Raw genomic sequence first — 53,583 nt, 5'->3', positions numbered from 1 at the left:
ACCTCGAAGTTATTATAATTCTCCACAAGTGACAGACTCACAGGGGAAGAGTATTTCAACAGACAAGTGGAAATTTCCAGCGTAGATGAGATATCAGAAAACTGCAGTAGCTAGTATTTGCGTGCATGCTATATGAAAATACTAATTCCCTTTTTATTCTAAATATCACTTTATTTTAAAGTAGACCAATTCAATGAGAGGGAAATTAGTTGAACGTCAAATAAAAAAAAAATTGAAATATCTCTTGATTACACAGAATAAAAAAAAGTGCAAGCTTACCCAGTGACATGAGGCGTTGCCAGAAACTTGAACAGGGTGGGTAATATATATATATTTGTAAAAACTAAAAAAGACCCTAGATGACAATATTCTAAATTGTTACCGGAGGGGACCAAAGTGAATCTGATGGTTGCCCGTAATAAAATTGCATCACCATGGGTGATTATATTCTGATTCTTGGTCTTAAGTTTGTTCCGTGGATTCTGCGTGGTCCCTGACATATATTATATAGATATGGAAAGTATACGTACGTGATCATGCATGGTTTCAAGTTTCATTGTACTTCTCTTTTTGCAATGAATGAATGATAATGCAAACTTGGTCTTAAGTTTCATTGTACTTCTATGCTACGTGCCTTTGCTTTTTGTTGCGAATTACATGGTCGGCCATTGAATCTTCAATATACACTTCGTAACTTGACATAGACTTGAGTTTACAATGAATTTTATTAGTGTCAACTTTTTTTTATAAAAGTTTTATACGTGTCAACTTAACTATCATTTAAAAGATTTTTTTTATTAATAGAAATCAAAGATAAATATAATTTTTTTTATAACAATTGACACTGTTGAGCTAAATATATACTATTTTAAAAGAATTTAAAAATATTGGTTAATGTTCAAGTTTAAAGTCCATCTCGTATTCAAATTTGTAGCAGTGCCTCTAGTTTTTTGGGAGCAGGGAAGGACACAAAGTTTGTGATAATAACACTTCCAACCAAAATGTTCGCGATTCTATTAACTTCGATTAACTTGGGTTGTGGCTGGAACCTGTGGGGCTTATATAAATTTCACTCTAATTTATTTAACGACTCTTTTTTTTTAAGTAACGTAACGCCTCTCATGCATAGTTTTATTAACAAAAAAAATGTATTGATGTTTTTTTTTTAACCACCTTAAGTTTGCTTTCTAGTGGGATTTAATGTATTTTTAGAAGTTTCGATTCTTTGAATATGAGACAAGTCTTTCATTCGAATTTAATTACACTTAAAATTTTTGGAATATTTTTTTTCCAGGAGTATGTATATTATAAAAATCAATCTAGATTTTTTTCACAAACTTTTGTCAACTAAACTATATTGGTTGGATCTCACATTGGGTTAATTTGTTTGTAGATACCTTTAATTGTTTATTCATTTTTAATTATAATTTGAAGAATTAAAATATATTCTTTGATACATTATTCTTTTCTGTAGGATTTTTTTATTACTACATAGAATTAACATGAAATCCATTAAAGCATGTGAATTTTTTTCTTTATTTAGTAAAATTCTCATGAATTTTGTTCAATAATATAAATACAATGAAAAATGTGTGTAACAAGAAGAAGTCTTGATATTGTTTCTCTTAATTTAAAAAACGACGATGACAAGTGTGGTCTACAATGTTAAAGTTGGAAGAGGATTCTTTACCTTGTAGGTGTGGCAAAGTCCCTTGGCCATCAAAAACAAACAAACTGTCGGAGCTCAATCTCTAACTCTGTAAAGTCCATTCACAAAGTTATTGCACGCTAATAGCCTAACAGAGTGAAGAATATAATTATCGTCATAATTTAACGGAAAGCTTTATATTCCTTCCGTTTTTTTAAAACTCTTCATTTTTACAAGAAAAAGTATTGCCATTTATTATTTATTTTAATATTTAAGAATAATATTATGTATTAATATTATTAATTATAGCTTTATCTTTATTTAATTTTTAAATATTTTATACACCTATTATAAACAAGAGAAATAATAGTGAGAATCATCCTATAAAAATTAATGTAAATGAATATATCAATTATATTTATTAATTTGTTATTAGGATAAAAAAAATTTAAATCCTAATAGTTTTTAATAGATTTAATTTTAGTCTTTCAAATTATTTTATCACTCTTAGTTGATGTAAAAAAATATTTATTTTTAAATAGTCTACGTCATCTCATATTTATAAGATGACACATATTTACACATTTACACATGTCATCTTGAAATAATAATTAATGCGCGATATTTATATGTACGTCTTATTATGTCAATAAGACATGCGTAATATATAAAGATTATTCATCATATTATTCCTTATTGGTGTTACCTTTTGTTTTGTGTTTAAAACTTAATTAAAAAAATAACTATTTCCTTGAGAATATAAATGTATAAACATTTTTTTTGCTCATACATTTTTAAAAAAAATTATTAATAACTGATAGAAACAAATAAAAGAATGAACCGTTAAGTTGAATTTGTGTGATATAAAGTCTGCGGGTACAGGCACCAACCTTATTTTACGTACTTGGCGTCTAAAGTAATCAAAATTGGGATCGATCTTCTAGGATTTGCGGAATGTTAAAGCAGATTAAAATTCTTTGAGTGCATGCACCAAATGGCAAGAACCAATTCCAATTTTTTTACAAGGCCAATGCTTTTTTATTCTCACTCATATTTTATGGAAACCAAATTGGCTTGAGAGGGATTAAAGAAGAACCAAAAATAAATGTGCACCGTCTCTTTTGGCTACCTTGAATGGAGAGATAAGTATATATTTTTGTCCCTTTGGCTTTGTCCTCGACCATGTATGTTTTTGGAATCCACTACTCCACTCCATGACCCACTATACTGTATCTTTTCAACTTCCAATTAACTACTTGTAAAACCCATATTCTCCCCTAAGAATCTGCAACTGCAAAGCACACAAAACTACATCGAATCTCAACGTGAACCGTCTGCTCAATTGTTAAATCTTAAATTTCTGCTATCGATCATGGCTTCTTACCTTTCTTCTTCAATAAGATTCCAGCCGTATACTCTACAAAATAATTCCAATGTTAATTAGTATTAAACTAGATCGATTTGTATGTATATGAGTGGATAAACAATACTCTAATGAATAACTAATACATGCATTCACTATGTAAACATTTTTTACACTTTCATCCAATTTAATAAATTGATATATTTGATGATAAAATAATTAAAGATCATTTCTTATTAGTTAATACTATAAGGATTAATTAAATTTTTAATCCTTCAACTTTTTCGAATTTTAATTTTTAACCATTCAATTATTTTTTGTCGATAGTTTTAGTTTCTCTAAAACAAATTTACTCATTTCAAATCAACTTGTTTAACATACAAGTCATGCAAAACAGGAAAGAACTTATTAAGAGACACATAACCTATGCAAATTATGAGCAAAACGAACCCCTTGTAAGGTTGGAATCATACTTACCTCTAATCCGTTTTATAAAATCTAACTAATTTATTTATCAGTGTCAATAAAATTAGGTAATTAAGTTGGTAATATTAAAATAAGTTAACTAATCCGAGTGACAGAAAAAAATAAAAATAGAAGAAAGGGCCCACTACTGGAAATAAAAGGTCCCTCACCTCAACATTTGTGCATTTGTGGTACTGTTTGCATGTGAGGCTCACTGTCACACATCCCCTTCCCTCCAAATCTCTCTAAACTTGGTTTTCAAGACTCATCACTCCGCATTATAAATAAAAGCCACTGGTGACGGTTAATTAACAATCCAAAATGGCACCTCCCAATTTCAGAGCCTATTCTATTATTCTTATTCTTCTTTTCGTCAATTCAGGAAGCGCCCACAATTACCAGGAGGCATTGTCCAAGGCAATCCTATTCTTCGAGGGCCAACGTTCGGGTTTCTTGCCGCAAGACCAGAGACAGAACTGGCGCGCCAATTCGGGCCTCGGCGACGGCTGGACCTACAACGTCGACCTCACCGGCGGCTACTACGACGCCGGCGACAACATCAAATTCGGGTTTCCGATGGCATTCACCACCACAATGCTGTCCTGGAGCGTCATCGAATTCGGAGACATGATGCCTCCCAACGAGCACCGGAACGCCTTGGTCGCAATCCGTTGGGCAACCGATTATTTGCTCAAAACTGTTTCTCAGCCAAACCGCATTTTCGTTCAGGTATTTTTTTTTTTTTTTTGCCAATGGCTGTTTCGTAAATTCTCCTAACTCATCATGGATCACGGGCACAAAGGATGGACTCTCCATCTCTTTTTGTTTTTTATTATTAACTACTAATCACGTAATACATATTTTTACTTATTCAATTTAATTCTATGATAACTATTTTTCATTACACGTAGCATTATACTGATGGAATTTCAGACTGATGTTTACGAGTTTAATACTAATGCCTAATATTAGTAATTTTAATGTTTATTATAATTCTGACAAGTGTGAAAGGAAGAGACACGAGAGGTATAATTTTAATTTTTATTGAACAACAATAAAAATAATGCCCGTGGCCGTATCCCACTCTCTTAAATCGTCCTGCAATTATTTATGCCCCGTTTCAGTTTATTCATTAATCATATCATGACGTGGCTTTCCATTTTGTTATTTTGATAACCGAAGCAAACGTCAAATTATGTGCCTGTAATCACGAACGACATTGTGTTTTAGTTACAATTTGGATTAGGATTCATTAATAATCATTATCATTACTAGTACTATTTTTTCAAATGGAATTGGTCCTCTTAGTGGAAATTAAAATAAAAATTTACGGCATAATCTGGCCATACAACTACTTTTCATTAGACATGATATTTTTTTTTTGGGTACATAAACATAATACATTTTTTTAAGTTATTTTCAAGTATTTTTATCATTAAATTAAATTTCACGTAGATTTTTCCTAAACTAAATTCTTGAAATTCGTTTTTTATAATTAGAAAATAGTAAGTACTATAAAGTTTTATGCTACTAATTATTTGTCTTTTTGGTCTTGCACGAGTGGACCACTTTTGATTCGAAGTCCGTGAGTTTCATAGGCTTATCACTTTATGATATCAACTGTCCTCATGATTTCAGAATGCGAAATTTCATTTATTTTCCATTTGGATACCTAAACCAGACGAATATACATGACCAACGCGCCAAGGATCCCAGTGTGTTCAATTCCCGTTGCATTTAACGAATAATTAAAATCAGGGCACCGGTTATCGACGTACCATGACAAATATTAATCTGTATCTTAAAAAATATTGGTTGAAGATCTTAAAAAATTATTGGAGATGAAAAATTATACTATCTATAATTATTTTTACGTTTTTCTGTAATTTACATAATTTTTTTAGAAAAAAATTAACCAATATCTTTAAATCACTAGTTAGGTTAAAGCACCAACTGATAAAAAAAATAATTTATGTAGGTGGGTGATCCAATCTCTGACCACAATTGTTGGGAAAGGCCTGAGGACATGGACACAAGCAGGACAGTGTATGCTGTTGATGCACCAAACCCAGCTTCAGATGTAGCTGGTGAAACTGCTGCGGCACTAGCTGCTGCATCAATGGCTTTTCGTTCATCGGATCCTGGTTATTCAGACACTTTGCTTCGAAATGCTGCTAAGGCCTTTCAATTTGCAGATACCTATAGGGGTGCCTACAGTGACAATGCTGATGTTAGGAGTGGTGTTTGCCCATATTATTGTGACTTCGATGGTTATCAGGTAATTAATTCACTTGGGATTGCTTTTTTTCCTTTTAGATGCAATGGACTTTAATAAAAGCCTTAAAGGATACTGTTTTTAAGTTTCAATGCATGAGACGTTGAAAAGGATATATGGTCAATTCACAATGATATTGCCTTTACATAATATTAGTACTAGTAAAAGACTGAGCTGACAACTAAAGACGAAGCCATATATCATGCAAAATTCAATTATACCATGTTAATTTGTTGGTTTTTACTTTAGATATGGACCTATAGGAAGTGTCTAAGGTGAACTTTTGTTTATGGTAAAAAGATCTTAGCATTTAACTAGAAATATTGGATTAAATTTATGATGGTTTTTTACTTTAGATAGACCTATAATTTTTAAGTTGTTGGTTTTACTTTAGATAGACCTATGGTTTTTAATAATTTTAGAAAAATGAGATTAACTTAAAAACTAAATATATTTAAATTTTAAAATATTTTAACATTTTCTTTATTTAATAATTAAAAAGTTATTAAGAGACTACTTAAGAAGATTTAAAAATACTTGTTTCCATCCTGATATTATCCCATTCACATGAGCATGACTCATTAATGAAAGAGTTAAATTTACATGGGTCACGAGAATCTTAGGGTCCGTCTCAAAGTAACACATGTGACTAAAGATTTTTCAATCAGCATCAAACTATATTGGACAAACATTATATTATTTGTAAGCAATATACATTATGTAATTATGTGTCAGAAAGAGTTCATTATTGTGGCAATTTGTGTACTTGGAATCACTTCGATTTGACACGTCAATTGTCATTTACTTTACATTAACAGGACGAATTGTTATGGGGAGCCGCATGGCTAAGGAGGGCCACTCAGGATGAAAATTTCCTCAACTACATTCAAAGCAATGGTAAAACCCTTGGTGCTGAAGACAATATAAATGAGTTTGGTTGGGACAACAAACATGCTGGCCTTAATGTTCTTGTCTCCAAGGTCAGCCTCCCATATATTTTCCCTCTTATGATCATCAATTGAATCAATATTGAAATTAAGTGACCATATATATCATCACATAATTTTCGCATACAAATTGAAGGGGGTATGAATTAATAATCATTTTCCTAACAAAATTTACCATTTTTAGGAAGTTCTAGATGGAAACGTAATGTCTCTTGAATCCTACAAGACTTCAGCAGAGAGCTTTCTGTGCACACTCATACCCGAAACATCAAGTTCACATATAGAGTACACTCCCGGTGGACTCATATACAGGCCTGGGGGCAGCAACTTGCAACATGCAACTTCAATTGCTTTCCTTGAATTGGTTTACGCCAATTACCTATCTCGCACTTCGCAAACCATAAATTGTGGGAACATCTATGTTAACGCACAAACACTTCGCCAGCATGCTAAGAAGCAAGTTGATTACATTTTGGGAGATAACCCAATGCGTATGTCCTACATGGTTGGCTACAGCAACAAGTATCCGCAACATATTCACCATCGTGGCTCCTCTTTACCCTCTATTAAGGACCATCCTCAGTTCATTGCCTGCAAAGAAGGCTCAATCTACTTCAACTCAAGCAATCCTAATCCTAATGTTCTCGTGGGAGCCATTGTGGGAGGACCCGGAGAAGATGATGTGTATGAGGATGATAGGGCTGATTTTAGGAAGTCCGAACCAACCACATACATTAATGCACCATTTGTTGGGATTTTAGCATACTTTGTTGCCAATCCCAACCCTTGATTAGTTACTATAATTGGCGTACAGCTTTTTGTAAATAAAAAACATATATATACTACAGAAAAGATGTCTCTCATCTTGAGAAAAAGCAAGAGTGAAGAGGTTTGCTCTGTGTTGGATACATAGGAGGAATGCTACAGAGTTTCAAGTCCCAGAAATTGTTCGTATCTTTTTCACTGGGAAGCGTGAAGAGCAAAAAGGTCGATTACAACAAGGTTTTTTTTTTTTTTTCTTGCTTTGGCCAAGAAATATGAGTGAGATTGCCATAGTGTGGATTTTTCTTTCTTTCTTTTTTTCTTTTTTACTCAACACATCATATTGTGTGTATCATTCTTGATCATAATTATTTGGAAAATCAAATGTGTGGTTTCCTTTGTCGTGAATTTAATAAAAGATTTAGGCCTTGTTTGAATAAACTTTTCTATCTGTAACTATAAGAAAACAAAATAAAAAGAAAAAAAGGAAAACCTTTTTCATAAGATAAATTAACTTATCCACAAGTTAAAAATAAATTCTGAAAAAAAGTTAATATGAAAAGAATTTATTAAATAATTTATGTATAAATTAATTTTAGTTTATGAAAAAGTATTTTTTTTATTTTATGTTGTTATTTTTCTTCTAATATAAGTGCTCTTAGAAAAAATTTGTCTATAATTAAATTTATAAATGATAAATCTGTGTATGTATACCTCACTAAACACGCGCACTGTTTTCATTTTGCAATTAAATATATATATATATATTGCGATTTATACGCTACGTTATCCCATGCTTTTGGCTACCATTTCTATATTGGTTGCTAAGCCTTTCAAGGTATATATATAATTATAAGAGACTGGTAACCAGTATATTTAAGTATTGGTAATGTTCAAGCTAGGAAAACTTAGAGATTTTTTCTTTGATTGAGAATGAAGGTCTTCAAACCACCGGAGGGAGGCAAGAATCGTAATCAAGAAAAGATTCATTTTTTTTCGAGATAAGTTGTCGGGCAATCAGAATCCACTACGGATCTTATTCAAAATGGAAAGATATAGTGTTCATATCACCACACCATGGAGTCATATTTGAACGATTTACTAGAATCAGAGTGACTTGATTCTTGAATCAGCCAGTAATAGGGGGATTTTGGTTTCCTAACTAGTCTATTATTATGTGGGAATTCATCTCATTTGCAAATATTGCAACCTGCCCAAAATTAAACGGTGCCGCTGGCTACTTAAATGGTGGAAGGATCAAGCAGGAGAGCATTGAATTTGCCAAAGCGTAACCCTGCCACCGTTACTGACTTAAATCATGGGACAAATTATATGTACGACGATTCACTGGTGGTTGAAAAAGGAAAATGATCATGTTGCGGGAGGTATTACTACTATTTGTGTAGCAGTTGGAGAGTGATTAGTACTAGTATTTCAACCACCACAGCAACACCTACCATTACCAATGTTATTTTTCACCAACCCATATTAATTGGTCTCACGACCTCCGCTATATATTTCTGGGTTTGCCTTCCCGCCGCATTCCGCATGCTGTTCTCATTAATTATATATAACACTTTTTCAGGGCTAGGTGATGCTTCACAAGAACACCAATGGCCACTGACCCTCTGACCGGGATGCATGTTAATTGTTGATGCAATTAAGGTCACACAACTCGTGAACTTGGCACCAAAGGCATACCCAGTGTTACTTGAGAATTGATACTATTAACATTCTAATTCAAACAATTAAATTTTTTTTTCTGTTTTCGTCTTTAATTATAAGATAATTTTAATTAATTTGAAAAACAGTTAATCACATTAAATCTACTAGTTATTTGTATTATTATTTCAAAGTTATTCTTTTCTTAGTACATTTTTAATAGGTGTTATTACACATTGATCTTAAATACAAGAACTCATCTTGTTAAGATTTGCTTTTAGAGGAAGGGATTTGATCTCCACCATGACAAGACCCTTCTTGTAGAAGAATATTTTAAGATTAGCATGCGAATAAAAAAATTAATCCAACCTTTCAGTATAGACTTATTCTTTTATTGTTCTAATAAATATTAAAAGGTAATTCCTCGTGGAAACTATAAAAAGTAATTTAAAATCATAAAATTTGATATTTAATTGGATTAAAAAATTAGACAGATATTTAAAGTCACGTGACAATGCAGAGTTCACAAAAAAAATTAACTAAAATTATAAATTTTGATCTTTTATTGAAGATATTTTTATCTCTTTATTCACTTAATTATTTTTCATTAATGTTAACGCTAAGGGTTTAATCCTATGATTTCATTTGTGTTTGATATGAATCATTGTTTCTATTGTGATAACTTCACCTAAATTGAGAAAATGCCTTCATGGAGATGAACGTAATATTTTTTGTCCATTAATCGTTGTTTCTATTCTGTAACATAGGGTTTGCAATTTTCAATTTGTATATGATTCGTGTTAACTTATGGTGTGTTTGGTTTGTATTTTTATTCTCTGTTTTCATTTTCTGAAAACTATTTTTATTTTCAAAAGATTAAAATTCTGAAAACATATTTGGTTTGACTTCTTGTTTTCTGCTTTCAAAAAATAAAAACACTAAAAATGCGTTTTCAAAAAGAAATGTATTTTTAGATTTGCTTAAAATTATATTTCTTGTCACCACGTTTTCATTTTACCCAGAATGAGGTTACTGGTTTCAAACTGAAAACATTGAAAATAAGATTTTATTGTTTCCAGTTTTTGGTTTGTTTGGAAAAATATTTTTACCGAAAATGAAAATAGAAATCCAACCAAATACATTTTCATCATCATTTTTATTTCTAGTAAAAATGAAAACAGAAAATATCCAAACCAAGCATCTCCTTATATTTTTTTTGGAGGGTTGGTTGTTGCGAGAGAGTATGAGACAGAGGTTTTTTGCCTCTTGTTTGTTGCCTTAAGTTAGGTACCATTGTCTCTAAGCATTTGGCACACCCTTTTTTTTTTGTGGCATTTGGCTTTTAGGTTCCATTTCATGTAAACATCTAAAATTATATAATTGAGATATGATTGGGAAAAAGGGGGAAAGGGAGAGGGGGTTTCCTTTGTGCTTTTTGACTTACAATTGACTGAAAGATGGCGAAAACTTCGGGATTTAGTAATTGTTGCAATTAATAAAAGTATCTCAATAATGCTTCTTGAACAACCTTTTAGTCTGCCAATTAATTTTTCTTAATGATTTTCCTGGTAAGTTGGATGAAGCGCTAGACCAACTAATAGAAGCCATGAATCCTCATTCAGGTATGCTTTATGCTACTCAAGGTGCAAATTAAACCCAGACATGATGTTCGGAAGAAAAATAAAAATCACCAGGGTTTCTTACAATAAATTATTAGATGGTTTGAGATCGTTATGATTCTCATTAATTTTTATATGACATATAGTCTAGTATTATTAAAAAAAAAATTAAATAATCTTGTGCCTCACGGAGTAAAGATATGGGCATGGATTGGATCCAATATTTAATTTGAGTCTGTACCTGTATTTGGGACGGCTCTTGCTATTTACATACCATTTTTACTATGAACACCTCCATATCCCTCTTTTTTCCTTTCAATTATTCATTATACCCTTTTTCTTAAAGAAGTACATCCCTTTCGCTTTTTGGAAATGTATTTTTGGAATTACATATACTTATTTCAGAAATATATCTCCAAAAATCATGATTCACAGTTTTAGAGATATACTTTCAAAATATCACTTAAGAATTAAGATGGTAAACATTTTCATTATTATTATACAATATTTTGTATTTTCCTTTATGTGACACTGTGTTTCAAGATACATTCATCACTAACTTAATATATTATACACCTTAATTACAAAGAAAAGCTTTTGACGATGGTTTGTTTCCTTAAAGTGCCACATGAAGTTAGTGATAAACGTATCTTGAAACGTATTGTCACATGAAGGAAAAAGCAAAATAGTATATAATAATGATGAAAACATAATATTATATAATGAATATATAGTGAAGATAGTTTAAAAATAGGGTTTAAAGAATAATAAAAATAAGATTTTAGATAGAATTTAAAGAACACTAATGATAAGATGAAAATAAGACTAATAAATATGGGTATAAGATAAGTGTTAATCATTTTTTTATTTATTTATTGTAAACCATCTTAATTCTTAAGTGATATTTTATTGAAAAATATATACTTATTCCAGAAGTATACCTCATAAATTATAAATTATAGTTTCGGAGATACATTTTCATAATAGGTATATGTAATTTTGGAAATATATTTTCAGAAAGCAAAATGGGTGTACTTTTTTAACAAATAGAGTATAATGGGCAATTGAGAGGTAGAAAGATAGTACGGGGGTGTAATAGCAAGTGCCTTTGGGACCAAAAAGGAGTAAAGTTGGGCTTCTTTTAGTGGGCCTACTATTTATGGGTTGGAATATGGAATTTTGTAATACCAAAAATGGAAAACGAGAAATTGGATCGAGCATCCCTCCCTCCCTAACCCGAGAGTGTTTTGACTGATTTTTTGAGTTAAACGGTAAAGGAAAAAAAAAGTGAAGATATGCAGCTTTGATCGTCAAGTAAGGGCTAGAGCAATATCACGATCTCTTAAGCTTTCCTATAGCCACACAGCACTTTCTATTATTCGTGTGTTCTTCAAATCTTTATAGCGAATTGGGATCCTCTAGAGTCTAGAGTAGAGGAAAAACAATCTTGATTTCTATTGACACTCAAGAAACATCTTCCAAGATGAAAAAGGCTTGAAATGGATACGTTTAGTTTCAGCTGTTTCGTTAATAATTAATAATTAAAAAAACACTTTATTTTTACTTTTTCTTTCATTTAAAATTTTATACCAAATATATTAAAGAAACATTTTATAACTATTGGTAAAAAGCCAAAAAAAAACTCCAACTAACCAACAATTGTCATTCTCTTACTAAAATATTTATGGTATGAAGCAAAGCAACTTGGTATTTCTGGAATGCATTTAAATCAGCGGAGCAGTGTAAGTGCCTTTTGGCATGGGAGGGATTGATAAGGAATGATAGGGAGCAGATCCTGTCACTGAATCAAACAGCTAGCAGCTAGGCCAATTGTAACCTCATTAGTTAGTTTTGTATCCTCTGGGACATAGGTTTGAAATTATTGATATCTTGGTGTTTGGAGGTTAGAAAAAAACCATGTATTATCATCCACGTGTCAAGCGAGGAGACGCGGGGTGAGCTCAGCCTCAGACGAAACATCACTTGGAGAGTTATAAATGCAGAGAGAGGGAATTCATGTGTGGTGGAAAGGTTGCTTGGCGGGGATAAGATTAAAGATTCAACAATGGCCTCTGCTTCTGCTACTCTTCTCAAGTCATCTCCTGTTCTTGACAAGTGCGAGTGGGTCAAAGGCCAGACCCTTCGCCAACCTCTCGTGAGATGTAACCCTTCCTCAGCATCAGCTCTCACCATCAAAGCTGCTTCCTATGCTGACGAGCTCGTCAAAACCGCCGTATGTTATTAGCCTATTTATACTACTAACAACCATAATTAAATGCCAAGGGTGTCTATAACTCAATTGGTTAAGTTATTGTAAATCTATTAATGAAATTCAATTTAGTTCCACTAATTTGTAATATGGTTTGATTATGTGAGTGCAGAAAACAGTGGCCTCACCGGGGCGTGGTATTTTGGCGATGGATGAGTCAAATGCAACCTGCGGGAAGCGTTTGGCATCTATTGGGTTAGAGAACACAGAAGCTAATCGGCAGGCATACCGTACCCTACTTGTGACAGTACCTGGTCTTGGTGAATACATCTCTGGTGCCATTCTCTTTGAGGAAACTCTCTACCAATCCACTGTCGATGGAAGGAAGATCGTCGACGTACTTGTTGACCAAAACATTGTTCCCGGTATCAAGGTCGACAAGGTAAGCCTCCCAATTAATATTACTCTCCACTCTTCCAACTTCAACTAGCATTTTTTTTTTTTTTTAATGAGGAGTGATGAAAATGAAATTTGAAGACTCCAGCCACTACAAGAATAGAAATTTTTTACAAGCAAAAATGAAAAGATTGTTTGGTAGGTGCAGTAAATTGATTATATAAGGTTCATTAAACAGCCAATTAATTACAACATGTACGTAGAATCTTTTATGGGCCAAACAAGTAAAATCTTTCTATAATATATGAAAGCGTATGAATGTTAACACGTGATTTCATTTCATGTACTGTAAACAATAGGGTTTGGTGCCCCTAGCTGGTTCGAACGATGAGTCATGGTGCCAAGGTCTTGATGGTCTTGCGTCTCGCTCAGCTGCATACTACCAGCAAGGTGCCCGTTTCGCCAAATGGTGAGTGTGTGTGTGTATCTCCACAAAAATCAGAATATCCATTGATGCCTATTAATTTTATATTTAAACTATAGGCGTACTGTTGTGAGCATCCCCAACGGTCCCTCTGCTCTGGCAGTGAAGGAAGCTGCCTGGGGTCTAGCTCGCTATGCTGCAATTTCACAGGTAAGAAATATTATGCAAGTAACTATGAGTGATTTTGTTTATTGCATCTAATGGGATTAATGAATTAGGAGAACGGGTTGGTCCCAATTGTGGAGCCAGAGATCTTGCTTGATGGTGAGCATGGGATTGACAGGACATTCGAAGTAGCCCAAAAGGTGTGGTCAGAGGTATTCTTCTACCTGGCTGAGAACAATGTCCTGTTGGAAGGTATTCTCCTCAAGCCTAGCATGGTTACTCCAGGAGCCGAGTCCAAGGACAAGGCCACTCCTCTGCAAGTTGCTGATTACACCCTCAAGCTCCTTCACAGGAGAATCCCACCTGCTGTCCCTGGAATCATGGTACGTAAGACATTCCTTGTTACTGCAAACAAACAATTAACCATGGTAATGACCAAAGTTGTTGTGTTGTGCAGTTTCTGTCTGGCGGACAATCTGAGGTTGAAGCAACCTTGAACTTGAATGCTATGAACCAGTCTCCAAACCCATGGCACGTGTCCTTCTCCTACGCCAGAGCTCTCCAAAACACCTGCTTGAAGACATGGGGTGGACTCCCTGAGAACGTGAAGGCTGCTCAAGATGCACTCCTTTTCCGTGCCAAGTCCAACTCACTCGCTCAGCTTGGAAAGTACACTGCCGAGGGTGAATCTGAGGAAGCCACTCGGGGAATGTTCGTCAAAGGTTACTCCTACTAAGATCATCTTGCCACACATGCTACAGTAACCCAAGGATCCAACATTAATTTGTCTAAATTGTGTTTGTGGTTTATATAGTCTTGGACACTATTTTTAATGATGATTATTACTTGTACCTTTTCTACTTAATGAACTTCTAGCCAATCAATTACGAATCTTGGACTTCAACGTGCACCATCATGTTCGAAACTCTTGGAACTTTGATAAAAAGAAAATTTTGATTACTCACCCCATATTTATAGTTTAACATTTTAATTTTCTGTTAGTTCTAAAAATAATCTTTTTAATTTTTATAATTTACATTTTAAATCTCTTTTAATCTCTATAATTTAAAAATAATTTTTTCCGTTTCTATATTTTATATTTTAATTCTCTTTTAGTTTTTATTATCAAAATATGAGTAATATTATTAATTATAAACAACTACAAAAATATTAACAAATAATTCTTAATTAATTTATCGTAAGATAATTTGTAATAAAAAAATAATTAATAATTTATAACTAAATTATAATTAATTATTTTTATATTTTTTATAATAAGGATTAAAAAATAATTAAAATATAAATTATAAGAACTAAAAATATTATAAATTATAGAGACTAAAAAATAATAAGAAGTAAAAAACTTATTTTTAAACTATAAAGACAAAAAAAAATTAAAATATAAATTATAAATACGAAAAAACTCACTTTATTATAAAGAATTACATTAAACTCAAATCATTAAATTAACCTCCTTACATTTTATGATTTTTAATAAATTTGAAAATATATATTTTTACTTATTTTTCATAATAAAATATTTATTATTAATAATGAGAATATATATTTTATTTTATTATTTTTAAAATACATGAATTCGTTTGTTTATAATAGAGGCACTTTTTACATTTTAAAAAATCCGTAAATATTATGTAAGGCCGAAAAGAAAGAAGCAAAATATATAAATAAAAAAATGCATTTGCCGCTTAAACCTTAAATTATCTGTTACGATATATATAGTGAGCCTGCACGTGGCATCAGAGCAATGCAGGAAGGAACAACGTAATTTACGCACCAAGACGTGGAAGTGATGGAACTCAAGCTTTGCTAAAGCCTCTTTATAGGCTTAATTTTACTTTTGCATGGATTCATGAACGGATGCTTAATTAGTAATTAAACCTCTTGAAACACGGTAACTGGTAGCTAGAAGGTCAATTTCGTTATGTTATTGTCCCAACCAAATCGACTATTCCTGCAAAGCGACTAGGGACCCAAACAGACAGAGAAATTAATACTTCTAGTATTTATAGAATTGACTTTAATGTGAATATTTTTTTATTTATTGAAATCAAAGACATATATCCAGCTTATAATCACTCACCTATTCAATAATTGAGTTAAACTTTATTGATTGTGAATATATTTCCCTAAATGTCATTTAGCAATATATTGTTATATATAATAAATTTGTTAAATTTTGTGATGATTATTGTAAAATTCATCCAAAAAATAATCTTTATTTGGTCAATAATTTAAAAATATTTTTACTAATATGATGATTAGAGTCTTATTTATAAATTTGGGAGAAATGTTAATATAACTTATTATTTTTTTATTTTTAATACTATGTTTATCAATAGGTAAAATTATATGTTCTCTTCATTAATAAATAAATTCCAAAATATTTAGTAATACCCTATACCGAACTAAATTATGTCTTAGATATGATTTTGATGCTTATATAATTTATTTGCAGGTGTACTCTAACTTTGGCTAATCTATGTAATTCATATATTATCAGAAATTTATTGATTTCAGAGTAACTTACACATAGAGAAATTTAACTAGAACTCCATAAGGAAGAACTCTCAGAAAGAAAGAAAAAATTGGTATGAATTGTCAGTGTTAGAGAGAAAAAAAATTCCATTCTCTCTACACATTTTAAGCCATGGTCTTAATGAGGCAACAATAACACATGTTAAAATGAGACTAATTTCTTTTTTTTTAACAATATTTATTAATCTAATAGGTATAAAAAGTTCAAAACATGGATATTAATTTCCCCTGACAAAGTTATTTCCATTCCCAATATTAGTTGTTAGATGTTAAATTTTTGTTTTTGGTGATACAGATATTTTTTTTTTGTTAATGGAACAATTTAAAATTATTATTATTATTTTATTTCTTTCTTTCTTCCTCATCAAATTAATTTTATAACTCTTTCTTTAAAGATAAAATATCTATCTATTTAACATGTAAGAGATTAACTTTTTGAAATAATATTATGATTAAAAAGCGGAATGATCTATAAATATTTTTTCAATATATAAGATCACATGTTTAAAAAATATAAATTCTTTTTACTTAAATTAAACTAAGTATCACGTTCAAAGTATGATAAATAGTTAGCGTGACAGGCGAAAAAGAGCAGGTTTGATCAATAGATCCCCGACGTGATGCACGCTTCAGCTTGTACGGAGCCACACATTTGTTGTTTTCAGTTTCTACTTTCTTGTAAATCTAATTTAACAAATGAGTTCACGCTACAAGGAGGCCCAATTATGTTCACCTACCATGCTGTTTAACACGTTAATAGAAAAATAAACTATTATGAGTCTGTTTGGATTTCTGCTGGCAGGATCTAAGTTTGAAAAAAAACAAAGTTTAAGATTATGTTTAGTTACATCCCAAAGTATGTTTGAGATATTTTTACAATTAATTTGTAAATTTAACTTCATAAATTTTAATCCAAATATACACTATAAAAATATCTTATTATATGATATACTAAAGATGTTTAACTTAATTGATATGTCTAAGTTATTGTCAACTTCTTGGTAGGGATAAAAAAAAATGTTATCATTTGGGGGTAAAGGAAGAGAAATAATTATACAATATAAGCCTATGTGATACATTATTGAATTTCAACTTAATTATATTTTTATCTTTTTTAGGTATCTCAAGTGTGTTGATGGTCCTTAATTTTAAATGTATTTATTTATTTTAAGTATTATAGTTGTGTGATTTTGATTCTTTTATTGAATTTTCATTAAATATTTAACACATTTTATTAATGTGTTAGATGATGAGTTAATTATCACATTTATCATTCAATATTACATCAACAAAAATTGTTAAATATTTAATTAAGTAATAATAGAGGGATCAAAGTAATATAATCATAATGATATTGAAATACTTAATTTGCTTAATTAAAATCCGATGAACTTAAATCACACAATTAAGATTTTAGGAAAACACAATTAAGCTTTTTTTATTAACAGATATTAATTGTTAATTGTTAATTATTTTAATAGTAAGAAAATTAAGCTTAATTTTATTAGAAGTGAAGAAAAGCAAACTTACAAGGTGATTAGCGGGTATAGTCTCTTTTACTTAAAATGTAAATTTATTATATCAAGACTCTTTCAAAGGGAACGGTTCATTTTAGAGACAAAAGTATAAAGTTATACTTATTCTTTTTTTATCAAATTAATAATACACATTAACACACGAGATATAAGATAATAAATCTTCACTGTTTAATTATATCTAAATGATTAAAATTAAAAAAGTACTTAGAGTCACATAATTATTAACTGTTACATGACTTTTAACATTTTTTTTGTTATAATATTACCATTCATTATAAGATTTTGACGGGTAAAATTCATCGCTCTTGACATAAAAAATACTTCAATAACTTGATGCACTTTGTTTAAAAGAATCAATATAACCTTAATCTTTGATGAAAAAAATAAAAATAGAGATAAAATAAAAAATATTATATATATTTTTTTAAAAAAAAATGAAAACTCCTATTTTTTCAAAGTTTAATTATTTTAAATTATAAAGTTTAATTGTTGGTATATTAATTCGATTTTTTCAGAAAAAAAATATTAATTTGATTCTATCACTCCTCATAAATTTAAAAAGGAAAATGAATTTTTCACACTCATTTACCCATTTTTTGTTTTGATAATTTTAAGAGTGTAAAAAGTGTAATGGAAAGAAGAAGGTTAGTGGCTAGGACTTCTCTTGTTTGGTAACGAGAAGAAAAATGATGGAAGTCTATTGTGCGTCTCACAATTTTATTTTCTCTGAATTATGATAAAGACAATAGGACAAGTTATCTTTTAAATAACAAAGTTATCTTTTATGCAGTACATGTCTATTATTTCTAATAATAAGATAAATTATCATATAAGGAAGGCAATGTTTTTATATCAAACTATTTTATGTTGTACCTTACTCATATAGTGATCACTATTTTCTTTGGAAGAGAAAATGCAATGATACCAAATGATATTTTATATCAAAATTTCCACCTAATTCTAACATTATTAAACACCACTTTTTTTTTTCTTTCGATTCAAATAACTTAAAAGTCTACTTATTTTCTTCTTAATTATTTTTATTCCTTTTTTTCACTTTCCAGCCAAGCATTTTAAGACATATCTAAGGAAATAATTTATTAGAATTATATATATATATATATTTTTTATTATAATATTTACATGGATCTCACATAGTCACAATATTATTTTCATTTACTTTATGTAATTCATCATTTTAATGATGTTACTATAAAAATATTAAATAAATCCCACAAATCACCTTACATTTAATATTTTAGTTCTGTGTGAGGCTCCTTTTTCTTTATTTGGTAATTATTTAAATAAACAACCGATTATTAAGAAATCAGTAATTATGTATTTATTTAAAAAAATTAAGAAATATATGGACCAAGAAAATTATACTGTATAATGTTATATTATTATATAAATTAAAAAATGTCAATAAAAATTAAAAATATCAAATAAAATTTGATTATATTTTAATGAACCACTGCAATGCTTTATTTGTTATGGTGAAAAGAAAAATAATAAATTAAGGAAGGAAAGAAAACAAAACACCGTGATTGAAGTTCGTTCCGTTTTCGGGATGTACGTACGGAAGAAAAGAAAGAAAATTATACCACGCGCTTTCGTTCAGTTTTGGATAGAACAATAATAAAACAAAGGTTTTCTTATAAAAAAAAACTTTTACAGTTTTATTTATCTCATTTCTCATTCTTTATTTAAGATATCAAGGTTAAAATTAAATAAATTTTTAATCTCTATAAAGTTTATATTTTTAATTTTAGTTTTTATATTTCTAATCTTTCGTTTAGTTTCATCAAATAAATATCAAATTTTGAGTGACTAAGAAAAGATAAATACGAACAAAAATTTCTAACCTCATAGATTGATATTAATGATGGACAATAAATGAGAAATTAGAAATGTACTTTTTTAAATAAAAAAATTTGAAGTTTTATAAATAAAGAAGTATACTATTTTGATTTGATTTTTATTTCTTTTCATTCTCTACGTAACCAATTTATAAAATCCTCTTATTGTTTAGTACTCTTTTTGTTCAATACACAATGAACGAGATCATTTAAAAAAGGTCAGGGAAGAACAAAAAGTTAAGTTAAGAAAAAGAGATAAAGAAGAGGATGTAATAAAGTGAATGTGGAAATGTCGGAATCCTGTGAAATTGACGCTCCCAAGTTCCAGGTGTGAGTGAGAGAGAAAAGAAACCGACCACACACTCTCTCTCTTACATTGCATGGTGTGGTGCGGTGGCGTTACAACCTTTCTCTTTCAGATCGTGGGTCGTTAACTTGTACCCATTTTCACTACCCCTTCCCCTACTCTTCTTAATCTATTCAATCCCATTGAACAATCTGAACTTTTATGTTTTTGTGCAAGAAAAATCTAAACTTGGACGATACGTCACACGCCTTGTGAATCGTACTAAGATTTTTTATACTATTCTGGGTTTTGAGTAACTCTAGTCTACTCAAAGGTTTGAACTTTGAACTCTGAAGCAGTTAGTTGTGTTGAGTAAGTGGCATTGAGGTGCCTGCCAATGCCATGTAGTGAATTCTGAAGAGACCAATTCGTGTGTTATTTTAGTTTTACTTTTGGGTCGCATTTGTGGTTAAACTTTCAATTGCGGTTCTCTCTCCGTCAGAGGAAGACGTTAAAGGACAGAGAAAGTTGAAGGTAATTTCATTGAGTCGTGAAACATTAATTTCTACAAGAATATCTGACCGTATGTGTTTGTTGGAAAGAAGAAAAAAGAGGGAGAGTGAAAGGGATGGTGTTGTTTGTTTTGGGACCATTGCTCCGTGTAACTAACGATTTATGGTCTTGTTTCGTTGAATTGCGTTCTCAGTTCTCAGACATTGAGCGTTTGCCACGATCAAACTATTTTTTTATTGGTCATTGGTGAACCAAGGATAAAAATATTTTTATTTTTTATTTGCTCTTCACGTCCCTCACCTCTCTCTCTCTCTCTCTCTCTCCAGATGAAGGTTGATAATCTCTCTTCTTTGTTATTTTACTTTCTTTTTTTGTTTTTAATTTATTGAAGAGAAGTTCTAGTCATATAAGGCCTACAAGCGACAAGTAAGAATTGATTGACGATTAAATAGTAATTAGTTACCAGTATTCTGTTGTTCCTGGTCTTTCTAAAGTTAGCTTCTTCTTGCTGTTATTGCGTATTTATTTATGAGCTGAAGTTAATGGGTTGTTGTCTTTTCATTCATGATGTGAATAATGCTCAAATTTAAGGGCTTGGTATTTTTGTGAACAGCCAGCTGTTTTCCTATAACTATCTTACATATTTGGGAAAGCAATAATAGCTTTTATAATTTACAACATCACTTGTTTTCACTTTTAAAAGTGAGAAATGGGAGCTGTTGCTGGAGAAGAGTTAGTTAAATGGGAGAAGATGGGAGGAGTGGGAGGCCATGAGGAGAAGATTCTGGTGTTAGTGAGGCTGAGGCCTTTGAGTGAGAAGGAAATTGATGTGAATGAAACAGGAGATTGGGAATGCATCAATGACACTACCATCTTATACCGGAACACCCTTCGGGAAGGTTCCACATTCCCAAGTGCCTACACCTTTGGTAAGCAAATGCATATCTTTGATGTTGCTATATTATTCATTGTCATAAATTGTAATCAAAATCAAACAATTCTATGATTGCACTATATTGACAAGAATTGGAATCTTAGAACATGGCTTGATTCATAAAGTACGTTTACTGGATCTGTGGATCACTTTACTTTGCCTGGAGAACAAGGTTTAGTTGCTTTGAATAATTTCAAGTTCTCTTGCTTTGACTTTCCATGGCAGAGATGCACTTCTTTTTCTATTTTTCCTGGGTCCAACTTGGGAAAGTACTTAATTGAATTGGTGATACAAACATTTTGATGATTCTTTTTTCACTTGTTTTGATTTGACAAGACTAACTAAGATGCCATTCCCTTTTTTCCCTTCTCTTTTATTTTAAAACGACTGTACATTGCCTCACTTCAAAATGCATTTTGCTTAGTTTTTTTTGTAATGATTGTGTTTTGGAAGCATTGTTGATTAAGTTTAAGATATAATGTATCAGAGGTTCATTTATTATGGATAAAATGTTTCTGAATTTTTATTATGATTTGGTTGTAGATAGAGTATTTCGGGGTGACTGTTCCACAAAGCAGGTATATGAAGAAGGGGCCAAAGATATTGCTCTTTCAGTTGTTGGCGGAATAAACTGTAAGTATATAATTTTATGCTACCCAGTTTCTCGTCAAGACTTCCCAATCAGTCTCCTTTGACTAAAATACGTATTTATACATTCTTTCAGCAAGTATTTTTGCCTATGGGCAAACGAGTAGTGGAAAGACATACACGATGATTGGAATAACTGAATATGCTGTAGCAGATATTTTTGACTATATAAATAAGGTAGCTGGACAGATTTATTGATCTAGCTGTTTAATTCTTCAGTATCATTTTCCACCATAATTCTTGTTTCTAATATTACAAGTCTTGCTAAGAAAAGGTTACCGTGACTTTTTTAGCATGAAGAAAGAGCTTTTGTGTTGAAGTTCTCAGCAATTGAAATTTACAACGAAATTATTAGAGACCTCCTGAGCACTGAGAACACATCACTAAGGCTGCGTGATGATCCTGAGGTGAATGCATTCTGTAATCTATATATATTTAATATATTGAATTGAAGAAGAAATGATATCGTTTATTTAACTGTTTCTCTATTTTTCAGAGAGGACCAATTGTAGAGAAACTTACAGAGGAGACTCTCCGGAACTGGGTGCATTTGAAAGAGCTCCTATCATTCTGTGAAGGTAAAAGAAATTTGCATAACTTTCTTGACACGGGTTGGTTTACAGTATTACATTTCCTGCTATATTCTTGCAGCACAGAGACAGGTAGGAGAGACATACCTCAACGACAAGAGTTCTCGATCTCACCAAATTATCAGACTGGTTTGTGTGTCTTCCCCCTTGCTGCTTAGTACATTGTGTTTTCTATATCTTGTTGACTTATGTTATTGGAATTTTAACCTTGCAGACAATTGAAAGTTCTGCCAGAGAATTCATGGGTAAAAGCAGCTCAACCACCTTAGCTGCTAGTGTGGTATGTTTCAATTTTTAAATTCTTCCTCTCACTCAACAAAAAATGTTTAGAACATTTTACTATTATTTTTGTTTCTTTTCTCTGCAGAATTTTGTTGATTTGGCAGGGAGTGAGCGTGCATCTCAGGCATTATCAGCTGGGGCCAGATTGAAAGAAGGCTGTCATATAAATCGGAGTTTACTCACTCTTGGAACAGTTATTCGTAAACTTAGGTTGTCCCCTTCTTTCTTAGCCTATGGTGTCTACCTTCTTTATTCAGCTTTTAATATTGTTAGCAAACCTACATCCGGATTGTTTAATTCAACTGCAAGTCATATGGATGCCTGCCTCTTATTTTATTGTTGATTAATTAATCATATCTTCATTGTTTATGACTTCACGACCTGTCAGGCTACAAGGTTAACTTTGTGTTTTCTATGCAAGAACTGACTAGCCTATTTTTTCTTTTCGCTACTATCGGATTGAAATTATTGATGTCATCATAGGCTCATACCAGTAAGATAGCCTTTCTTTCAGAAAAGAGAAAAAGAGCATTAAGATAGCCTTTTTATTAATTATAAGACACTGAGTTCCTTTTATAGGGTTGAGTAGGATTAATTAGCCATTTAGTCCCTATAGTTTTCAAACTTTTAGTCCCTGTAATTAATAAGTGTGTTTTTTATTCCCTGAAGTTTATATTTTAATTCCTAAAAGGTCTCTGCCGTTAAATTTTTTTAATTAACAGAGTTAAAAAAATTTAACAGCAGGAACCTTTTGGGAATTAAAATGTAAATTTCAGGAATTAAAAAATCTACTTATTAAACTTCAGGGACTAAAAAATTTACTTATGAACTATAAGGACTAAAAGGGGTAAGTTTAAAAATTATAAGGACTAAATGGATAATTAAATCGGTTGGATATTAGTTAATGTTAACTTCACCAGTAAATAAAAATTTGGGTGAAGAAGCAAGCCGGATATTCATATTATGTACCTCGTGTTGTGACTAATTAGAGAGATCTTCTCACTGTAAACTTATCTGATGGGCTACACTTTCTATGAAGCTGTTCAAATGTAAAATTCAGTAGTTTCTGTTGGCTGACATATGTGCTTGGATGCAGTAAGGGAAGACAAGGACACATCAATTATAGAGATTCTAAGTTGACACGCATACTGCAGCCTTCCTTAGGTGGCAATTCTAGAACAGCCATTATTTGCACTTTGAGCCCTGCACGGAGCCATGTTGAGCAAACTAGAAACACCCTTCTTTTTGCTTGTTGTGCAAAACAAGTGACCACTAAAGCACAGGTTAATGTAGTGATGTCTGATAAGGTATTGGTCAAGCAGCTGCAAAAAGAGGTAGCCAGATTAGAGACTGAGTTGAGAACTCCTTGTCCTCCTTCCACCAATTGTGATTGTGCAGCAATGTTGAGAAAGAAAAATCTCCAGATACAAAAGGTCGTAATTTGCTTTTTTTTTTTTTAATTCATATGATATTCATTTTATGTTGATTGTAGACATATCTTGACGTGGAACTTTGAAGATATTGATTTAGAACTTTTGGTGTATTAACCCCTCTTTTCTGGTTAATTGTCCATTTGTGTAAATTAAACAATACTTATGTCATAATATCTAAAATTGGTTTCATCATTTTCTTAGATTTCGTATCATACCTAAAGCTGTAAATTGGTGCTTACTGATGCATCTTTCACCCTTGTGCATGTTACGTTTTTGTTACTCCTTGGATGTTGATAACATGGGTTTCAATTATTCAGATGGAGAGGGAGATTCGGGAGCTTATTGAGCAACGTGATCTTGCTCAATCTCAGGTTGAGGATTTGCTGCGCATGGTTGGAAATGATCAGAAATCTAGAAAAGTAATTTCTATCTCCTAATTAGTGAACTTATATAAGAAATTATGCCTCTGAATTTGGTTTGCTCTCCTTATAATTCAGTCTGACATTAATAATTGTTGTAATATGCAGGAAAGGATGAACACCTGGGAAGATGATGATTCAACATCAGAGTCATCAAGCATTTACCCTTCTGATTTACGCATTAGAGAATTCAACAATCCTCACTACAACAATGAAAACAGTGAAAGTAGTCCTGATAGTAAGTTGTTTCTCTTCCCTTTGTCAATAGTAAGTAGGCTGCTAGAAATTAATAGTTAGTACCATTCAAGAGTAGAACCACATCATATTTAGTCATTTGATAACTTTTGTTTGTACAGAACACCCTGATGAATGCTGCAAAGAAATTCTAAGTGTTGAATTGGAGGAATCAAGTAGAGATGACCTTGAATATGCTAATCCATCAGTAAGTGACAATGGGGTGTTGGCATTAACATTGTATGGAGAGGAAAATGTAATAAGTCAGGAGATACCGACCCCTGTGAATGAGGATAGGGAGGACAGACAGAACCAATTAACATATGGTGTGTTGGAGCAGAGAATCGATGATTCACAATTGAGTAATGATTCTCCTTTGACTATGTCAGAAACAGTGTCAAATTGTAGGAATCTTAAATTAATAAGGAGCTGGAGTTGTAGGGAATATTACATGACTGGTTCTCCGGAGAAAACGGGAGAAATGCAGAGGACTCCGGCCAGTAGTTTTAAAAAATGCTTCCCTGGAAGACCAGATGGATTGCAGAGAAAGTTCCTTCCATTAACTTATGGCTCTTCCACAAAATTGTCAATGAATGGCTCTCCATCTTCTATTGGAAGCCCCTCTATGGATGAGTTAAGAACCAACAGCATGAGATCATATGCTAATGAAGATGTTACTAGCCTCCAAACTTTCGTTGCTGGGATGAAGGAAATGGTAAAACTTGAGTATGAGAAGCAGCTTGTAGATGATGATCAGGTGCAAATGAATCATTTCAAATCATTTCTTATTTCTTAAAATTTAAGCTAAAAAAATTACACATTTATTATTTTTTTCTTTGAACTAACTGAAATTGTTCACATGCTTGTTCCATTATGCAATATTAACCAGTTACCAATGCAACTATGAATTATGCTTTATTAAAAGTGTTTATTGCTTCATAAGTAGGTAGCTTTACTCTGGTCATTCTTGTTATTAATTCCTTTTCAATATTTATTGTGTGAAATTGTTGCTTGTCATTAGCAAATATAGGAAGAATATTGAACCTCTACTGTATCAAGATATTCATATTGATACTTGTAGCAGCCATGGATAATAAGTTCACACAATCATATTTGTTGCAGCTGTTATTTCATTTTCTATTCGTGTAACGATTCATTCGATGCTTAAAAGTCTCATTTGAAAAGTCGCTGTTACTCTTGAACGTCGATGTTTTTGACTAAATTCTTGTTACTGAATTGTAGGATCAGCAAGCAGAGACAACAACTTTTAGATTTGAAAAGAATATGAAAGATGTAGGTGTGGGTTCAATGTTAGAGGCACCTGAATCTCCTGTAGAATGGCCTCTGCAATTCAAGCAGCAGCAAACAGAAATAGTGGAACTGTGGCAAGCCTGCAATGTATCATTGTTTCACAGGACTTACTTCTTTCTTTTGTTCAGAGGTGATCCAACTGACTCCATTTATATGGAGGTGGAGCTTAGAAGATTATCTTTCCTCAAAGAAACATTTGCCAGTGGAAATCAGTCCACGAACGACGCTCACACCGTCACATTAGCTTCAAGGTTCTCTCTTGTTTCTGTCACATGAGCATCTGATATACATCTTGCTCATGGACACTGCTTAATGTTGACTGACATACCTGTCTTTGTTTGGGGGAACAGTGCGAAGGGTGTTCGGTGGGAGAGAGAGGTGCTGGTCAAGCTGATGCGGAGAAGGCTATCCGAGGAAGAGAGGAAGAATCTCTTCAGCAAGTGGGGCATTGCATTGGATTCAAAGCGCCGGAGGAAGCAGTTGGCGAATCGCATATGGAGCAGCACCGTTATGAACCACATCGTGGAGAGTGCTGCAGTTGTTGCAAAGTTATTGAGGTTTACAGGGCAGGGTAAGGCCCTGAAGGAGATGTTTGGCCTTAGCTTCTCACCACATAGGATGTCATATTCGTGGAGAAACACCAGGGCGTCTCTTTTTTAGGCCTCGTTTCATGTACACCAAATTTATTTATTATATAATTCACTGCTTTCCTCAATGCAAAAGGAACCATTGCCTTTCTCATTTTGGTGTTAACTTATGTTACCTAATGCCTGTGAATACTTGGTCTTGAATTGCCAACTTCACATCGTTCTCCCTCACCCTCTTTTGATACATTACAGCATTATTTCAACGAGTTCAAAACAATTTCAAGTGTTTCGCTGAATATAGTTTCATGCTGCGTACTAGTCAATATGTTTTCCGTTTTCCCTCTTGGTATTATAGCATCATTGCTCAAACTTCAGATATGAATGTATTGTATGTAATAAAGTCCCCAGTCGCTTAGGAGTTAGGCCAGTTTATAAACATCCTCTTTTTTTAATGCATTGAGGTGCTATGTGAAGACGAAATCATGATGGGTGATTGAATCATTCTTGATATGATTTTTAAGTTTTTTATTATAAAAATAAATAAATTTATTACATGTGATATAATGTAAAAAATATAGCACTACTAGCTCATATGTTAAACATGTTTAAAATATACATTCATTTTCCTTTAAATATCTGTGGTACATTTAAGTTTATCTAAAAAAATCAATGATGAAACATTCAAAATTAGTTATAGAAAAAGCCAATGTAATTGAAAGACACGTTTGCATAATTATTTATCAGTTTTAAGAGGGTTTTTATCTTTTGGGTAGAATTTGAAGAGGTTTGTTTATATTGAAAAGGATTCAAATATAATTCACATTCATTTATAGATAAGGAAAGTGTATATTTTATATATGAGAGAATAATGTCATTTACTCTAATTTTATGTTTACTTTTTTTATGGTCCATATATTTGTTTTGGACTTTCAAATGCATACTGTGTATTGAAAAAAATATGATTTCACTTCTTTAAAGTGAGGAAGGATAAATTAAGTAATCTCAGTAGTTAACTCTAGAGGATCCGGAAAAATCAGTTATACTAGCACAAAAAACATTAGAATTTACCAAGAAGCGTAGACAAAGGATGGAGTAAAAATTGGACCCAACAATAGATGGAAAGCCCATTTGAAAAATAGAAGGCCCAATGTTGAGATGGTCTGGTCCAATTCTGATACGACGTCGTGGCGGGTTTGACTTGGAGGTTGTTTGCCTTTGGCATTTTTTCGCCAATCCCTGAGGAGAACTGAAAAAAGCAGAAAGTATGGCTTCGACGGCAGCGTACCTGGCTCGGCGCGCGGCGCAGAAGGAGAGGGTTCGGATCCTCTACCGCCGTGCCCTCAAAGACACTCTCAACTGGGCCGTACATCGCCACCTCTTCTACGACGACGTACCATTCATTCTTTTCCCATTTCCCCTTTTCAATCTCTATTTCTTCCCTAATTCCCTTTTTCTTCTTTTTCAGGCTTCAAACCTCCGCGAAAGGTTCGAGGAGAACAGACACGTGGTTCGTTTCCCTCTTTTCACTTCCCTTCCCTTCCAAATCATCGCATCTCTAACATGGTTTCGATCCACACATCCCTTGTCATATTTTGTACCCTAATTGTTTGTTATTTGGACTATGTATGTTGTAATTAGGGATTTGTGTCACTCGTATTCCATTCGATTTCTTATATGTTGTCTGATGTTGGTTCCATTACAGGAAGACCCTGATACCATTGACAGGCTCATAGCGGATGCTGAAGCTTCCTACAACAAGTGGCGCCATCCTGATCCTTATATTGGTAAATTAACCACTTTGCCAACACTGCTTCGTATATACCCTATGCCACATTGTTTTCTTTCACTCTCCATTGGAAATTATAACATATCACATCCATAACAAAATATTACCCTACTTTTTTTCTTTCTTTTCAAATTCTTAATATCATTCAGACAATGGGTAAAAAATATAGTTGAGAATATTATGTTAATGTCCTCTGATTGTAAATAATTCTAAACATGATTGCTTTAAACATAACTTCACCCCTTCTCCATTTGTTTGGTGCTAGCCTCATTGAAAGTGCTGATGGGAGTTGAGGGTACTTCCATCAAATGATTATTAGGCATATCCTCCGTAGTCAGTATCTTTGCTTGTCACTGTAATCAAACTGTTAAACTTGCAAAAGATAAATAAATAAAAGCCATTATTTTGAAAGATTTAATTTACCAAAGCTACAATATGCCTTGGAGCATAGGCACAAAGGCAAGGTATCGCCCATATTTTAGTTTTTCTGGGTTTAGGGTAGATTTATCTGCGCATGTTACTCTACTCATTGGCCCTTTTCTTTCCTGTTTTGTTATATAGTCCAATTCAGATATTGACTCTTTTTACTCCTATTTTCTGATGTATAATAGTTCCTTGGGCTCCTGGTGGTTCCAAGTTTACTCGCAACCCAACTCCACCTCAAGGGGTAAGTTGTTATGGTTATATCATAGGTTTATCTTTTCCATTTTTTGATAGTCCTACTTATTAATTTTGCTACATTCATGAGCATCACTAAATTCTTTTTCCATCTTCAGTTAATACTTTTAAATTAAATTTTATGTATATACATTTGTGCAGTAGAATTGAGAATTCACGACAAGTTCATTCAATGAGATATACACAATGTCCTGTGCAAGAGGCCTAAAATACCTGCATAAGGCCCCATGTTCTTCTTTTTGCAGGGGGCATTGTGTCTATACCTCTCATCACAAGCATCAGATGACCCAATCATTTGACCTGTCGTGTGAGGGTATTGCACAAAATGTTCCAAATCTGTGTCTCGGTGTGTTATTTAATCACTTTATACACTTTGTGGCGTTTTTCTTTGGAAAATGCAGTGAACTTCCTCATGATTATTAAGTCGTTAACCTGGTCTATATAGCTGGAATAGTGTATCTCATCTCCTCTGCATTATATACTAAATGTGTGTGTGATAATTTTAGAAGTTAACAAGCATTGTTCTCCCCATATTTCTGCAATGGGTACTATTGTTGGATGAGCAATTTTCACTTTTGAACAAGTGATGAAATGTTCAAGACTGGCTAACTGAGATCTTCGGTGGTGATAATAATCTAATCATGAGAATGAAGACTGCAATAAGTTTACTTCTTTTGCATGGCCAACCTCCATAGTTTGTTAGGTTTTTGAAATAATTAATCCTGTCATTCTATAAATCCACTATTGGATATTCACTCCCTGTGCAAGAATATCAAGGTCTTTCAAAAATCTGTGAATTGGTATGCTGTTTTCCACTCTTGATCAGAGAGGGTATATGCATAAAATGTTATGAGGGATAGGAGGAAATTCTCCGTTTGAGTAGGACATCCTTCCTGTATGCTTGCTTTCAATGTTCCTCATTCATTTTATTCTGTATGAGATACCCAAAAGTTGTTCCAATTTATTGATTTGGAATATGCTTATTTCTGTTTGATTTTGTTTTTGTGTTTTTTATGCAGATTGAGATAGTTTATAATTATGGCCGAGAAGATAATGACTGAAATCTGATTTTTTCTTGCATCCTTACAATGAATAAAGGTCTGCAATCAAACTGTTCTGTATTACTAGATTGTGGATTAAATGACCTTCATTTATGTGATGAGCATAAATTGATACAGATTGAGGAGTCCATCCCTGCTTATGATGTTGAAAAATTTTATCACCTCCGAACCAGATGGTACCTTGATTTGAATGTTTTTAAGATTCTGTCATTGATACTTGTTAGTGCGTGTCTGAAATTTTACATAAAACTAGTTGCATAAATTGTCTGCAAATTCTGAATATTGGGTCTTCTCGATATCATTTTAACTTTGTTAACTGTTGAGCTACACTATCACCCTATTACAATGGCTAATGAGAGCTAGTTTAGTACTTATTTTGAGTTCTCAGAACAACCATATACACAAGGTATGGAAAGAAATTGGTTAAATAATAAAATTCTGACTCTATGGCAAGTGCAGAGGAATGCCTCATGAAAAGAATAGTTGACAATCCCGTGCAGAATTGAATATCCAATAGGAACGAAACTCCACCCAGTCGTCTTCAAAGTAAATGGAGGGTGATGTATTTTTTTTTTTCTCGATGCGACTGTACCACAAAAAAACAACAACGAAAGGGTTTAATTTTCCGTATGTAGGGCAGTTGAATCGGTGACGGTGGCATTGCATTATAGCCTAAAACCAATATAGCTACTATAATTGTACAATATGATTCAATGTTCTAATGTATACTTATATTGCAAATTTCTCAATTAAGAGGTTTATAATTTTTTTTAGTATACATTAATTTGGCAAATTTTCTTATAGACAATGGTTGAAGAATATATATTACTTTGTATACTTATAACGCAATTATTCCCCTGCACTGCTACTTCTAAGGAGACTATGTAAAGGGTCCATAGTTGAAGTAACAAAGGTATATGTTCCTAGTGTTTCCTTAAAGAAAGTTGCTTGTGCGGAAGAAGAGTGTCTTAAAGACGTTGAAAAAATTACTTAATTAAATACCATAAATTATTTGAAGACAAATTATATAAAATTATAAAATTAGTTCTCTTCTTTTAATAGTGTATTAAATACTCTTCAACCATTGTCTTTGAAATATTTAATAACAACACTTGTTTTAAAAAAAATATTAAACAATTTTACTTTTTTATTAAAATATATATATTTTTATTAAATATAATCTATTCTGGAATTATAAAATAATATATTTTCATTTTGACTCGTTTTCCAATGCGGCATTGGTCAAAATTCTCCTGACGTAACTGATGTTGGTAGTTTTATAAACTAAAGGATTTAATATATAATTACCTCAAACAAACATACGATAAAAAATTGGTGTTGACTGAGCTTTGGAGAGGCTATCCCTGCGTTGAAGATGTATCCTATGGCGAATAGATGTCGTTTGCATATTGGACATCTCGAATAGCCTGTCATAATAGGATGTTCAAGTCATTTCTTTTGTTGCTAAAAATAGGTAGGTTACTAATTTAATCTTAATTCACTTCACCTACACCATCTTTTTTCTGTGAGCTCTTCCACATATAACTTTGCGTCCAACAGTAATATGATTTTGCTTCAGCCTATAAGATAACTGATACTCGCCCACCAAAGCAGAATATCTAGAGTTCAGACGGACCTTTTTGTGTTCATTTGTGTCTCTAATAGAATTCTTACCAACATAGACATAACTAAGATGAGGAAGATGTTCTCGAACACCACTTCTTCGGGTGCCCGTGCAACAACATTGCGTGTAATTGGGGCTCTCATTGCTATGCCCATGCTGATATGGAGCACCTGCTATGGACATCAAGCCACAAGAGGACCACAAAGACACCCACTAGACCAATGAATTTCGTGGGTCGGAGCGTTGATTATGATTTCAGGTTTCCTTCTTCTTGCTCTGGGGATTCCCGTAATTGCTGGTTTGTTTCTTAGGTTGTTAGAGGAGCTACAATATCAGAAAGAAAACGGCATTCATCAGAGTAGCAAACTGAAAGAAAAGTTAACGAGTTTTGTTGTAATTGAGCACCGTTCTCCTGGAAAAACTACAAGTCTACAACAGGGTATTTTCTCCATTTGTTCTTTATTGTTTAAATTATTTTAATGGAAGCAGTAGATCATACTACACTGCTAACGCGGACAAATCTCCATTCTTCATTTCTCACCTTCTATAAACAAAGATGTTAACTTAGTTCTTGAATCTTGATTGTTGGTATTTTTTTTATCGGCAAATTTTAATTGCCACTTTTTTAGTTTTTATTAGCAGGAGAGATCGAACTCACGACTTCTCCCTCTTTCTCTTTTTTTTTAATCACTCAATCAACCTTAAATCTCCAATTGTTGGTGTAATGTGACTGGAGTATCAAGAATTGGTCGGCTATAGAGGCTTTAGGAAGAAAAGACATTGCTTGCTAGTTTCAAATTTTTTATTGCACAAAAACAGTGATGACATCCGATATTACATTTTTCCGCTGGAAAACCTATAATACAATGTTGACTGTATCAATTTTTTTACTGTTTCAGTTTTATTAATAATAGTCTTTCAAATTAATTGCCAATACAGAGGGAAACATCAATCAAGCAATGAAGTAAATTTCTAATCTTTTGAATATGATCAAAATATTCATGCTCTTTTGGGTTATTTACACTGGAATTAACAATAAGCCTGCAAGAGTGGGCAAACCCTGCTAGGTCTCCCCACTATTATGAAATCCTACACCAGACTGTTATTATCTCTCACTCTCTAGTCTCTACACACATATACACCAACAAAAAAAAAAAATGCTACCAGACCTAAAACACTTAATTGACTGGGTTGTTGATTCATAAATGTTTTTATGATCAAATGCGATTCAAGTCTGGTTCAGTCAATCTCATAGACCGAAAAACGGGAAAGAACTCACTCATTTGGTATATAACTAAATAAAAAACTAAAATGGTTGTGCACAAAAATTAACCTTCAATTCCACAGCACCAAATGAATGTTTCTTCCTCTTTCCTGAAGGCTGAACAAAGGTATGGATGACATTTCATCACATAACATACATTAGATAAGAGCTTAGTTAACAAATATGTTAGATGTGACAGCATGTATGGGTTAGCTATCGCCCTTTTTATATATAGAAGTGAACTAAGGAGTTTTCTGTAGAATTTTATAATAGCAAGGAGGTCTATGTTGCAAACACAAAATACAAGAGGAGTAATTTACTCAAAATATCATTACAAATGACCTTAACAATTTATAAAGAGCAGGTACACACATATAGAGAACGTATTTAGTGAGAACATTGTTTTCTATATAAGATTGAAAGAAAGAAATTTGAATCATAAACCTGTATATGCATGGTCAAGATTAAAAATTCTAGTCACATAATCACTTAGAAAAATCATGTGACATTTTAAAAAACTCACATGATTTGTGTGCGATGATCTCATAGTCAATATTTATTCTTCTCACTCTCAATAAAGAAGATCCCCCTCCCTCTCTTAACACACTCAATATAATTTTATATGAGGGATGGGGATTAAAACCTACCTCCATATCGACATCTTTCATAGAAAATTTCTGAATAACCAAGTGAAGTAGCTATGCATTTTAAACTCGCATTTTAACGTTTTGAAATTTCATAAGATGATTTGCAAAATTAAGAGCAGCAACTGTAGGTATGACCACACATTCTAAACTCACATTCTTGTTTTCGTGGATTAAGGATTCAGCCATAAATCACAGCAAATGTCACTCTCCAAGGATATAAATCCAAAGACCAGTTAAAAGTGCACAATAATCTACCAGCTCAACCAAGTCCCTTATCTATTACAAACTAACAAACATTTGAATTAACTTGTAGTTAATGAGAGTTTATAATTGCAAAATCCTATTATTTGTTTTGATGATAAAACCAAACAGAGCGTAGTGAAAATCCAATTGAATAGAAAATGGTAACGAAAGTACATATACGATATGAGGGAATAGAATGGGAATCAGATGAGCTTGAAAGGGAGAGGCCAAGGAGTGGACCTGGGAACTTCGACCTTGTCCTTGATGCGCTCTATCATCTTCTCTTTCTTCGGCCTAGCGTTACCGTACGAACCCTTGAACCTCTTCCCTTTCTTCGTCTTCTGGTCCCCGCGTCCACACACTTGAGGCACCGCCGGAGCCGCCCTCTCCGCCGTCATGAACAACCTCGCAGCCACGCTGCACCGCTGCATCACGCTCGCACCATTAACGGCCATGAAGCAAAAAGTTGGGGGTTTAAGGGGTGCCAACCAGTAGCAATTCCCTTGTGTTGCTCAACTTCGCGCAACAATTGTAAGTAATTGTTTATGCTTTTATTTATTCTCATATTTTATTCAGTTTGTTTCTTCTTCTTCTTTTTTTTTCTCTTTCAAATTGAGATAATATACTTGTATTCATCTTTTAGTTTAAATAAATTCTAATAAAAAAAATACTTGAAATAGTAAGAGAAATATATAATTAAATTAAAATAGATGAGTTTTAAAGTAATTATTGCTTATGACAAAAATCAATAGTCTTAACATGCATGACAACTTATGATTTAATGTCTATGTAAAAATCATTTACATAGTTACAATCTCATTGTATTAAATTAAATCCTTTTAGATAATAGAGCAAATTAAAAATATAAATTTGAAATAATGATATCAAAATATAAACAATTGATGTTGATATTTGAAACAAGAAAACAAAAAATATATATAAAAAAAAAAGTAAAACGTAAGGACTAAGGATATGTAAAGTTATGTAAGGACGCTCCAACACTCAAATCAATCAAGATTTTAGCATAAGAAAAATGTTAATAATATACTCTCAGTTATTCAAGTATTGTTTTGGTAAAATTTTTTACTAATGTTCAGGATTGACTTAATAATAAGTGAGGTATAAAATAATTTTTTTTAAAAAAATATTAATTTAAATAAAAGTTATATGTTGAGTTTTTTATACCACGCATGAGGCCTTTTTTACTTTACAAAAACTAAAAACAAATAATTTATTTTGATAAATCTAAAGTTTGAGTTTCAGTTATTTTATCCTTGACCACCCTTCAGTAATCTCTTAGGATTTAGGAAGTTTAGATTCAAATTTGGAAATTCGCCATATTTTTTTGTTTTTTAAGCACAAGCGATGGCTGATAAGAAAATATCGGTATTGTCTGTTGATCTTATATTCTTAATTTTGTTTCAATTTCTTGTTTTTCTCTGAGATCACCGTAGTCCTTGATGGGAATTTGCCTTTACTTTCTTGAATTTCTATCTTCTTGCTTTTTCCCCTAAACTATTAGAATAGGATGTTTTGATGTCTTTGCAACGGATTTTTTTTTCCGGATCAGTAAGCCCAGACCATCGTGCATCCACACATCATCGAGGCCCAACCCAGGAAAAGGCTACCCCTCTCCGAACTCCATAAGCCTGAACTAGAGAATTGATGGTCAAATAACACATTTTTGAGTATTCATTGGTTGAATATTGTCAAACTATTAGAACACATTTTTGTTCGATTATCTTTCCGTAGATCTAAATTAAAAAATACTGCAATATAGTAGGTTATCAGGTGAATACTTGAGCCGGGTCTGAGAAAGAAATATGGCTAGATTATTAACATTCAATGTCACACTCAGCCACAATCAACTTAACATTGAGGTAGAAAAAGAAGCCTAGAAGATTATCTGGACGGAAGCAGTCTGACAATACATATTCTTACCACTTTCTACTATTTTTTCCTGTCGTTATTAAAATTATTACACAAAACGGTAAGTATCATTATTGGCTAACATATGTACCAGATATTCGAATGGAATATATATTCTCCTCTTTCCTTCAACTTTTAATTACCATTTGTTGTATGATCTTATTCATATTGGGGCCAACTTAGTAAATCACTATCTAATACTTTGATTTTATATCAGTCAACCCCTTAGGGAATACTTGTTCCCAATGAAAGGCTGAAATTTCGGTTGCTTCTGATGGGGTGGCTCTTGTTTTGACTCATTCTTTTCCTACAGTAAATAGGAAAATGATATTAGTTGGCAGCCAGCTGATTATTTTTCAAGAAAGAAGGGCCATATTACAGAGGGCATTGAGTAGAAGCAGAAGAATTACCTTTCCTATTTCTTTTGTGCGGTAAAAATTCGATGCAAACACTAGCTTTCCCTGAGATGGACGAGCGAAATTTGGTGAACTAGATGTTGTAGAAGACAATGAATTGACATTTGGAACATCGGAAGGCCGTGAAGAATAAACAGGAGGAATTGAGATTCCATCCAAACGTCTACCAGTCCCAAAAAATGGATTGAACTTGCCTTCAAGGAAAATAGCTTATAGATCATATATAAAAATAACCAGATTAAGAATAGGAAATTAGGATTTAGTTATATACACCTTTGTCTAGTGTTTTGCTTGCAGTAGTAACCTTGTAATCCAAGGAAGGAGCAAAGTCCACCTCGCAGTCTGTCTCGATGATGCTTATAGCATTAGCAGGCTTTGTTTCTATAACATCCAAGTAATATTTTTTGTTGTTGTATGTCATCATGATAGTATCTCCAGTAGTCAAGCAGGAAAATTTTCTCAAAGTGGTCTCTAAGCTGCAATGTAAAGTATATGATCAAAATCTAAAGGATATTTAACACCGAGTTAAACAAAAAAAAGTACACCAAAAAATCTACAAATGGAGGGATGCCTAATATTTATATACAGAGATGGAAATAATAACAAAAAGGGATAGAACAAATTAATGAACCTACCATCACTTGCGAATTGCGACTATTTTATTCTTAAAATTTAAGTGTATTTTATATGAACCAACATCCTAAACATGACAATGTAATGATTTGAAGTCAAAACTACCTTAAGAACCGTTGATGTTTCAAGATCCATCATATATTAAATTCTTAAAACCCTGTTATAGCAAGGCTAAAGAGGTCCACCAAAAAACCAAGGTCAAAGAAAGAAAACATGCCCATGGGTTCCATTGATAACCATAAACCCATAACTGAATTGGCATGAAAACAAGGATATGCTTTTGAAGGAATATTGATTTATCATGTTCAATAACTATTTCTTATTTTCATCCAATATATTACGATCACTGACAACTCACATAGCTTTTGGATTGGAAATATCAAAAAAGTCCTTTGTGTGTGGCTGTAATTTAACATATGTTCCCTTTGGAAGTGATACGAATTTCACTCTTACGATGTCTCCCTCTTGCAAAAGCAGATTCTGCATCATCTGTATAAAACATCTCATAAGAAACTAGCATGCATTAAGAAACTAGAAACTTGGAGAACCATTCTACTGGTAACAAGGTATTCATAATGTTTCAGTTCCTCTGGTCCTACCCAGTATGGCATATATATAGTTCCTTCATCTGCAATGAACTCCAGAACCCCACAATGAGAAACCCTCTCAGAAGCACCATTTCTGAGTTCAAACATCATTGGATAATCCATACGTAGAAATGCTGCAAGATTACACTCGACATTACTCTTGTTACTTTTGTCAGTTGGACATCAACATCAGTGGAAAGATTAAAGAATATGCATTAAAAAACTAACCTAGACGGTCAAGGACTGAAGGAGGCATTATAACTGAAGCAGCAACAATCATAACATATTCAGTACATTAGACAGATAACGATACACGATATAAAACCAAACCTGGCTAGATGAGGAAACTTACTTTTATCACCATTTTCAATTTCGGGCTGCAGAATTCATGAAGAAAACAACGTAACAGTTAGAATAATTTTCTGTAAGATATATTTATTATGGATTTTGCAGCTTTTAAGATTATTTGCTTCACATTAAGAGATTAAAGTAATCAAATTAATCTTCCTGTTTTTTTTTCTTTTTCAAAATTTCATCTCTCACCGTTTTATCTTCTACTATTCCAGCTTGCTTAAAAGACTTTATTTCAACCAGATATTGGTATTTAAGCAAACATAAAGTCGAGCAAATGAATTTCTTTTCACTGAGAAGTGAACAGAGCTGACAAATGAGTCTATATGTATAATACAGAACTTCAGATGTCTATGCAAGTTCTTTTGGAAGCACACCAAGTCTGCACTTTGTAAAATCTTTTTCCTACTATACCTCTTCTAAAATGAAATGATTCATGTGCTAAACTTAATACTAGTATTTAATCAATAAAATGTATATTACCATTATTCAGTGTTATTAAACTTGACCCATATATTCCTGGCACATTAATTCAACCAATGGATTGCATTTAATATTGTGCAAAACTACACGCTAAATATCGGATGCTCAACCGCTTCACCGATCAAACAGCCAGCTTGAGCCAAGTTTCTTAACCATGTAAATATTCTTCCCCTTCTCAATCAAACTACACGCTAAAACTCAATCAAATTAAAAAAAAAAAAAAAAAAGGAAAACTGGTAACATTTTCCTTCGTTGCATAGGTTATATGCTAGAAGAGTAGGTTGGAGGATACTAGACTCTTGAAACTAAAAAGAAACTACACAACTCATGTTAGATAGTTTCACAAACAGACAGGAACCATGCTTGTAGTTTTAGTTTATCATAGTAATAAACATATTAATGAATTTTAACAGCGGTAATTAGTATGAACAGTAGTAATGAATCATCAATAGAAGTCATCATTCTCGTAATAAAGGAATGCTGACCTTTTCAATAAACGAAGCAGAGTAACATCGAAATGTCTGCTCAAATGATGATGTCCCTTGATACCCATATCCGTTAAAAAACTGCCAGTATACCAAAAAAATGCATCACGGTACTATTTCATTGTCTATGTAATTGTAAAGGCGTGTAACTATAGGGTTAAAACGGGTTAAATCATGCGTATTAAATATTAACTGATAGACTAAAGAATGATTAAAATATGACGATATATAAAGAAATCTTGTCAGAGCTAATGAAATTGAAGTAAATAATTTAGGAATAACATGTTCAACATGATACTAAATAGGAGTATATGTGTAGAGCATACCATCTTTCTTTCCTCCTCTCTCACGTGTCAAAAGTAGGAGAGAGCTTGCAGAACTAGGAAACTAGAAAAACGGATATTTATTATTGTTTTTGAAGGTCGTCGTCATGAGATAAAATAACGATGTGCTTCATGTTTTGGTGAAAGTTCAGATGACTATATCTATATGGTATATGTTCCTGGGTAGCGTCGTGCTTATACTGCTTAACAAGTACGCAAGATCAATAGTAGAATCGGGTCTACTATTACCTTCTCCCTTGAGAATTGTATTCCAACATACCAAAGAATAAAATATCATTTCTTTTAAAAAAAGTAATAGCAAAAGTATATGTATAGCTAGTATTTTAACATATACTAGATAAATTTTTATTTATATAATAAATAATTTTTTTAAATATATAAATTATATTATAATAAAAAATATTCTTTTACATCTATGCATGGAAAAGTTGTGATATGTATTATTTATTTATGTACAATAACGATAACGAGATTTAATCCTAAGATCTTGTATAAACTATTCAAAACTGCCTGCTAGACTGACGGTAATGACTAATGAGTTGATCGATATGTATCATTGTTACAACAAAAGCAACGGGCCGTTCAAGAAAGGGATTAAAGAAGTGCCTAAATTCCTTTTAGGTTTTACACAATGTGTCTTAGAAAGTATGAAATACACTTACCTTAGAATTCTGATCCAAGGAATCAAACAAATTAAACATTCTTTCATATACCTAAACGCATAATATTTAGGATGTAAAATGATGAATACTCGTACCTAACCCCAAACTTTCCTAAATTTGTTGTCATCATTATCCTTATTTGCATTTCTCATTTCTCTTCTTGGCACTAAAGCGGAAGAAGATAGACATATAAAATGCCTAGCAAATTAATACTCCTTTGACTATTCCGTAATTTCCCTTTACAATAATGAACGCTGCACAAAGCAACATTACATAAAGTTGAAATTTCAGAAAGTGGAATATGATACAGCAGTCTCTCAGTCAAAATTGATGAATTCCTCACATTTTAAAGCGTTGATATCTGTTCCTCCTTAACAAGCTGCAGTGCACGATACTAATTAGCGTCATAAAGTGAAAAAAATGATAAATAAAGATTCATTATACAGAATATCCATGATGAATTCACCGTCATAAATAACATAACAGATTAAAATTAGATGCTTTCCGTTTAACTTTTGCCAACTCAATGCTTTCCGTAAAGTTGTGGATCGCATGCAATTATCTAATCGTAAAGATACGCACCCCTTGGCCCCTATGGATTGGTGTATGATGCTGGTACTTGTTCAGTTCATTCAATATAATAATTCCTATCAATTCGATTCACTGTTATTCGACGAGAATTCTATGCCAATGCCATTAGCTTATTCCTCTAACATCTTCAACATTCTCCGTGAGCTGCACACTTCACGTGATGTGCTTGCGAGATTTTCAAAAACGGAAGTGATTTTAGTTTTAGTATTTGGAACTTAAAGCTGAAAAATAAAAGTGAGTAGTTCAAAGCTATTAATTTATTTTATTATTTAATTATAAGTATTTACTAAAATTATTTATTGAATTAACATGTTATTATAATATTTTTTATATAAATTTAACTTTTATTTTATTAATAAACATATATTTTGAGAATATTTATAATAATCAATAGTTTTAACAATATTTTTACTATAAAATACTATTTTTTATATTGTGTATTTTACTGTTAACCTTATGATAAATCTAAAAATATTTCTAATAAATTGAAAACAATGTATAGACATCATGTTTTTATTATGTTAATTAATATAATGGTTAAAATGAATAGTATAATATAAAATAATATTTTAAAATAAAATAAAATAAATCTATCGTCTTTTAATATTAATATCTTGAAGAATAATATTAAAATAATAAAATAATTATTATAAATAAAATAGTGATTAGAATAAATGGCATAATATAAGTATATTTAAAATTTGTGATTAGAATAAATGGTATAATATAAGTATATTTAAAAATTAATAATAAGAATAAATAAATAAAATGTATTATCTTTCGTTATCAATGTTTTATATAATAAAATTTTAAAAAGAAGAAAACTCTTCATTATGTTAAAAAAATATGGATGATAAAATAAGAGAAAAAAATATAATAAAATCTTAACTTATATAAAACATGATATATAGAAAATTAAATAAATATTTAAGGTCAAAAAAATAATGAAAAGCTAGAAAAAAATATTGTAAAAAATGTTACATGTTAAAATAAGTGCGTTTATGAAACACGGTTAATAAATTTGAACAATTGTTTTTTATTAATAAAAAAAACTCAAAATTAGTTGAAATAATGTGTCAAATATAATCTTTATCTAGTAATGGATTATTATATTTATCTTTTGTGTTATTTTTTAAGAAGAATATATTTTTAATTAAAATATGTTTAAAAAATTATAATACATAAATACATTAGTAATGAAAAAAAGGTAAAACATCTAAAACAATACTTTGGTACTCTTAAGAAGCTAAAGTTTCTCGGGAGAAAATTTATAGAAATTTGTGTTGGTCTTTATTTAAATTAAAAATATATTTCATTTGTTTTCTTTTATAAGTAAAAATAATAATTTCACGTTTATTAAAAAAAATTAATTTTATAAAATTGTATCATTTTAATTAAGAAACAAATCATTTTCTTAAATTATCATTTATTGAAATTTGATATTAAACATAAATCTCCTATTAAAATCAGATTTAAATATATCAAACATAAAAAAACAAATGGTGAATAAAAAGATAGTTACATAAAAAAATAAATATAAAATTTACTGAAGATAAAATAATAAATATAAGAAAATTTATTTGTGACAATAGGTATTTTTTGTGACAAATAAATATAATAATTTAAAAACATTAAATAAAAAAACTAAAATCAAAATTAGTACTTACTATGGAGCTTGTTTCTTGTCTTTTTGCCATATGTGTCTCTCCTCCACCAAGATATTCAGTGACCCGTTATCATGAATGTACACCACCAAGTTACATTTAGTTATGTTTTTTTTGGTGAGACATCTAGTTGTACATGCCACAGGAGTATTGAACTAAGTGTATTTTAAAATTTAACTCGATCATATCATTTGTCATACAAGCATGTGGACACAGGAAAAAATAAACAGCATAAAACACGTCCACAAAACTTCTTTTTTTACCAGAGTTTCATGGGATTAATATTTTTTATCCAGAATTTAATCAAACTGAAATTCAAGTTGAATTTAAGTCTTCCCGCACAAACTTAATATGTGTTTTACACGTGCACAAAACTAAAGCACACCAAGTATAACAATTGTGGAACCTTAATAATAAGTTAATATCATAAAAAAATAAAAGCCTTTCAAAGAAAAATATCATCAATTTTTTTAAAAAAAAAAATGTGATACCTTAAACTGTAGACGAGGAAACTTAACAGGTGCAGTGTTTAGATTGCAGCCCTAAATCCTTATGCGTTTATATGAATAAACTTTTCTATAAATATTTATAAGAAATTAAAATATAAAATAAATTGAATTTTTTTATGTTAAAATTAATTTATACATTTTAATTTTTTGAAAGGTTAAATAATAGATATCCAATAAAAGGTAAACGTATAAGTTGATTTTAATTTATTATAAAAAAATTGATTTTAATATTCCAGAAAAACTCAATCCATTATATTTTCTTAATTTCTTCTTTCATAAATATTTTAGAAAAGTTGTCCACCCCAAAACTTTGAAAATGTTCCAAATATCTGCAGCAAAGCATACCAAACCAATCAAGCAACTAACTATAGTGGCATTCGTAATAAAAGAGCATTGCCAAGTGCCAACTACTATGCTTGTTCATAACAAAATTCACGCACGTCCAGTGATTGAATTATCCTCCTCTTATCCTTTTGTTATTCTGTTATTGCTTTGCTGTATGCCAATTTAAAGCCTTGCCCTTTATTCAATAAAGATTCAACCAAATTGAATTGAGTATCATTGTTATCCCTAGCAAGACCACCTTTTATTTGTGAATGAACAATTTGAATCACCTAGAGCAAATGCACATCATACACGACCACAAAAATTGAATTGGACATCACATGGGAATATACGTGTCAGAGCAAGTGAAAGTGAAAGGTGGTGAAAGGATTAAAGTAATTGGGTTTTTTAATTTTCATTTTTAAATTATTCTATTTATTTAAACTATTTGTTTTTATTATAAAATCTGCTATAGGAACATATGCGATAGTAACATGTGATTTGTGAACGTTGTATAAGACGATGCTAAGGCTGGAGATCAAGATTTGTGAACGTAGCATATTTAATTCTTGTTGAGAAAAACTGATAAAAGAACAAGCATAACCGTATAAGTGAAGACTAGTAATTAATGTGCCTGTGTTCAATTATCTTTCCTGTAGAACTAAATTAAAATACTGCAATATAGTTCAATTAGATTAATTTTTGGCCAATGTATGTGCTATGTGGTATGCACCTAATTTATGAAAGGACCGATCTCCTCTTTCCTTAAAACTTTTAGTAGTTGCCGAAGAAAACCACAATACGTAGTTTTGTTGTATTATATGATTCATATAGGGGCCAACTTAGTACATTACTATCTAATAATTTGATCTTATATAAATCAAACCCTCAGAGTTAGGGAATACTTCTTACCAATGAAAGGCTGAATTTCCGGTTGCTTCGGATTGACTCATTCTTTTCCTACAATTATTAGTTGGCAGCAGCTAATTATAGCACTGTCTAAGAGAAGGGGCAGACTGAAGAGGGTATTGAGGAGAGGCAGCAGAATTACGTTCCCTGCAGTTTCTTTTGTACCAAAAAAATCTGATCCAACACTAAAAGTCAAGTCAGATTTCCATGCTATTGATACATCCTCAAGGAAAATGGCTTAGATAATATACAAAAAGAACCAGATAAGAACAGGAATTAAAACCTTTTTCTAGTGTTTTGCTTGCAGTAGTAGGCTTTTTAAGTTCCTTGTAATCCAAGGGAGGAGTAAAGTCCACCTCACAGTCTGTCTCGATGATGCTTATTGCATTAGCCGGCTTCGTTTCTATAATATCTATTAATAATTTTTGTTGTTGTATGTCACCATGGTAGTATCTCCAGTAGTCAAGCAGGAAAATTTTCTCAAAGTGGTCTAAGCTGCAATGTAAAAATCTGCACTTGGTTAAAGTACCCAAATTATAACCCATTAGAATCCTTTAACCATAATTAAATAAGAACAAAAATTATTTTTCAGCAAAAACTAATTTGATCTGTACCCAAACCATAAATAGAGCATGCATGTTAAAAAGAAAATTGCTTAATTACAATACATGGTTATAGGAAATTGCAATTACTTTTTCATTATAAAGAAGTGTTTTGTTTTTCATTATGGTAAGTTGCCATTTGAAACTTTTGGTGCAGAAAGACCAGCTCACTCAGATGTTGTCACGGCATGCGCAAATGTCCATTAGTTTGGCTTCCAAAAGGAAGAAAAGTCTTGCAAATGCCACTGCAGTAGACAGCAATATTTACTATTTGATGGTTTGAGAATAAAACATCCCATAGACAAAGTAAAACCTGTTAACCAACATTCTAAAATTAACCATACATTAGATCTCTTAAGAGAATTCAATATCCAGCATCAAATAGACAGACCTCGAATAGAAAAAAGATTTTGCAAACATTGGCTCCCATATCTTTCAGCCATAAGAACTTAAGAAGGTGGTCTCAGTGCTTCAACATTTAAAACTAATCAAACTTTTCTTCTTAATACTGTTTGCCTTAAAGCTGAAATAAACTAAATATGCACATTAACATTACCATCCCTCAAAGGCATTTAGCTATAGTTACAATACAAGTTTAAGAAATTACATCACTCAGCCTGATTCAACCTCAACCATGTAAACCACGATTAATTGGTACAAAATACAATTCAAGTTTAAGGCCTTGCTCCTAAGTACTCATCTAATGCTTGCATTTCTTGTACATGTCCAACGTTTTGATTTAAACACTTTTGCTCCCGTGGTAACCGTCCAATATTATGTCATGGTGCATACTACTTTCTTTTTTGGATTAACAAAACAAAACATTAGAATCTAAAGCATACAATAACTCCTTTAACAAATACTAATTATTCTCAAATTAGACCATCTCTAATCTTCGGTGGGTACAAATGGCCAATCCCAAATTTGTTTTTCATGGATGATCATACGCCAATTAACAAATCCACATAAAGTTACATTTTTGTCTCAATACTTAATAAACAAAAGGTGAAATGAAAAACTTAACGCGAAGGTATCAAATGGTATATATATAAAACTTCAAGTCAAGCAGACCAGTGGGTAACTCTAATGAGAAACAACGTGCTGTTATTATACAATATCAAATGAAAAAAATGAAAAATGAACCCGAAGAGCAAGTCCTAGTTAGGTGAACTAAGTTGTTAATGAAGTGAAATTTCAAACGGGCAAGAGAAAGAATGAACTCGTAGTTTTCGGATTGTGGCAGCGCTTTTATTATTAATAATAGTAAATAGATTTTGCTGTCAAGAAAATATAGTAAATAGATTCTGCTACAGAAACATACAAAATGTAACAGTAACATGTGATTTGTGAACGTTGTATAAATGAATAAATAGCATTTTTTGAAAAAAGAGATTTCCCCATCAGAGGACTGGTGTGTCTCACATTGAGCAACGGACACTAGTTGCCTACGCCGAACGTCCTCCGATCAACCCCAAACGCAAAGAATTCAACAAATGCAGGACGCCATCCTAATCTCTTCAACCATCGAAGTAACAAGCAAATTCAACCTTTCTCTATTACTACTACGTCTATGAATAAGACGGACCCAAAAGCATCATATTTTACCAACCACATTTTTAAAATCCATTGAGGTTCTGTTACGACATACAACGCCAAAAATCTTAAGAAAAAGGCCCCCCCACCAACAATAATGGTATCAAAATCAGAATCTACCTTTTTCTTTTGTTACGCTATCTCCTCCCCTCACCACACGCGATGAAGCCAATTCAAAACTCAAGCCACAAAAAAAACAATACCGAGCAAAATAAAAGAACTTGCCCATAAGAGAACATTTTTATTCTTAGTATAATAACAAGCAAGGCAACAATAAAATTTGTTACTCTAGAACTTGACGAAGAAAGTCATAGACATTTCATTTGGGAACAAAATGCAGAGAACAATAACTGACTGACCCTGTCCTTGTCCTGCATCCTGTGCTAAACTAAAAACAGCGAAAACAGAATAATAAAAAAAAAAAAAAAAATTGAACACCTCAACAACGACCACGACGAACAACAAGAAGAAGACACAAGCAACAGAAACAAAGGGAATGACTACTGCGAGACAGATTTCAAGCACATATATAAGACCACTGCTCTTCATCATCTTCACCAGCAGGAACAGCAGCAGCAGCAGCAACATCATCAGCCACAAAGGAAGACAGAGGCAGCAGATAAGGCATTCTGTCAAAGGTGCGAGCAAGGCCAGCGGCCAGAACCGCTGCTGCGTTGTCGTGGCTGACATACTCCTGCGCGCGGTGCTTGAGTGTCTCGAACATGAGCTCGGGCTGGTGCTGCATCACTCGAAGAACATCTCCACAGGATGGCCCCGGCACGGCACGCGTCACCGCGAAGCTGTGAGGGCCATCGCTCTGCGACACCCTGATCACGCTGGGGCCGCCGAACAAATTGTGGACTCCACCGAGCGCCTCCTCGTAAGCCCCACCCAAAAACATTCCCAGATAGTAACTTCCTCCTTCCATTTCATGAAGCGCCAAGCTGGACTCTCCGTTGATGAACTTGTCAATCTTACCGTCGCTGTCACAAGTCAAGTCCGAGAGAATACCCCTCACCGAAGGCTTTTCTTCCAACCGGTGAATGGGGATAATGGGAAACACCTGGTCAATGCCCCACGCGTCTGGAACGGACGTGAAAATAGACAAGTTCACGTGATATCTCCGAACCGATTCCGCCGCCCCAACCGCCTTCCTCACCAATTCACACAACCCTTCCACCGCTGCCAGCTGTTCCATACACACCGTCCCCTGCTTGAACTGCTCCACGCACCGCTCTTTCATCTCCTCCGTGTACACCAGGCACGTTTCATAGTCCCCTCGGAACGCCAGCTCCGAGAGATATCCGTAGTCCTCCGACAGCTCCTCCGCCAGGTAATGCGCTGACAATGCCGGGGGAGCTCCTCCGCCGTTTGTGCTGCTGGTGCCAACCGCCTCGAAAATCAAGACCGAATGATGAGACACGATGGCTCTCCCACTCTCGCTGCAGATGACAGGGTGTTTCACGGACCTTCGGTCGCACACACACTGAACCGCGTGAACAACCGCTGCAGCATACTCCTCGAGACCGTACTCAACAGAAATATCTGAGTCACAAGATTTGGAACCGTCGTAATCTATGCCCAGTCCACCTCCAATATCGATGACTCGCATGTTCGCCCCGAGCCGAACCAGCTCGCAGTAGATCTGCGCAGCCTCTCCCACGCCATCAGCAAGCAACGCGGTTGAGGGAATCTGAGAACCAATATGAAAATGCAGCAGTTGCAAGCAATCCAGCATGCCTGCGTGGGCCAGCTTCTTCACAACCCTCAGAATCTGTGCGGTGGTGAGCCCAAACTTCCCCTTCTCTCCTGAAGTCCCACCGAAATGCCCAGAATGCTTGGTTCTAAGCTTCGCACGAAGCCCAATCACGGGCTTAATGCAGAGCTTCTTGCTCAATTCAACGATCAAATCAACCTCCTCTTCCTGCTCCAGAACAATCACGGTGTTGAGCGCAAGCTTGTTGGCAACCAGGGCAAGAGAAATGTACTCCGCATCCTTGAAGCCGTTGCAAATCAAAAGCGCGTCGGGGTTGCCTTTGCAAAGACAGCTCATGGCCAGAAGGAGCTCCGGCTTGGAGCCGGCCTCCAGACCGAACCGGAAGGACGAACCGAATTTAACAATATCCTCCACCACGAACCGGTCCTGGTTGCATTTCACGGGGTAAACTCCTTGGTAATGAGACTCGTACCCTCCAGATTGGATTGCGTAATCGAAAGCCGATTGGAGGGAGTCCAACCGGTTCTTGAGAACGTCCGGGAAGCGGACAATGAGGGGTAGCTGAAGGCCGAGACCACCGAGAGATTTGGGATCGGAGGCCTTCTTCACAATCTTCAGCAAATCGATCTCCTGGTGCGACAGCGTGTCGGAACCATGTGGGCGAACGGAGATGTTCCCGGCGGTGTTGACGGCGAAGTAGGGGCCGCCCCAGCCGTCGACGTTGTAAAGGGCGGCGGAGAGAGACGGCGACCAATGGTTGTTGCTGTTGTTGGTGTCGTCTGCCGTGGCCGGAGGTACGCCAGTAAAGGCGATCGGCGCCGGAAAAGAGATGTCACCGGCAAATGCATAGCCGGGAGGTGCTGCAGCATCCACGCAACAAGCCAGGACAGGCATCTCTAGTGACGGCGACGATCAAAATTGAATTAGAAAATGAAGAAGAAAAAAATAGGGTTAGGGTTTTGTTGATAGGGCTGTGAAGGTGGGGGCTTTGAAAGCCGCCGAGGCCGAGGCCCCGGCTTCCCCCTCAAAAGAAGACAGTGAGAGATCTATTGAAAACGGAGAGAACCCTCTCTTGCTTCCCGAAAAGACTCTGGTATCCCCACGCCTACCGCTCAGAAGGAAGATTGATACAAAATTAATGAACCCAACCCTCTCACCCTGCACCAGATCTGGTGCGGGACAGAGATCTAAGTAAAACCAGACAGAATGCAGAAAAAAAAAGGGAGCGAATACCGGAAACAGGGAATGCTAAGTAAAAGGGTCGAACAGAGGGATACTACGGAATGGAGAGAGAGAGAGAGAGAGAGAGAGAGAGAGAGGTAAGGCTCCTACGAAGGTGCGACTGGGCGAGATTTGCATGAACGTAAGAGCCATTTTATAGAGGGTACCAGCGAGGGAAGGCAAAACAAACGTATTGGGCTTTTTGGGCCCTTCCCATGTCTCTGGCCCTTAATATTATTCAAATTTCCGTGTTTATCACGCTGCCCTCACCAGATAAATAAATAAATAAATAAATATTTATCCATTTTTTAAATAACTCAATTTAAATTTAAATAAAATGTACTCCTGGTGGTTAATATTTATCCATTTTTTAAGATTACTATGTTTTTGGAGTTTAGGACGATTCTGCTTCATAATTGCAATTATCGGCGTCGAGTTGCCGCGTGGCTTCTGCACTGTGGGCCCTCCTCCTTCACCCTTCTCTTTCAAAAGACAGTGTATGCCAGTGAGATTATTAAAGTATAATAACAACTCAGTTTGTTAAATTTAAATTACGTAATATTAACTATATTCGATAAGAACTAATTGAAAACTTACTTTAAAAAGTTAACTGATATTCGAAAACTTTTAAGCTAATTAATTAACTGGTAAAATTATATGTAGTAGATGGACAAAAATGTCCCCAAAAAATAGTTGAAAAAATATAAAATAACAGAAATAAATATACTAATACTTGTATCATATTTTTATATACATTTTAATTTATAATTTTATTTTTTTAATTACTTTTAAATTTTTGTAATTTTTATTTAAAATTAAATTATTTTCGTAGAATTTTTAGTTTTAATTATTTAATTTTTTTCATACTATGTAGTTTACTATTAATCTTATATTATATGTTAAAAATATATACAAGATATTATACTCTTATTGTTATGTTAATTAATGTAATAATTAAAATAAATTATCTAATATAAATTATTTAAAAATAAGAGAAAAATAAGTAAATCTAACATTTACCTTCAATTTGGTAAAATATAATGTTAAAATAATAAATTAAATTAAATATTATAATAATTAAAATAAATAGTGTAATGCAAAATATGTATAGGAGGAATGAGTAAAATAATAATAAATATTTATTTTATTTAAAAGGATAATAATTATTTTGAGGAAAAAATAGGATAAAGTCTTCAAAAAAAATTAAAAAAATTATTTTTATAAAAAACATATAAAAATGTGTTTCTTAAAGAAAAACATAAAAATATTTTTTTTAAAAATAGCATAAACAAACTGCCCGAAATATCGCCCTGATTTCAATTTTCAGATCCAATAGGTTTGTACAGGGAGTTTACTGTTAAGGTGAGATTGCAGTGGACGGCTTCGATCGACCCGCGTCATCATAAGTTAGTAGCCGCTTGTTATTTTGCCTTCGATATTAGTACCAACATGTAGGCGTATTTATTTGACTGCTTCACATTCAGAAATCAGAATCAACAACTTTGTATGAAATTATTTAAACAAGTATTTTTTTTTTAAATAGAGATTTTACAAATATAAAAATTTATTGATATTAATTTGTTAATTTAAAAAATAGTGTTGTTTGTGGACCCTATTAACTGTGGGGCCTCAAAACCCATGGTTAACGGTTAAGTAAATTCTTATTCATTTTCACATGTGATCTCAACACTTAACTGTTAAAGTTGGAATCTTGGATACAATCACAGGATATAAATTGAATGTTCTATTGTAAAGAATGTTTTTCCTATTGTATTTCTAAATATTAGCATCAAAATTATCACACATTTGATAAATAAAATCAAAATTATTGTAAATATTTTATAACATATCTGTAAAGACAAAAAAATTACAAAAACGTATGATAGTATTTTATCTTTTGCAGATAATACATTTTAAAAAAAAGGTTTGCACATACATTTATTAAAATAATATTAATAAGTATAAATTAATGAATCTAATTTAGTATACATTTACTAGATATTAATAACATAAAATTAACATTAATAAATATATACTAAAAAATACACTACCGGTAATAAATTAATAACATATAGTACAAATAATAAAGTTATACATGTATAATGAGTGTAATTTATTATACATATAATACAAATAATAAAGTTATACATTGTTGGACCTTGTGGCCTCAATAATCTTAATAGGAATAGGCTTAAAATGCAAAAGAAGCAACAACAATCAATTTAATAATGTTCTTTAAACATGAAAGACAAAATTGATTGCAATAACATAAATGAGATAAGGAAAGAGATAATGCAAATACAGTTTTATACTGGTTCGGCCACAACTCGTGCCTACGTCCAGTATTCAAGCAACGCACTTGAGTTTTCCACTATCTTTGTAAAATTCATTACAAAGTCTGAACCACACAGGGACAACCCATCCCTTGTGTTCAGATGCTTTACAACAAGAGACTCACAGTCTCTTAGCCAATCTCATTGAATAAGAAAAATGGAAGAAGAATTCTCTCTTCAAGAGAAGAATATTACAATGAAGATCCATGGATGAACTCTTAATGGATGTGCAAGTGTTTGCCCAAGAGTTCTTTGAGAGAGCATTTGACAATGAAGTTCTCTTGGAATCTCTCTCATTTTCTTTTGAGAGGATAAGACATTTTGGACCAGCAAAACTCTCTGTCTAAAATTCGTGCCCAAATCACCTATTTATAGGCATTTAATGACCATTCACAAATCTAATGAAAAGATGTGACTATTGGCAGATTTTCTGAAAACTTTCCACTGGTGATCGATTACAATGTTTGTGTAATCGATTACACAGTTATAATTTGAAGGGTTATGACTTTTGAATTTGAATTTCCAAAGTTTCGTTGCTAGTAATCGATTACATGTTGAAAATTCAAATTCAAAACCTTTTTCAACAGCTATTTCTCAACCCTGTTTTCTGGTAATCGATTACACTTCCTGGTAATCGATTACCAGAGCCTTGCATGTCTTGAAAGCACTTTGTTTTAAGGCAAGGCTTGGTCTTTAGTGAATCTTAAGACAAGGCTTTGTTTGTTGAAGCAATCTTGAATTATTCTTGAAGCAAATGCTTATCATTTGAAGCAGCCTTGTTAGATTCTTCTTTGACATCATAAAAATCATGTATACATACATTCACATTCTCCCCCTTTTTGATGATGACAAACATGTGATTTCTTCTCGACACCATCAAAGCTTGCATGATTTACATCTCCCTATTTCTCAAGCAAATTCTTCTTGATATCATCAAAATCTTCATGATTTACATACATATATAATGAGTGTAATTTTTTGTTTTTTCACAATAATTGTTATTCTAAAATTATTATTTTGTATTTTTTATTAAAATTATAATTTTGAGTGTAATTTTTTTACTTTTGAGAATAATAATACAATTATGATTTGTTTTATTTTAATCAAAATATTATTTATTATTTACTTTCATAAATTATAAAAAAAAACATTAAATTAGAGGAAAAATATTTTTTTATCCATGAGAATCAAAAATAATATTTAAATATATTTTGTTCAATCAAATGAGTCAAACCCTCTTACTAGGAAAAGAAGATACAAAAACATAAAATGAACAAATGATAAATAATTTATAAAAAAATATATTATATTAAAGAAAGAAGATTAAAAAAGAATATGAAATTATAAAGAAATTTGTTTGTGCCAAGGAAATCTCTCAACCAATACTATCATGACAAGTGTCAACTACTACAATTCCTTTGAAGGATGAGAATCAATAAAGTATTATTTCTGAACTCTTAACAAAGTATTCTTTATATATATGTATGATCGAAAATGAAAATCTTAAAATAAATCAATTGAATGTAAATAAAAAGACTCTATGACATAACATAGTAGATAAAGAAATTATAATAAAGACTTTTATTCGCTAAACAAATTATTTATAGCATTGTCTTTTGTTGATATATTAAGAACATATTCATAGCATTGTCTTCTTAAACTTCAACACATGCACGTCAGGGAGAATGATTTGAAGACGTACTCGACTTTTGACAAATGCTATGTTGGAAACAATAGTTAATTTTTTTTATTGAATAAAGAAGAAAAAGACGATAACACACGTAAAATAGAACAAATATTCT

At 32.6% G+C, this 53,583-nt stretch overlaps 6 protein-coding genes and 1 pseudogene across 8 annotated transcripts; 4 read left to right on the top strand and 3 right to left on the bottom strand.

Moving 5' to 3' along the window:
- The first annotated feature begins 3,697 nt into the window (after positions 1–3,697).
- LOC100799911 (endoglucanase 24) lies at positions 3,698–7,901 on the top strand. The gene is made up of 4 exons (XM_003523462.4): positions 3,698–4,205; positions 5,455–5,754; positions 6,570–6,731; positions 6,883–7,901. Exons 1-4 carry the CDS (start codon positions 3,798–3,800, stop codon positions 7,486–7,488), a joined length of 1,476 nt encoding a protein of 491 aa, XP_003523510.1. The 5' UTR covers positions 3,698–3,797; the 3' UTR covers positions 7,489–7,901.
- Positions 7,902–12,461: 4,560 nt separating this feature from the next.
- On the top strand, positions 12,462–14,826 carry LOC100798677 (fructose-bisphosphate aldolase 1, chloroplastic). The gene is made up of 6 exons (XM_003522793.5): positions 12,462–12,974; positions 13,123–13,392; positions 13,706–13,815; positions 13,890–13,980; positions 14,049–14,318; positions 14,393–14,826. The coding sequence occupies exons 1-6, from the start codon at positions 12,807–12,809 to the stop codon at positions 14,669–14,671; spliced, it is 1,188 nt and encodes a 395-aa protein (XP_003522841.1). The 5' UTR covers positions 12,462–12,806; the 3' UTR covers positions 14,672–14,826.
- Positions 14,827–20,154: 5,328 nt separating this feature from the next.
- On the top strand, positions 20,155–27,279 carry LOC100799379 (kinesin-like protein KIN-7E; annotated as a pseudogene).
- A 1,040-nt stretch (positions 27,280–28,319) lies between these two features.
- LOC100305723 (uncharacterized) lies at positions 28,320–30,930 on the top strand. Of its 3 annotated transcripts, XM_006577694.4 has the most exons (6): positions 28,320–28,515; positions 28,591–28,632; positions 28,828–28,909; positions 29,523–29,578; positions 30,609–30,687; positions 30,768–30,930. In XM_006577694.4, the coding sequence occupies exons 1-5, from the start codon at positions 28,390–28,392 to the stop codon at positions 30,648–30,650; spliced, it is 348 nt and encodes a 115-aa protein (XP_006577757.1). In that variant the 5' UTR covers positions 28,320–28,389; the 3' UTR covers positions 30,651–30,687; positions 30,768–30,930. The 3 variants fall into 3 exon arrangements, 2 of the variants coding, with proteins under 2 accessions (XP_006577757.1, NP_001235802.1); XR_005890964.1 differs by having other exon boundaries at positions 28,321–28,515; positions 29,523–30,687; NM_001248873.2 differs by having other exon boundaries at positions 28,378–28,515; positions 30,609–30,928.
- Positions 30,931–34,437: 3,507 nt separating this feature from the next.
- LOC113001441 (30S ribosomal protein S31, mitochondrial) lies at positions 34,438–34,973 on the bottom strand. The gene has a single exon (XM_026128146.2). It carries the CDS (start codon positions 34,881–34,883, stop codon positions 34,632–34,634), a length of 252 nt encoding a protein of 83 aa, XP_025983931.1. The 5' UTR covers positions 34,884–34,973; the 3' UTR covers positions 34,438–34,631.
- A 1,266-nt stretch (positions 34,974–36,239) lies between these two features.
- Positions 36,240–39,874, bottom strand: LOC100795133 (ubiquitin fusion degradation protein 1 homolog). The gene is made up of 9 exons (XM_006577843.1): positions 39,639–39,874; positions 39,313–39,393; positions 38,346–38,370; positions 38,222–38,254; positions 38,006–38,127; positions 37,765–37,895; positions 37,047–37,249; positions 36,768–36,967; positions 36,240–36,664 (listed from the first exon to the last, which is right to left on the bottom strand). The coding sequence occupies exons 1-9, from the start codon at positions 39,639–39,641 to the stop codon at positions 36,575–36,577; spliced, it is 888 nt and encodes a 295-aa protein (XP_006577906.1). The 5' UTR covers positions 39,642–39,874; the 3' UTR covers positions 36,240–36,574.
- Positions 39,875–46,731: 6,857 nt separating this feature from the next.
- On the bottom strand, positions 46,732–49,587 carry LOC100793552 (arginine decarboxylase). The gene has a single exon (XM_003522784.4). The coding sequence runs from the start codon at positions 49,119–49,121 to the stop codon at positions 47,028–47,030; it is 2,094 nt and encodes a 697-aa protein (XP_003522832.1). The 5' UTR covers positions 49,122–49,587; the 3' UTR covers positions 46,732–47,027.
- Between the last annotated feature and the right edge of the window lie 3,996 nt (positions 49,588–53,583).

The sequence above is a fragment of the Glycine max genome, chromosome 4 (genome assembly GCF_000004515.6).
Source record: "Glycine max cultivar Williams 82 chromosome 4, Glycine_max_v4.0, whole genome shotgun sequence".
Taxonomy (NCBI): Eukaryota; Viridiplantae; Streptophyta; class Magnoliopsida; order Fabales; family Fabaceae; genus Glycine; species Glycine max.
The sequence above is the reverse complement of the archived record's forward strand: the minus strand, read 5'-3'. Positions and strand labels throughout refer to the sequence as shown.

Bases quoted from the DNA above. Each gene is read 5' to 3' on its own strand.
- LOC100798677 (XM_003522793.5), top strand. From the start codon at position 12,807: ATGGCCTCTGCTTCTGCTACTCTTCTCAAGTCATCTCCTGTTCTTGAC. The intron at 12,975-13,122 runs GTATGTTATTAG...ATGTGAGTGCAG, and splicing joins ACGAGCTCGTCAAAACCGCC to AAAACAGTGGCCTCACCGGG. The intron at 13,981-14,048 runs GTAAGAAATATT...TTAATGAATTAG, and splicing joins GCTATGCTGCAATTTCACAG to GAGAACGGGTTGGTCCCAAT.
- LOC100799911 (XM_003523462.4), top strand. From the start codon at position 3,798: ATGGCACCTCCCAATTTCAGAGCCTATTCTATTATTCTTATTCTTCTT. The intron at 5,755-6,569 runs GTAATTAATTCA...TTACATTAACAG, and splicing joins GTGACTTCGATGGTTATCAG to GACGAATTGTTATGGGGAGC. The intron at 6,732-6,882 runs GTCAGCCTCCCA...TACCATTTTTAG, and splicing joins TTAATGTTCTTGTCTCCAAG to GAAGTTCTAGATGGAAACGT.
- LOC113001441 (XM_026128146.2), bottom strand. From the start codon at position 34,883: ATGGCCGTTAATGGTGCGAGCGTGATGCAGCGGTGCAGCGTGGCTGCG.
- LOC100305723 (XM_006577694.4), top strand. From the start codon at position 28,390: ATGGCTTCGACGGCAGCGTACCTGGCTCGGCGCGCGGCGCAGAAGGAG. The intron at 28,910-29,522 runs GTAAATTAACCA...GATGTATAATAG, and splicing joins CCATCCTGATCCTTATATTG to TTCCTTGGGCTCCTGGTGGT. The intron at 29,579-30,608 runs GTAAGTTGTTAT...TTTTTTATGCAG, and splicing joins ACCCAACTCCACCTCAAGGG to ATTGAGATAGTTTATAATTA.
- LOC100795133 (XM_006577843.1), bottom strand. The intron at 36,968-37,046 runs GTGTATATAACT...TTTTCCTTGAAG, and splicing joins AAGCAAAACACTAGACAAAG to GCAAGTTCAATCCATTTTTT. The intron at 36,665-36,767 runs GTAATTCTTCTG...TATTTACTGTAG, and splicing joins GCACAAAAGAAATAGGAAAG to GAAAAGAATGAGTCAAAACA.
- LOC100793552 (XM_003522784.4), bottom strand. From the start codon at position 49,121: ATGCCTGTCCTGGCTTGTTGCGTGGATGCTGCAGCACCTCCCGGCTAT.